Source organism: Xyrauchen texanus, chromosome 28 (genome assembly GCF_025860055.1).
Source record: "Xyrauchen texanus isolate HMW12.3.18 chromosome 28, RBS_HiC_50CHRs, whole genome shotgun sequence".
Taxonomy (NCBI): Eukaryota; Metazoa; Chordata; class Actinopteri; order Cypriniformes; family Catostomidae; genus Xyrauchen; species Xyrauchen texanus.
In genome coordinates, this window is record NC_068303.1 from 3,820,421 (window position 1) to 3,892,509 (window position 72,089).

General features: G+C 37.4%; 4 protein-coding genes across 4 annotated transcripts in view; 2 read left to right on the forward strand and 2 right to left on the reverse strand.

The window, feature by feature from the left end:
• The first annotated feature begins 6,384 nt into the window (after window positions 1-6,384).
• On the forward strand, window positions 6,385-43,939 carry xrn2 (5'-3' exoribonuclease 2). The gene is made up of 31 exons (XM_052095320.1): window positions 6,385-6,591; window positions 7,617-7,744; window positions 7,838-7,949; window positions 8,037-8,148; window positions 8,351-8,409; window positions 8,763-8,852; window positions 8,935-9,007; window positions 10,567-10,617; window positions 10,898-11,055; window positions 11,151-11,225; window positions 11,401-11,538; window positions 11,624-11,677; window positions 12,319-12,426; window positions 12,562-12,606; window positions 14,341-14,484; window positions 14,635-14,676; window positions 14,900-14,994; window positions 16,519-16,654; window positions 21,430-21,537; window positions 21,687-21,776; window positions 24,883-24,955; window positions 25,052-25,135; window positions 25,302-25,399; window positions 27,907-27,986; window positions 28,091-28,147; window positions 28,747-28,815; window positions 29,085-29,213; window positions 31,199-31,359; window positions 38,821-38,878; window positions 42,985-43,126; window positions 43,519-43,939. Exons 1-31 carry the CDS (start codon window positions 6,517-6,519, stop codon window positions 43,576-43,578), a joined length of 2,904 nt encoding a protein of 967 aa, XP_051951280.1. The 5' UTR covers window positions 6,385-6,516; the 3' UTR covers window positions 43,579-43,939.
• Window positions 43,940-44,861: 922 nt separating this feature from the next.
• On the reverse strand, window positions 44,862-46,671 carry nkx2.4b (NK2 homeobox 4b). The gene is made up of 2 exons (XM_052095323.1): window positions 46,242-46,671; window positions 44,862-45,466 (listed from the first exon to the last, which is right to left on the reverse strand). The coding sequence occupies exons 1-2, from the start codon at window positions 46,582-46,584 to the stop codon at window positions 44,883-44,885; spliced, it is 927 nt and encodes a 308-aa protein (XP_051951283.1). The 5' UTR covers window positions 46,585-46,671; the 3' UTR covers window positions 44,862-44,882.
• A 12,682-nt stretch (window positions 46,672-59,353) lies between these two features.
• On the reverse strand, window positions 59,354-60,526 carry LOC127621644 (homeobox protein Nkx-2.2a-like). Its single transcript, XM_052095324.1, has 2 exons — window positions 60,322-60,526; window positions 59,354-59,835 (listed from the first exon to the last, which is right to left on the reverse strand). The coding sequence occupies exons 1-2, from the start codon at window positions 60,524-60,526 to the stop codon at window positions 59,354-59,356; spliced, it is 687 nt and encodes a 228-aa protein (XP_051951284.1).
• A 7,950-nt stretch (window positions 60,527-68,476) lies between these two features.
• Window positions 68,477-72,089, forward strand: part of pax1b (paired box 1b) — a 3,824-nt gene continuing 211 nt past the window's right edge. Inside the window, exons 1-5 of the mRNA XM_052096329.1 lie at window positions 68,477-68,697; window positions 69,056-69,661; window positions 70,742-70,875; window positions 71,239-71,440; window positions 71,717-72,089. The exon at window positions 71,717-72,089 is cut by the window's right edge and continues 211 nt beyond it. Of these exons, the coding sequence (XP_051952289.1) occupies window positions 68,688-68,697; window positions 69,056-69,661; window positions 70,742-70,875; window positions 71,239-71,440; window positions 71,717-71,805 (1,041 nt within the window). The 5' untranslated portion in view covers window positions 68,477-68,687 and the 3' untranslated portion in view covers window positions 71,806-72,089. The remainder of the gene's footprint in view (window positions 68,698-69,055; window positions 69,662-70,741; window positions 70,876-71,238; window positions 71,441-71,716) is intronic.

Here is a 72,089-nt window from a genome sequence, read left to right on the forward strand (position 1 = left end):
AATTTTATACTATTAAAATTTATTTTTTGTGAACTATCTGATTACAAGTACATATGCCATCTCTATTGCTCGCTGGTAATAACTTACAGTGTAACGTATAATCACTGTCTGACTGGCTTTTTTGCTCTATAAGAAAGGATGTAGGGTTTAATGCCTGAAAGATGTGGTTAGAGAGACTATAATCATCGTAAAACATGTTTTGACTTATATCATCTGGGCACTTGATCGTAACAAATCTGTTTTAAAAGATTGCACGTTGCAGCATTTCAATTTTGTGTTCATCTGTCTCAGTGTATGTGATTTCACAGACAATTGCATACATGTTTGTTCATTGTGTGTATCCGTGTTTGTGTGACAAGAGCCTCGATTAATGAAAGAGCCACTGGGTTCATGGACGTAACGTGAAGACACACATGACTCAAGAGGACATCAGAATAAGAATGAGCTTTATTGCCAAGTGTTCTCACGTACACAAGGATTATTTAATTTTTTTGGTGATAGGAGAAACAATCAAGTGCACACAGAACATTACAGTGAGACACAGAATATAAAACAAGGTAAGAGTATAAATAGACTTACAAATAATAGGTGTAACCCTTAGCACAATTTGCTGCAGACACAATAAGGTCCGAGTATGAATCAGCTCTATCAGAAGATCAGATCAGCCTACGGAGAATAAGGAGCTCACAACAATAATGACTCACTCAGATTCAGGTTCAACTGAATATATTATCTTGTTAGAACCTGATATTATAACACATTAACTGGAATGCATAACATGATAAAAAAAACTAAAGTTTGTATAAGAAAGGAAATAGGAAGAATCTCTCAATACCAATTGTATTACTCTGATATTCGTAACTCTTTTTCTCCCTTTCCCATATAGAGTTGAAGACAAATTTATTACCCCCCTATGAAATATTTAGTTATTTTTCATATAATTCCCAAGTGCTGTTTAATGGAGCAAATATATTTTTCAACATAGCATTTCTAAACATAATAGTTTATTTATGCAACTTAGAGTGTTTATAATACAGCAGGGTTTCCCGCAGCACTTTGAAACTAAGGTGGCCGCCTAAGCAACACATGCCTGCCACCTTAACTACGTCGTCAAAAAAATATATATGAGCGATATTCGCCGTGTTACTCTGTCCTGTTTTCTCCCTTTCCATCTTTAAATATGCGATAAGCCTTCGTGTTCGCTTCAGTCTTGTTATCAGCGCATTCTTCCGCAGCGGCGCCGAGCGTGTGTGTGTGTGTGTGTGTGTGTGTGTGTGTGTGTGTTCATCTGAGCCTCATTGGTCTGTCACTGCTTGTCAATGTCAGAATATCTGAGATGACCAATCAAATCAAAGTAGGCGGGCTTTATGTTCACAGCGCAAATTTTAGCAGAGCGATTCGACGCGCTTCAGTTTACGGTCGGTCAATGCTAGATAAGATGTAAGTTGCTAAACTAAACATTTGCTATTTGACTGTTTTTTAGGTCATAAATGTTATTTATGAAAATATACATAAATGGTCCACTCGTAAAAGAGTGCAATTACCGAAGGGCCCTTGAAATGTTTTTTTTCTAAACCAAGGAGGATAGCCTGTAGCGATGCTAGGTGTCAGCTCTGCCATAAGCAGTGATTGTAATAAGCTTTGCACATTTTGACGGACTATTAGATGTAATGTTATTACCTTGACAAACTAATACATCATTAAAAAGATATGACTCAAGTTTCAGTATTTGTCTTAATTTGTGTCAGGAGTTATGCAATCCCACCCCACCACCACCTTAACTAACAAATTTTCTGCGGGAAACCCTGAACAAATAGAAACAAAATTATAACAAAGAATAAAAAAAATCTTCAGGTCAAAATGATTAGCCCTCTGAGGTTAATCGTCAATAGTGTATCCCTTTTAAGCCTTTAGTCGTTTGTTGTAGTTCTCAACAAGTTTTAGGCATTTCTCCTGAGTCGCCGCAGCCCGTTCCTCCTTAGCAAATCTCTCAACCTGCTCCAGATTTGTTGGTCTCCTGGCATGGACTCTAGACTTCAGTGTGGCCCACCGATTTTTCCATGGGATTCAAGTCTGGGCTTTGTGCAGGCCAGTCAAGGTCATTCACTTTGCTCGTTTGGAGGCTCGTTTCTTCACCAGAAGTGAGGTATGCTTTGGGTCATTATCATGCTGGAAGACGAAATGACGACCCAAACCAAGTTTTGTTGCAGATTGCCTGAGCTTGTCTTTCAATATCTTCTCGTAGTCTTCCTTTTTCATGATTCCTTCTACCCTGATGAGATTCCCAGTTCCAGACGCACTGAAACATCCCCACAGCAATATACTCCCACCGCCATGTTTCACTGTGTTCTTTGGGTTGAGTGCCTCTCCCTTCTTTCTCCAAACATAGGCAACATCTCTATGGCCAAAGAGTTCTAGTTTTGTCTGATATAACCAAAGGACACGTTTCCAGTATGCAACATTTTTCTCTAGGATGTCCTTGGCAAACTTCAGTCTAGCTTGGAGGTGTCGCTTCTTCATAAGTGGAGTTTTTCTTGGTCTGCAACCTCGCAGTCCATTCCTGTGCAGGGCCCTAGTGACTGTCTTCGTTGAGACATCAATCCCAGACTTGGCTAAATCATTCACTAGTGTCTTGGCAGTTGTTCTTAGGTCTTTAGAAACCTCTCTCACCAGTTGTCTTTCCAAGGATTTTGAAATCTTTTGCTTCTTGCCTCTGTCAGTCAAGTTCTCTACTGTGTGGGTCTCTTCAAACTTCTTGATAATACTTCTCACGGCAGTTCTTGACACCTGAAAACGCTTTGATAAACGTGTATATCCCTCTCCTGCTTTGTGAGCATTAACAATTATTTTTCTCAAGTCTAAACAAATTTCTTGTGTCTTTGCCATGATGACAGTTTTATATTACTTCACTAGTTGTTTTGCAAGATACTAATCCTCAGTTTGAAGTGCAACTTAAAGGCTTGGGGGATTAATTAGGTTAATTAGGCAAGTCATTACAGTGGTTGGTTCCGTAGCCAATCAAACAGATCATTTCTTAAGGGGCCTAATAATATTGACCTTTTAAAAAAAAATAAAAAAAAAATATTATTTTATTCCAGGCAAATTGAAATAAATAAGGCTTTCTCCAGAGGAAAAATATAATAAGAAATGTGGTGTTAAAATCCCCTTGCTCTGTTAAACATCACTTGGGAAATATTTGAAAAAGATTTGAAATTTCATAGGGGTGCTAGTAATTTTGTCTTCAACTGTACATTGCAAGGACTTCAGATGACCTCAGGAGGACTCAAATGGTAAGTATAATCACCTTTTCTTGAAAAATGTTTACAAACATTGGGGTATTAACCTTTGATTCTTCCCTTCTAGGTATTATTCTCTTATTTCCTTCAGTTAACTATGTAGATATAAAGGTGAACCAACACCAGTCATACTCAGAGTACAACTTTTGAGTAATAAATTCACTCTAGAAATAATTTTAGAAAGTGAATTCACTTATTTGGTACTTCTTGAAATTCATGCAATACATTTCCCTTCCTGTTTCAATTTGTAAAAAATAAATTTAAAAAAGACACTCGATCAAACAATGCAAATAAAAACACAAATTAAATCAAAATAATTACACATATGATTTCCTTTACATACATTTAAATCTCAGTTTTCAAAATGAGTTGTGTGAATGAGTCTTAAGTTTTATTCACAATTTTGTGAATATGGCTGAATCCTTCGAACAACAACTGTATTGTTTTTCCTCTTTGATTTAGTTCCTCCAAAAGAACCAGAGAAATACAAGTGTATGTGCTGTTGGTTCAATTTCCTACCTTCCAACTCGGCAACGACAATGTCACTCAATCACAACTCAATGTTAGCTCGTTGTGGCTCGCCAGTCCCAACTCCCTCCACGAACGTGAGAATTTGAACGAATTCTAGAAGTCCAAGATCTCGGCTCATCAGCACACAGCATTCACCAGGCAGGAAGATGATGAAACCAATTCCAAACAAATAATAAACACGGGGAAATAACTCTTTAAAAAAACTCTTATTTCTTCATAAAACAACTTTTAATGCGTTAATAACGCGCTATGCGTTAACGAGGCTTCTCAGCACCAGTGTCAAACTCAGAAAGTAAATAAAGTATTTTTTCCACACTAAATCTTACATTTTCACATGTTAAATCGTGCCTAAATAAATCTCACTTCAATATTAACCAAATATTGCTATTTGACTAATCAAATTCTCACATTTATTCAGAGTGAAATGAAACACGTCTGCTCTCTTCTGTTCTGCCGAGTGCAGCGGGAAGAAAAAAACGGAAAATTGAAAAACCGGAAATGCTCTCTTCTGTTCTGCCGAGTGCAGCGGGAAGAAAAAAACGGAAAATTGAAAAACCGGAAATGCTCTCTTCTGTTCTGCCGAGTGGAGCGGGAAGAAAAAAACGGAAAATTGAAAAACCGGAAATGAAAATGCGCCAAACAACATTCTCAATTATCATTGGTCAGTTGCCCAAGTACACCATATTTTCATTGGCTGTTTTACTGCTCATGAACATAATTACATTCTGCTCATTTACATTATCCAGTCACATCTTAGTACTGTTTGTAACCGGGGTTACATAGGAAATAACAGAATAGCGTATACACATGTGCAAGTGTAGGGGTATGTACAGTTATTTAATTAAATATGAGTGAGTTTCTATATGTACATGAGATTTGTATTTACATTATTGCACTATGGGAGTCCTGAAGACAGTTTAATTGTTCATGAGGAAATTGACCTGAGGGTAAAAACTGTTCTTGTGCCTGGGTGTCCTGGTGCTGAGTGCTCTGTAGTGCCGGCCAGAGGGCAACAGTTTAAAGAGGGAGCGGGCAGGGTGTGTGGGGTCCAGAGTGATTCTACCTGCACGTTTCCTCACTCTGGAGACAGGCAGGTCTTGTAGGGTGGGCAGGGGGGCACCAATAATCCTCTTAGCAGTCCTGACTGTCCATTGTAGTTTCCTTCTGTCTGATTTGGTGGCTGAACCAAACCAGACAGTTATAGATGTACAAAGGACAGAATCAATGATGGCTGAGTAGAACTGTGTCAGCAGCTCAAGTGGCAGGTTGAACTTCCTCAGCTGGTGAAGGAAGAACAACCTCTGCTGAGCCTTCTTCACAATGGAGACCATGTGGGTTTCCCACTTCAGGTCCTGAGAGATGGTAGTGCCCAGGAACCTGAATGACTCCACTGCTGTCACAGTGCTGTTCAGGATGGTGAGGTGGGGGAGTGTGGGGGGATTTCTCCTGAAGTCCACTATCATCTCCACTGTTTTGAGACATATTCAGCTCAAGGTTATTGTGACTGCACCAGACAGTCAGCTGATCAACCTCCCATCTGTATGCAGACTCGTCACTGTTGTGGATGAGGCCGATGAGCGTGGTGTCGTCTACAAACTTCAGCTTGACAGTGGGGTATTTTGCATTGCAGTCATTTGTGTACATGAAGATAACGACAAACTATTGGCTTTGCATCACCAAAGATCAAACAGCCGTTCACAGACATCAGCTGAATGATTCAAGGCTCCATATATTGGCATATATGCCACTAATTTTCAAAGGCAACGAGATCTGCCACTGTGTATAGAGATATAAATACAATACACTATTAATACAAAATATACCCTTCATTATGCAGTCATCCCAAATCATTCTATCATTATGTAACAGATTCAATTCTGAATTGAAGTTAAGGCAAGAGAGGGACGGGCATGTGCATGCACATGAGGTTACGGTTGGTCCCTGTAGGACATGTGGTGGAGAGGTGGAAAAATTAAAAGTGTGCATCTTTCATGTAACTTCTGGGTCTCGTTTTCATTATTTTATTAACCAAAACTGTTTAGGCGAACCCAATTACAAAGAAGAATTACATTTTGAAATGCAAACACTATATTACACATTACATTAATGAATGTGTTAAAAGACAAAAAATACTAGTAAAGTATGATGCGCTTTTTCTTTTTTTTTTCTTTTCTTTTTATCTTTTGCACATTACAATATAAACCATAAGTGATCAAGGAAAGCTGCTTTTACTGTTATGTTCCAAAAATTTCTGGAATCTTTTACCAATACAATTTTTGACATGCTTCAGACAAACATCTATCATACAGTGTGATCCAAATGTCTGAGATCACAAGCTCAGAAATGACCAAAAAAGCGCCATAAAATGACTTTATTTCAAGTCATGTGAAATTCTATAGGGAAATTCTATCATTACTTCAACTGACACTATTAAGTGTCATAAAATTCGATTATTTCCCTCATGTGTAAATAAACGTTTTGATTTCGGTGGTGCAGTTCGCTTATCAGTCGGTATGGGGCGCTCTCTGCAGCACTTCCGGATGACTCGGAAATGACGCAGTGCATGCGCATGTAATTTAGCGTGTACGTGCTGTGTGTTTGGTTTGAGTATTCAACATCTTGTGTGTTTCACAGTTTTAACCGTTTTTAAAGTCATTTTTCAGTGTAAAGACGCTGTATTTTACGGGAGATGGGAGTCCCCGCTTTTTTCCGGTGGTTGAGTCGGAAATATCCGTCAATAATAGTTCACTGTTTGGAGGAGAAGGTGAGATCGTCACACAGTAACGATGCTTTAATTATTTATATAATGAAAGAAGCTTTGCTGCCCTCAAATGTGTTTGTGTTTTTTTCTGAAATGATTTCGCTTGTTGTGTTTGATTTCAGGTGGATTTAAATGTTTTGACTATTTTGGTTATGTAGAGTAGGCTGTAACTCAAACATCTAGCGAGTTGACTACCTAGTCAGCATATTTGGCCAACGTAGTGCGCGTGTGGCCGCTCAATCGAGCAACCAATCACAGATCTATATACAAATATTCAGCCAATTGTGACGAAGACTGTGGTTCACGTTATCAATCAGCAGAAGTTTGATTAGTAACAAGCATATGATGATGATGATGATGCTGCGTGTATGAAATCTGCTTAGGTAGGCTACATATTAGGGTTTTGCTATTCGGGGTTTTCAAACTGGGGTCCAGGGACCCCTAGGGGGCCGCAGGAAGAAGAAAAAAAGACCCAATTTGACTTATTCTTTCATTCTGCTTTTTAAAGTGTATAACTATTTCAATTAATTGTTTTTCTGTAGGTTTGTGCATCTGATATTACTCTAACAGTGGGTATAAGATAAGATGTGCTCAACTTGATACAAAGTAATATATTCTCTCTTAATTTTAATTTCATTTTCTTAATTTCCCTCATTACAAAATAACAGCCAGTTATTTCATTTTGCAAACCACACATTGTCTTTTATACACATTGTTTTTTCTCACACAGAATAAAAGGGAAATTGTATCTAAAATATAAAGCTGCCTATATTTATTTTTTGAAAAGGGTCCCTCGCAAGGGAGCTGTCTAGTAGGTAGTCAGCTCAGTAGGTTTTATATGGTTGCTCAAACTTTGTGTCTATCTAGGTTTTGAAACGGATGCCCAAAAACTTTGTCTACATGGGCAGCTCACTATGGTTTAGACTATGATGCCCAAACTTGCTGGCTAGGTGGTGTATGTCAAATTTTTGTTGCAGTCGGAACAGTTTCTCTCATTTAGGTTAACGCGTAATGCTTATCATTTTCAGGCTAAGGAGTACAATGGTGTTAAAATCCCTGTTGATACCAGCAAACCCAACCCAAATGAAGTGGAGTTTGACAACCTGTATCTAGACATGAATGGAATTATCCATCCTTGCACACATCCAGAAGACAAGTGAGTCTTATCCATAATTTATTTAATTAACATTGATTAACAGGCCATATCTGAAAGACATCTATTGAAATATTAATTGTTTTCTATTTGCAGGCCAGCACCTAAAAATGAAGATGAAATGATGGTTGCCATTTTTGAATACATTGACCGGCTATTTAACATAGTGCGACCAAGACGAGTTCTGTACATGGCGATTGATGGTGTGGTATGTGACATTTATTAATAACCCAATATTGTGTAAATATCAGGATGCATACTGCAGTCACCATTTTGGTGAACATTTGTTTTCCAGGCTCCTCGTGCCAAAATGAACCAGCAGCGTTCGAGACGGTTCCGAGCATCTAAAGAAGGAGTCGAGCTCACAGAAGAAAAACAGAAAATCAGAGAAGAAGTTATTCAGAGAGGTGAAAAGCATATTATATGTGACCCCTATTGAACTGCACACAATTATTCACTAAATTAAACCTGGTCTAAATTGCATGCATGCTTTGCTCTTATATCGGCTCTGTTTTTATGTCTTTAGAAATATTGAATTATGTAACTTTGATTTATTGGCAACATCAAAATGGTTTATCTGCTTAATTCGTTTCTTTTCCTCTTTTTTAGGAGGTTACCTGCCACCTGATGAAATAAAAGAACGTTTTGACAGTAACTGCATTACTCCAGTAAGTGTCTCACAACTTTTGCTGAATGGTTGAAAGGCAACTTGCCCTTTAATAATTGCATATAGAGTCTTTACTTGCAGGCCAAAACACAATGCATGTATCGCTCTGCTTGTGATTATCTGTTGAGTACTGTGATTGTACTTTTTGTTATAACCTGTTGTGGCAGGGCGGAGGGTGGGGCTTGATTAGCCTGATAATGGGCCGGGTGTGTAGCATCACGAACCGGCCCTGCCACACCTGTATTAATGGGGATGTGTTTTTCTTTATATAAATTCCCAATTTCTTTTTGTGTACACGGAAATCAGTATGCCTCATAACTTGGGTAATGGTTTCTTTTTTGTTTTTGTGTTTAGGGCACGGAGTTCATGGATAATTTGGCCAAGTGTTTGCGATATTATGTTGCAGACAGACTGACCAATGACCCTGGATGGCAAAATGTCACCGTAGGTCTTCTCTTTTTAAACGTGCTTTAAACATTTTATGGTTGGACCTTTTAGAATAAATTATTTCTGATGTGTCCTATAGGTGTTTCTATCTGATGCTAGTGTACCTGGTGAAGGAGAACATAAGATTATGGATTTCATCAGGAGACAAAGAGGTACGTATTAAGGTCTTGTTGTAATATGTGCAGGTCTTGGGGTGTGAATCTTTGGGTTGAAGGCGATTCGATTTGTGATTTTAATAGGTTTTTGATTCGATTCAAAGGTAATTTTTGCTGATTTTAGAATTGCATACTACAGTACTAATCTTACTATTTCTGCCATAGTCAGTAGGCAGAAGTAGTATGGGTAGTATGCAATTACAAACTCTGCAAAAATCACATTTGGAAAAAGTTACTTTAGGCACAATAAACAATTAAGTAGTTTCGTTTCTTGCTAGAGATACATTAGGGCACATATTAAAAAAAAAATACTATAAATGCATTGAAAAAAACCAACAACTCTGAACTGAATATTCCTGAATTCGCGAAAAAATTTGCGAAAATCGAATTAATCACGGTTTAGCAAAATAAGTTCACAATTTGAGCGGTCACAATTGCTTGGAAATGTTGTCAGATGATGTTATTTTAATGTTGTAATATTCAAATTAGTTTCTTGCTAAAGATACATTAGGGCACATATTTAATTAAATACTATAAATGCATTGAAAAAACTAACAACTCTGAACTGAATATTCCTGAATTCGCAAAAAACAAAACATTAATCGTGTATCGAATCGTTCTGAATAAAAATAAATCTGTTTTGAATCTAATAAAAAAAACTTTTTTTTTGTGCGAATTTAGAACGATTCTTTTCATAGTTTTTTTTTATTAAATTCAAAACTGATTTAATTCATTTTTTTCCAGAACGATTTGATTCGACACACTTTTAATGTTTTTGATTCCATTCAAATGTTTTGTTTTTTGCGAATTCAGGAATATTCAGTTCAGTGTTGTTGTATTTTTTCAATGCGTTTATAGTATTTAATAAAAAATGTGCCCTAATTTACCTTTAGCAAGAAACAAAACAACTTAAAATTGTTTATTGTGCCAAAAGTAACTTGAAATACACATTAAATACTTCTACATTCAGGCTACTAGGAATACAACAAATGGTGTAATGTACCAATAAAATATTTTAGAGCCAAGCATAACTAGAAAAGTATTCCATATATCACTACAAAAAGACTGATTTTAAGATGTTATTAATTTGCATGACTTTTTGAGGCCTGGAAACCTTTGGGGACCTTGAATCGGTGAACTAATCTGAATATTACAACATTAAAGTAACATCATCTGACAACATTTCCAAGCAATTGTGACCACTCTTATTGTGAACTATTTTGCTAAATCGTGATTTATTAGATTTTTAGCTGTTTAAATGATTATTGACCAACACTAATGATCCTCAATTCAAAAATCTATGCATATGAATGGCTAGGATTAGTAATCGAATCATTGAGCAAACAAGTGAAGCGTTACATTCCTAGCAGATCTTTTTAAATATTTGTGTGATTTGGTTTTGAATTGTCTGTTTAAATTGTTTGTTAGTTGAGGCTCTTTTTCTCTGGTGCTCTGTTTTTACCCTACAGATTCTTTAGGATAATATTAATAATGTCCAAGTATCTGCAAGCTAAGTACTTCAGGTCTAATGTGTCATTTGGGTTTTTCTTTGTCAGCTCAACCAAACCACGACCCAAACACGCATCACTGTCTCTGTGGAGCTGATGGTAATTAATTTTTTTTCTTTCTTCAAACTTGTAAATTTGAAAATGCATAACTCAAATAAAATATTTAAATACGTCTTTAAGAGAAACCAGGTGCTTCAGAATACTGATCTGACTGAGAGCTGTCTTCTAATGCACATTTATGTAATTTCCTTAATACAAAATTCACCTTCATCTGAAACTATTCTTATCAAAATGAATCATGAACCACCCGTGATAAAGCATCATTTTACAAAACTGTGATTCAAATATATATATATATATTTTTTTCCTCTCTCTCCAGCTGATCTGATCATGTTGGGTTTGGCAACGCATGAGGCCAATTTCACCATTATAAGAGAAGAATTTAAACCCAACAAACCCAGACCCTGTGCCCTGTGTAACCAGATGGGCCATGAGATCAAAGACTGTCAGGGAGTCGCCCGAGAAAAACAGGGCGAGGTAACAAACTCACCCTCTCCACCTCGCTCCTCCATCCACGCAGAGCTTCACCTTTGCTAACGGTCTGACCTTCTGTTCTATGTTTTCCATCACAGCATGATGAATTTGCAGACTCTATTCCAGTATCAGAACAGGAGTTCATCTTCATCCGACTGGCTGTGTTACGAGAGGTATGTTCCATTTTTGGCCAATAAGGCCCTAAAATTCCATATAATTTCAGCCAATCGAGAATATAGGCTGGACTAGTGTTGTTGGTTTTTGCCAGAGTGTCACTGATTCAGGCATTTATTTTAAAGAGGATCTTTTTTGTATTTGTCCGTTGTAAACTCGGTTGTTGTTCTGCAGTATTTGGAGAGAGAGTTAACGATGGCCAGCCTGCCGTTCCCTTTCGACTTCGAGCGGAGCGTCGATGACTGGGTGTTCATGTGCTTCTTTGTGGGAAATGACTTCCTGCCCCACTTACCATCTCTTGAGATCAGGCATGTTTGCACAAAACACTCCTTCACAGTCATTCCAATGTCCTCTGCAGTAAGTTCTGACTGTCATCTGTCTGTCTCCCCACAGAGAGGGCGCAATCGATCGCTTGGTTGGCATCTACAAAGACGTTGTGCACAAAACTGGGGTGATTACTGCTTGGCCTTTTCTCCCCCCCCACCCCTTTTTACACAAAAGGAGATTATTAGACTGTTCGCAGCTCTTTTCCAGATACGTGCACTACATACAATGTCTTCTAAAGTTAAACGATAGCTTTGTGTGAGAAATAGCACAAGCATTTGTTTTTATTCTCTGAAAATCTTCGCCTCCACTGTAGCTCTTGTACATTACAGTATGTTTGTTTGTGTTGAGATGCTTCACCCCAGGTTTGACCTCCGTTACACCAAACATCATTGGTTGTCACAGGTCTCAAAATATCTTGCGTGATGCATCTTGATATATGCAAATGAGATTTGAGAGCTACAGCAGAGGGGAAGATGAGTGACTTATTTTGTCTATTTCTCACACAAAGAAACAGCTAATGGCCTCAGAAGTATAGCGATTATGTTGTATGAACTACTGTTAGGTAATTTCAATGTCATTGTTAGAGCTTAATGGCCGTCTCAATTCACATTCATTGTATGAAAAAGAGCATCATGAACATTCTGTCAAACTTCTCCTTTTGTCTAAAAAATCATAACTGTCTGATATAAATCCCACCATCTTTTAAAGGGAAGTATTTAATCAAAAGCTTCTTTAAAAAAAGACATTCACACATTGTTTTTATAGGGCTACTTAACAGAAAATGGCTTTGTTAACCTCGAGCGGGTCGAGCTTATTATGCAAGCTGTGGGCGTGGCCGAGGACAACATCTTCAGAAAGCGCAAAGAAGATGATGTGAGACTGCACATGAAATGCACTGAAGGGGTCATGACCTCTGACCCCTTTTACACTGATGATTACAATCCAATAGAAATGTACAGTTCTTGTGTCATTCTTTGGATGTTGATGTTAAACTTTGTTTTCCTTCAGGAAAGTTTTAAACGGAGAATGAAAGACAAGAAAAAGCGGATGAAAGTAAGTGAAAATGTCCTCTTTCTAAACGCACCATTGAATTTATTGGTCATAAACAACGTTGAGAGGCTTCTGAGTAATTCATTTTTAAATGGCAACACGTGCACACAGTTCCTTTGAGAGCCAGTGAGTTTAATTCATTCACAAGGTCGTTTAATTCAGTTATGGTAGTTGAATAGCTGAATAGCTTGTATCTTGACCCTGCAGATACATCTATTTCATAATGAATGCAACGCGTGCATTTAACTGTGACCTGAACTAGATAATTAGTAGGGCTGAGGATTATGGCTTAAAAGTATTTTAGCCAAGTAGATGAAAAATGTTTATTGCAAGATGTAAAACACACAAAATTTAGTCATGGCGTGTTTTTCAATATACACTTAAGTTGATGTCTGACATTAATATACTTAGTAATGGCAGCAATATTTACCTACATTTTTGTAGAAAATATGTATTAATTAAATTGTTTAATCAAGTGTTTTGAATCGGTTCATTAAAGTGTACAGTTTGAACTTGCCAACACTTGCTACTGAAGTTTAAATCAGAGATGCTCATACAAGACAAGGGATCGGAAAATTTGGTAATTAAACACTCTTTGGGTAAATGTAATGGCCAAATAAAAATACTGACTTGCATAAAGGAGTGGTGGCTCTAAAACACAGAACTGGTAAGCAGAAGGTTGCTGGTTCGATCCCCACAGCCACCACCGTTGTGTCCTTGAGCAAGGCACTTAACTCCAGGTTGCTCTGGGGGGATTGTCCTTGTAATAAGGGTATTGTAAGTCGCTTTGGATAAAGGCGTCTGCAAAATGCATAAATGTAAATGTACATTCACATTGATTTTATTTTTTAAAAGGAATAATTCACAAAAAAATGAGAAATCCTCCATTTATTGACCCTCATGCCATCTCAGATATGTATGACTTCTACTAAACACAACGAAGATTTTTAGAAGAATATTTCAGCTCTGTAGATCCATACAATGCATGTAAAAGGTGCCCAGAGCTTTGAAGGTCAAAAAGCATATGAAGGCAGCATAAAAGTAATCCATACGACCCCAGTGGTTAAATCGATGTCTTCAGAAGTGATATGATAGGTGTGGATGAGAAACCGATCAATATTTAAGTAATTGTGTCTACAATAAATCTCCATTTTCACATTCTTGTTGTTTTTGGCAATTCACATTCTTCATATAGCCACCTACTGGGCAGGGAGGAGAATTTATGGCAAAAAAATACTTAAATATTGGTCTGTTTTTCACCCACACCAGTCATATCACTTCAGAAGACATGGATTTAACTACTTGAGTCATATGGATTAATTTTATGCTGCCTTAATGTGCTTTTTAGACTTTCAATGTTTGGGCCACCCTTCAGTTGCATTGTATGGACCTACAGAGCTGATATTCCTCTAAAAATCTTCATTTCTGTTCAGCAGAAGTATGTCCAACACATCTCAGATGGCATGAGGGTGAATAAATGATGAAAGAACTTTTAATTTTTTTGGTGGAACTATCCCTTTAATTTTATACTAACAACTTAAAAAATCTGATATCTTCAATATTTTTTTTGATACATCACCCAGCCTTTATGATTTGTAAGAACTCTTCAACTGTTTTTATACTGGAAAGTCTATGCAGACATGTCTAAACCATGCGGTTCAGGCTCAACAGTGTCTGTACTGTGATATCAGTTTGGTTGTGTATCAGGTGTGAAATTCTTTTGTATTTTCTTCCCAGGCAGAACAGCGTCCATCGTTTGTCCCCCATGGGCAGTTTGCCCCTCAGGCTCTGGGTGGCAGAGACGGACCCATGCCAGTGCAGAATGCCAGACAAACGGCATATGAAATGAGGATGCAGGGGAACCGAGACCAGCGCAATTTGGTATGCCTTCATACTGTCCTCCCTGTGATTTTCACAAACACCACACTAACTTAACATGAACATTAATTCTTCAGTTCTTTATTGTCATATTGTCGTCATTTTAAGAGTTTATTTTGCCTGCTTTGTTGAACTGCTAGTTTTGCTTTTTAGGATGCAGCTCAGTCCATGAGAGCCATGATGAAAAATGGGAAGGCATGTATTCTCTCTCTCTCTCCCTTTTGGTTTGTCAAACATTTTAGGGCTGTTTTCAGTCAGCATGCCACTTGCATAAGATTTTTCAGTTTCCCAGAGTGAAGAAATGACTTGATTTGATTTTGAAGATGCAGTATAATTTTAATTTAGATTCATAAATGAACATGTGACCGTCCATCCTGATTTGGGTTGCTTTAGTTTATAACAGTCTCTCTGTACACAGACTCCTGCTGGACCCAGTGATGAAATGGATAGCCGTGGTGTGAAACGGAAAGCTGAAGACAGTGACAGTGAACCAGAACCTGAAGATAACGTCAGGTATCCAGAACACAAAACCCTGAACCTTTATGACAGAGAAAGGAGTGTCTCATTATGCTTCTCCCTACTGCCAGTTATTAAAGGGATAATTTACCCAAAAATGAAAATTCTGTAATTTATTCAACCTCAAGTAATTCTAAACCTGAATGACTTTCATTTATGAAAGCAGGAGAAATGTTGAAGAACTACGACCACGGTTGTCCAGCTCCAAAAAGGACAACAACAAAAACACGCACAAGTAGTCCATGTGATTTGTGCGCTGCATTCCATGTCTTTAAAAGTCATGCAATGGCTATGTGTGAGGAGCAGACCGAAATTTAAGTGATTCATTAATCAAATATGATGGCATTGACATCAACGACTTGGGTCAGGAGACACACAAGCACCAATAATATTTGGCATCAATGCAGTCAAATGACATTTATTTTTGTAGTCCATTTCAGAGATTTCACAGAGGGGAAGATTATAAGTGAATAATGACTTAAATTTCAGTCCGTTTCTCACACAAAGCTATCGTATGGCTTCAGAAGACTTTTGTGTCATTTTGGAGCTTGACAGTCTTTGTAATCTGTTCAGTTTAAATGTATGGAAAAGAACAGGATATACTTACAGGTTTGGTGAGACATGAGGTTAAGCAAATGATGACAATTTTCATATTTGGGTGAACTATCCCTTTAGAATGGCAAATGTTTCAGTGATCAGCTTTCCAACGCTATCTAAATCAAATGGGTTCAATTGGTATTCATGGAGGTTTTCCGTGTGCCCGTTGGGACGCTGTTGAGGTTACACCAGACAGATGCAGCTCATCCTTGATTATGTGAGCTGAATTTCTCGAGCATGTCAAAATATCCCGACCAGCGCCGAGGTGGAAAGAGACTTTCCCTTTGCCTCTTAACGGAGTCTGTCACAGTGGGCAATTCTCACAGGCGTGCATATGCATAGAAGTGAACTCTCTCGGTTTGACACACGAGAGACCAGTTCCTCTTTGAATGAATAGTTCAACCAACAACGAAAATTCTGTTGTCATTTACTGACACAGGTTGTTCCAAACCCATAGATGGATTAAAACAGATTTAAACATTTTCCTATTTGTTATGTGAAGTTCACATTAAAACTAGTCTTGCATAGCCCGACTTTTGACTAAAACCACAAAGGTCTGGACCGTATAGCAGAATAAATTGTCCAAGAACAGCCCAATTTGGCATGTCGATAACATGTAACGTGATCAGTCACAGATGTTTTTGTCATTACATGCAATTTAGGGGCGGTTTATCAGAGATGTATCATACCATTATAAAAGCCCAACATATAATTAATATAATGCTGCGACACACTACTTGGATGAGTGTACAGAACGTGAATGGTGACTGAGGCTGTCATTATGACCAGTTCATTTTTTGTTCCATTGATGAAAGTGTTAAAACATTTATATTTTGGGTGAACTATCCCTTTAAGGAATTCAATTGTTTCTTGTCCACCTGTCAAAATGTCTTCTCTAAACTCTGAAGAATGTGTGGTTTGCAGGCTATGGGAGGAGGGATGGAAACAGCGTTACTACAAGACCAAATTTGACGTTGACGCGACAGACGATGAGTTTCGTAAGAAAGTGGTGAAGTCCTACGTTGAGGGACTGTGCTGGGTGCTCAGATACTACTATCAGGTAGGTAACAGGTACACACCCGTTCATGGGTTAATGGCTTACACAGTACTGATTGCACTTACAAATGTTACGTCTGAAGAGCTGATCCATGTCTGAAACGGACTGGCTAGTGAAACCAGTTTCCCAATTCGATTTAAACTTTTACTCCCAACAAGCAGTTAAGGGAACTTTTTCGCCAATATACTTCTCAATCACTGGTGAGTAAAATCTTAGCGGTCACTAGCCATTGGCTAATCACACGTTTTTAGTTGTATAGCATTACATTTGGTCTCATACTCGAGTGATCTACTGGCATTGTAGAGTTACACACAATAAAAGATCGATCTTGAGATTTAAGAATTGATATTAAGATTAACTGATACATCGGAAAATCTAGTGGCGAGAAAATATGGGAACCCTTTGGAATTTCCTGCATTTATGTATACATTTGCTCTTCATCTAAGTTACAATAATTAACAAAAACGGTCTTAACACACATTATTGTATTTTATATTGTTATTGAACGTGTTAAATATATGGTTAGTATGTGAAACACTAGGCTACCGACCTCAACAAAATCTAATCAAGAGTTGGCATACCTGGCATCCAATTGATAAAATGAGATTGGAGGTGTGGGTTAGAGCTACTTTGACTTATAAAAAGCACTAAAATATTTTGAGTTTGCCATTCACAAGAAGCATCTGCTGACATGGACCATGCCTCGCAAAAAAGATCTCAGAAGACCTATGATCAAGAATTGTTGCTTTGCATGAAGCTGGAAAGAGTTATACATTTATCTCAAAGAGATTAGATATTAATCTGTCCATAGTTAGACAAATTGACTATAAATGGAGACGATTTAGTACTGTGGATACTCTCCCTAGAAGTGGCCGTCCAGCCATGATGACTCAAACGGCACACCGTAGAATGCTCAATGTGGTATTAAAAAACAGAGCCCTAGATTAACCGCTTAAGTCTTCAAAGACTCATTGGAACTGGTTAAAGGGGTCATGAAGTGCAATTTTTCATAATTTTATTATCTTCCCTGAGGGCCAATGATAATGTTAATTGTATCAGAATATATTAAACCATTCATCTCTAGCACAACTGTTAACACGAAGCACCATAAACTATCAAACCGTTATGACATTTGTGTTCATGAATTAAACTATTTAAGTTTTTGATAGGGTTCACGTGTTTTAACTGCCCCATCGTTCAATATCAGTTCCTTTGCAAACCTGAAATTGTATTATGTCCAGTTCACAAGCAATCCACACCACGATGAGCTTAAAAAAATGCACGCACAATCCAGAACAGTGAAACAAGATGCGTGCTCACACACACCGTAGCATCCTGCACTGGGTGCACATCGCAGAAATGCATCAAAACGGTCAAACATGTCCATCTTAGTTTGTTTACATACACAACAATAAAAATTGCGCAGATGTGCGAAAGAATGTCCATGATGTTTTTGTGCTCAAAACAATTAGAGCAGCAGCTGAATGAGAGAATTGCTTCTCCCTTTCAGAGTTGTAACTTGGCACTGTGTCTTTAAAAGCATCAAGATACATGACAGCGGTCAGAGTCAGTGGTGTTACGTTAGGACACAAGGCCTGCTCTCTTGACTTATGATGCGTAAATATAAATGAGCAATGCCTTGTGACATCACAAACAGATTTCAAAATGAGACGTTTTAGCAGGGTTACAACAATAAATGCTCTTTTTAGACTGGGGAGGTCTGTACATTGAGCAGGTCTAATCCGCAGTGAAAGGAAGCACTTGGTTGAGGTTATTGCTGCCAAAGGAGGATTCACCAGTTATTAAATCCAAGAGATTTCACTTTTTAATGGGATGTGTTCCATTAAGACATGCAAGAATATAATTGTGGTGTTTGCTTAAAGCACAATGTGTTGTATCTATACTTGTGACTGATGAAGACGAGATTACATTTAAGACCAATGAATTCAGAAAACCAGCTAATTGCTAAGGGTTCACATACTTTTTCTTGCCTCGCCATATTTTTAACGAGTCCTCCTAAAAATGCTGCTGGTTTGGTAGACATTAGACGATTTAATTCTTTTCACTAATTTTAATTTAAACTGGCTGTTTTTGCTACTGTAAGACTTTTTGTAAATGACCTCTGTTATGATTGGCTGACATCTTCGCATGTGAAATGGGTATCAAAATGACACTATGTAAAGTGGGCGTTCACATGATACGGTGCTTGTGTTTTTTGGTTTGTTTTAATAACAGTTTTTGCAGTTTAGTTTCCGTAAATCGTATCACACTTTTGTTCTCATTTGTCAGTCGCACCCATTTCCTACCATTTTATATAATCTTTACTCCTTTTGAGTTATGAAGCCGAAAATACTTTTTTTTTTTTTTTTTTTTTGCTCCCATTTTAAGATCGGATCACTTCTCGGATCAAACAGCTTTGTCCTGTTTGCTATGGTCTTTGAGCTGGTTAGTGTTATCTAGTTGAGTTTTAATGCGGAGTCTTGATCTCTAGCTTTAGATTCAGTCATTAGAGCTCCGTTGTCTCGAGTACATCTCATTCTGATTAGAGTTCTGTGTTCAGGGATTTGTCTGCAGTAATTGAAGCTCTATATAAATGCACAGCCTGTGTTCAACTGCATGTGCTCGGCTGACAAGAGCCATCTCATGAGAATTCTGAATGGATTCATTATGGAGTCATGCTGCTCTGAGAGACGTGTTTGCTTCCTACTACTGCATATTTACGGATGTATACACACACACACGGAGACCCGGCCAAATTGCATTATTGCGGAGTGAGTGGAGGAGGCAGATCACCACATGGCTTTTATTTACCTACATTAAGGTGTCTTTTTCTCCATTTTAGGAGTCACAAATCTGCTTTTTTGCCACTTGATAGTGTCTATTTAAATATGGATAACTTCTTATGGATTGCTTGTAAAAATCATTTGTTGGTGACAAACAAGGACAGGTTAATGTGGGAAATTGTGTTTTACTCCATCGTATTGTTCAAAACGTGTTTGATTTTCTCTCTTCTATTGAACAAAAATGACATATTAAGCAAAAGGTTCCTGCAGATCTTTGACATACAATTAAAGTGAATGGGTAAAGATGTCGTCGTGCTCCAAAATGAGTGTTTGACTTGTTAATTTAATTAAATACTGTGTGCTGTATTCAAAGTCTTTTAAAGCCATACTCTGCGATTATTTGAGGAAAAATTTACTGAATCTCTCCCTCCAATATAGCTATCAAATGTCATTTAACTCTTATATTCAGAAATGTTCCATGCTGACTATATTGTGACTATTGTATCATTTTTGCTGGAAATGAAGGAACATAATGAATATTGTAACTATTTTTATGCACATTTAATTTGGTTATTGCATCAAGTTTTTTAAACATGCCATCAGACTAATTTCGCAATTCCTCGATTTGTGATTTACGAATAGAAGTGTGAAGTGTTTGTTAGCATCTGATTTAAACTACGATAGCAAAAGATCAGTTAGAATTGCTTCGATTCATTAGTGTGAATTTGTTAAATCCATTTGATTCAGTGAATCCTTTCGAAACTGAATTAAAGTTTCGCTCATGTCATTATTCCAATGTTCACAGAAGTCCCTGCATGCCAAAAATATTTTGGTCTGAAATATTTGAATAATTCTTACTGGTTATTACTACTGTATGTAGTGCTAAATTGGTGCAGATAAATGGAAATGAATCGTTCTTGGTCATTTAGTGCCAATTCAGAGTGTAAACATCCTTAATTATATTTTACTTCATTTACTGTAATAATTGGGCTGGACTGGTATTCTGGCATACCGGGCATTTTCCTGGTGGGCGGACGCACTTTGGGGCTGATCAGGGGTGGACTGTCCATCGGGAGATCTGATCAGGCAGTGGGTCGGCTGCGAAACGTGGTGAATGGGTCGCCGCGTTATGCAGAACGTACCACAAAACGGCGCCGCGATACGCAGAAAAGGACTGTGAACCCATATATATATTTAAAAATGTTGTGCTTTTTCTACAAATGATTAATAACTTAAATGTCAAGTGATGTAACCAAGTAAAAGGTATTCAAATCCTTACACCTCGAATAAAAAGTGTGCACCAATTTTTCAAAATTAAAACATATTTTGACATCAAGCATATGTTTCACTAATATAAAGACATTTTCTGGAACAAAATGTACTTTTTCATACCATCACGGGGATCTAAAGGGGTCCTCTGTTTTATGTCACAAGACAACACAATGATTACTGCATTTTGGTTACTCCACATAACTTTGATTTGGTAGACAAAAGTTTTTCAGATATTAAAATTAAGAGTTTTTGAAGAATTTCAGCTTTTAATAAGACTTATTTTTACTGTCTCCTGATGGTTACACCACTTATCTGGGGAAAAATATCAAATTGACTTTGAACACAGAAATTGTAAACATGTTTTTCATCGTAGAGGTGTAGAAGTATTTTATCATTTTTGTGTGTGATTTGCAATTTTAAAAACGTTGTTGTAAATCGATATAGATGCATTACAGTTTGATTCTACTTTGCTATAATGGCTGTTTGTTCAAGCCATTGCAGAGCAAATGTGTAAATGGAGATCTATATGGAAGATCATCAAAGCTGAAAAATAGCAGATGTAGGGATATCAAATTAATGTGATGTTTATTTGAGAGCTTGAAATAGTTAGCAAGGATGCCTATTTATCTAAACGGTAACAGATTTTTTCAATTGATAAAATAATTGTACCAACTCCCCACCTATTTTTAACAATTACACAAATGTCTATTTAATTTCTCACAGGGCTGCGCATCCTGGAAGTGGTATTTCCCCTTTCATTACGCGCCGTTTGCCTCCGACTTCAAAGACCTCAAGGGCATGTTCAGTGATTTCGAGAAAGAGACCAAACCGGTAACTTGAAATACATTGACTGCATTGACCCTCTGTTAATTGTTTTGCCTCAATGCTAAAATAATAACGTTCCTGTTGTTTTGTACTTTGCTGAATCTATGTAGCTATTTTGCAGTGATGCCATGATTGCCATAATTCTTTCTCCATAGTTCAAACCGCTGGAGCAGCTGATGAGTGTATTTCCTGCTGCCAGTGGAAACTTCCTGCCAACAACATGGAGAGCCCTAATGAGTGACACAGTGAGTGACAGTAAATTAAACTCTTGAAGACGTCATAAACCAGCATTTGCAATGCATTTACTTAATGTGACACATTTGAGCAACAAAGTTCATTAATGTTTTCATTTATACTAATAAATTGTATTACAATTATTGTTACATGTAAGCAATTTCACAAAAACAAGTGTACTGTATATCAGTATACTGTATATAACTATATATAAATTTGAAATTTTTTGCTCTATTTTTTATATGTTTGTTTTAAAGTTTTATATTTTATTACATGGAACAAAAAATGCAGAATTTGCAACTGCAAGAGTTTGTCGTTTTTTTTAATCCCCTTTAGCCACAATTTTGGAATGCCCAATTCCCACTACTTACTAGTTCCTTGTGGTGACACTGTTACTCACCTTAATCCGGGTGGTGGAGGACATGTCTCAGTTGCCTCTACTTCTGAGATCGTCAATCCGCACATCTTAGCACGTGTCTTGTTGTGCATGACACCGCGGAGACTCGCAGCATGTGGAGGCTCATGCTACACTCCGTGATCCACACACAACTTGCCACACGCCCCATTGAGAGCGAGAACCACTAATCGCGACCACGAGGAGGTTACCCCATGTGACACGATCCTCCCTAGCAACCGGGCCAATTTGGTATTGGTATCAATTTAGTATTGGTACCAGGGCTGGTGTCCTACCAAAGCTAAAATGTTGGTATCAGAGCATACAATGCATTCAGAAAGTATTCAGACGTTTTGTATGATGTGACAAGCTTTGCACACCTGGATTTGGGGACTTTCTGCAGATCTTTTCAAGCTCTGTCAGGTTGGATGAGGACCGTCGTGGACTACCATTTTCAGGTCTCTCCAGAGATTTATGATTGGGTTCAAGTCCGGGCTCTGGCCTGGCCACTCCAGGACATTCACAGAGTTGTCCCTAAGTCACTCTTGTGTTGTCTTAACTGTGTGCCTGGGGTCATTGTCCTGTTGGAAGGTAAATTATTACATAAGTATTCAGACCCTTTGCTAGAATGCATGAAATTTAGCTCAGGTGTATATTTTTTCCTCTCGATCATCTTTGAGATGTTTGTACACTTTGATTGGATTCCACCTGTGGCAACTTCAATTGATTGGACATGATTTGGAAAGGCACACACCTGTCTATAAAAGGTCTCACAACTGAAAATCCATATCAGAGCAAAAACCAAGCCATGAGGTCAAAGGAAAGGCCTGCAGTGCCTAGAAACAGGATTGGGATGAAGGCTACAAAAAAATGTGGCTGCATTGAAGGTTCCCAAGAGCACAGAGGCCTCCATAATTCTTAAATGGAAGAAGTTTGGAACAACCAGGACTCTTTCTAGAGATGTCCGCCTGGCCAAACTGAGCAATCATGGGGAGAAGGGCCTTGGTAAGAGAGGTGACCAAGAGCCTGATGTTCACTCTGGTTGAGCTCCAGAGATCATGTGTGGAGATGGGAGAAACTTGCAGAAGGACAACCATCACTGCAACACTCCACCGATCTGGGCTTTATGGCAGAGTGGCCAGACAAGAGCCTCTCCTCAGTGCAAGACGCATAAAAAAGTGCCTAAAGGACTCACAGACTGTGAGAAACAAGATTCTCTGGTCTGATGAAACTAAGATTGAACTGTTTGGCCTCAATTCCAAGCGTCATGTCTGAAGGAATCCAGGCACCACTCATCACCTGTGCAATACCATCCCAACGGTGAAGCATGGTGGTGGGAGCATCTTGCTGTGGGGGGTTCAGCGGCAGGGACTGGGGTACTGCTGGTTTGCAGCAAAATACAGAAATATTCTTAAAGAGAACCTGGTTTAGAGCATTCAGGACCTCAGACTGGGCTGAAGGGTCATTGTCCTGTTAGAAAGTGAACCCAAGTACACAGCCAAGACAACACAAGGGTGGCTTAGGGACAGCTCTGTTAATGTCCTTGAGTGGCCCAGCCAGAGCCTGGAATTATATTTTTATATCCCCTTTTCCAGTTTGGAATGCCCAGTTCCCACTACTTGGTAGGTCCTCATGGTGGCGCGGTTACGCTCCTCAATCCGTGTGGTGGAGGGCAAGTCTCGGTTGTCTCCGGTTCTAAGACAGTCAATCCCATTTTATCATGTGGCTCATTGTCCGTGACACCTCGGAGACTCTCATCGTGTGTAGGCTCCTGCTACTCTCCTCGATCCCCACACAACTTGCCACGCACCCCATTGAGAGCTAGAACCACTAATCGTGACCACAAGGAGGTTACCCCATGTGACTCTACCCTCTCTAGCTACAAGGCCAATTTGGTTGCTAGGAGACCTGGCTGGAGTCATTCATCATGCCCTGGAATCGAACTCGCGACTCAGTGGCGGTAGTCGGCGTCAATACTTCCTGAGCTACCCAGGCCCCTATAGCCCTGACTTTAACCCAATCTAACATCTCTGGAGAGACCTGAAAATGGCTGTCCACCGACGGTTCCCATCCAACCCGACAGCGCTTGAGAGGATCTGCAGACAATCCCCAAATCCAGGTGTGCAAAGCTTGTCGCACCATACCCAAAAAGACTTGAGGCTGTAATTGCCAAAGGTGCTTCAACTAAGTATTGAGTTAAGGGTCTAAATACTTATGTCAGTGTGATATTTAATTTGCTAAATTATCAAAAATAAGTTTTGTCATTATGAGGTAAGAAAGAAAAATCATTTAAAGCATTTTAGCATAAGGCTGCAACATAAGAAGGGTTCTGAATCATTTCTGTGTATGTATGTGTGTGTATATATATATATATATATTAGGGCTGTCGATGTAACATGTTAATTCAGTTAGATTAATTTTATAAAACAATTAACGCAATTAATCGAGTGCCCCATTATTCCTAAGAAATGCAAACTTGTAGTACCACCTGTTTACTCCAGAGGGCAGTAAGTGAAACTTCAGCTGTATGAAAAAATACAATACATGTCAAATAAGCAAAACAAATGCTTGTTAAATTTTTTTAATAACTCCTGAACTTTTACAATTGTGAATCATAAGACATGTTTTATGAAAGTAAATTTGAGTCCATTTTCATTTCGCGTCTTCAAATTAACTGTAGACATCTGTATGTTGTTTGATCTCTAACGTTTCGTCTTTAACAGGAATCGTCTATCATTGATTTCTACCCTGATGACTTTGCCATTGATTTGAATGGAAAGAAATACGCCTGGCAGGGTAACCAATTATCTTTGGATCTTCACAGTCTAAACCGCAACACTAAGTGATGGGTTACATTTGAATCTTTGCGATTGACCCGTCTTGTCTTCATAGGTGTTGCTTTGTTACCGTTTGTTGACGAGCGGAGGTTACGAGCGGCATTGGCTGATGTCTACCCTGATTTAACCCCAGAGGAAGGTGAGAGAGAGCAAATACTTTTATTTCCAATATGATTAAATTATTAAAATAGTCAGAATTAGTGACTGTTTATATTGTTCTGCCCTTAAAAATAGTTTTACTTCATGTATAATGTGATTATCAGTTTTGTTGTGATCTGACAGTGCTATCTGTTGGTTGTTTTCAGTGAGACGGAACAGTTTGGGAAGTGATGTCTTGTTTGTGGGGAGGTCCCACCCACTGTGTGACTTCATTCAGGAACTCTACCGTGCAGAATCTGATGAGGTATGAATCCATTTAATTTATTTTTCTCTGTTTCATAAGATGCTTTCATTTGCCCATGTCATAAGTCTTTATGCAACACATATTTCTCACATGGTGCTTCTGACCTATGTCATTTAGCTTAGTCTAAGCCCTGAATTTTATAGGAAGTTTGCAAACTTGATTTGAGCGTTTGGTATGTTTGCATCATCATCAACTACCATCATAAGTACTAGCATCAGCTGTTTATAACTGTAGCAAAGTAACGACTCAGGAGGACAAGGTTTGTTTTTTGTCCTTGAGTGTTTTAAAGTTTGGTAATGAGACCAAAAACTTAAAGGAACAGTTCACTCAAATTAATTTTGTCATCTACTCACCTTCACATTTCTGCCTTTTAAACCCTCCAAAAATTGGCCTCATTCACTTCCATTGTAAGTGTCTCACGGTAACCTTTTTGATTTTTGCTTCTTTAAAAGAAAAGGAGGGACTAGTCGAAATTTAGTATTAATCAACATTATGCCGCAAATGCTGTTGATTGTGCTTCACATTTAAATCTATTTATTACATGATCTAATTTTATTAAGGCATGTTTTTCACTAAATTAACAAGGAAAAACCAGATTAATCATTTATTGATATGCACTCATATTTTATATAATAAAATGCATTAATTTTATTTTTACTAGATTTTTTGTGTGTGTGTGAATAAACAAGATGTGCAAAACTACTGCAATATTCGACTGTGTTCCAAAATAAAAGTATAGTACTAGTTAATTTAAAATAATTTCTGTACGGTACCCAGTTTATTATTGTAATATAATACTGAATTACATTTTTATTTTGAGCATTAGATTTGTTTTATATAAAAGTAATACATTTCTGTCCTATTTACTTCACGATTGTTGCGGTGTTATTTTTCGTTAACTGAATTAGAAATACAAACTGAATTGATTGGGGGGGAACTAAAATAAAAATGTAAACATTTAATTATTTGAAGTAGGGCTAATTTGGGCAAAGTGGGACACTTCTGGAAATAAACATTTTCTTGGCACTTTTTTTAAATAGGATCCAAATACCACATAACCTGACCTTATACTTTATAGAAAGCTTGGGATGCCTCCCTAATTTAGTCAAAAGCAAAAATGAAGAAATGCTAAATACTGGGAAGAATCTTTGAAAGACACTCTTTTGACCAAATCCTAGATTTGTTTTCATCTGTCCCACTTCAGCAATACTCCTGAAAAGTTATTCTATAGAAAACATCTACTTGTTATTTAGAATTCATTTTTATGTTCTCTTCTAGGCATTCACGTCATAAATCATATGTAATATTTACAAACATTAAGTCAACTTTTACTTTTATCACCCTTTTGACTCAAATTTCTGTCATTTTCTTTAGCATTGCTTTGGTCGTAAAATGTGCTTTGACATTTTAAATTTCTGATATTATATCGGGATGTGTGGCAAAGTTAATTGTTTACTTCCCAAAGATTAGTTTAATAATGAATTTTAACCATTTAAAGAAATGCATATAGATAAAATGGGGATGAAGCTTAGCTGTCCCACTTTACCCATCTTCACCCTATGTTATAAAATGTGAAACTTTTACAATCTACCTTAATTAAACATAAAAATGCCTCAAGACTGCTCTGAGAAGCTTAATGACATTTGAAATTTTAAAATGCTTTAGCAGCCATAAACTAACATACTAAAGCCAAAATAAAACTAAAATGGTGTGATGGTGGTGTAGTGGTCTAAGCACATAACTGGTAATCTGGTAATCAGAAGGATGCTGGTTTGATCCCCACAGCCACCACCATTGTGTCATTGAGCAAGGCACTTAACTCCAGGTTGCTCCGGGGGGATTGTCCCTGTAATAAGTGCACTGTAAGTCACTTTGGATAAAAGCGTCTGCCAAATGCATAAATGTAACTGTAACACCTTGAAAACTAATGAACCTAAACTGAAAATGAAATGACAAATTGAATATAAAATCGAAATGTCTTAAAAATCCAAAACTATAATAAACCCTGGTTTGTAGTTTACAATGTTCTGCATCTGGTGAAATGCTGTAATCTCCTTATGTTATACCGTGCTGTCTTTGTAGATTTGTATAATAACTTGTAGCTGTTCATAATGTTTGGAATTGGAATAATAGGCACATTTCTGAAAAGCACTACATTAGTTAGTTTTATATTGTCCACAAACTTTCCGCAATTATATTGTGAATATTCAATATACCGCACAGCGTCCATGAAACCTGTGCATCATATTTAAAGTTTTCTGAAGGCATAATTTGTACGTTGTTTGAACAGAATTCTTATGCATTCAAATCATATTCCTGTAAAGAGAGCACAATTGAAATATGGTGAGACGTCTGTAACATCAAACCTCAATGGTTTTTGTGCATCTCGTGAGCAAACAATGACACGAACCAATGAGGGTTGACGTTATTGTGGGTCACCATATTTGATTTATGCTCTGGTTTGGCATGGACTGACCCATTATTTCTAACTATCCAATCTTTTCTAGGGCACTGAGATCCCTGCAGAATTTTGCCATGGAATCCAAGGTATATTAAATCTAGACGATGACCCTATTCTACCAGATAAGTAAGGACACAACATTTATCTCTTTTGTTACTCAATGTTTTTGTCTTTGATTTGTCTGAAGAGACTAAAGCTTTGTATTGTGTATGACATTCGTTTTACCTTAGATCAGTCGAGTCTCCCATCCCAACGCTCCGAGACATCGCCAGCAGTGCCGCCATTGGGTACGAGTTAACATTTACACATTTGTTTTTGCCTTGAAATAGCCTTTTGATATTGCAATAAACTCAAAAACAATCAACCAGTAATGTGTCATGTTTTATCGACATTTAACAAAATCATCCCAGGCTGTTTTTAGAATGAGGTTTTTAAATGTCCATCACTTAAACATGTGACATGTTTTTCATTAGTTTGTTTGTGTATCCGTCTTCTATTTTAATTAAGCATGAATAGCTGCTCAAGGACTCCCATTTGTGTCCTCAAGGCAAAGTCTTGTTACAGAGACATACTAGACCACTTTAAAAAAGCATGAATGTACATTTTGTGTCAGTCCTTGAAACATTGGCCTTTTTCCTGCTTATATTGACTGGTTCTTCTAGAGGTCGTGCACATCATGAAACCCTGAGACGTTCAACAAAAACTTTGGATAAAGCTGCTCTAAACTCTGGACTGATGCAATTAATTTGAATAGCTCTGCCATGAAAGATCCTGTTTTGAGCAAACAGCCATTACTCGTGCAATAAATAGTCAGACGTCACTTTATACATTTTTGTACTAATCTCTGGAGTTCAGACTTTTAATATTGATGGTTTGTGGTTGGCAGGATCAAATTCAAGGATCCGCAGTATGAAGACGATCATGTGTTCAAGGCTGTTGTCCTACCGGGGGCAAAGTAAGATCTTGTACCTTATATCACAGACATGATGCTTCACCTCATTGTGAAAGAGAATGAAATACTGGGGATTTATAATGGGGCAACTGATGTTATATTCCACAGGCATAAGGTCCATTTAATAATGACATGTAATATGCCGTAGATGAGACATGATTTTGTCTAATTGGGATGAATTAATTACCCAAATCTTATTACAATGACTTTGAATGCCCATTGTTCATTTAAACTGATAAAATCACTTAAACATTTAAAATTCCACTTTCCAGGATCCCTAACAAGGTTCTAAAGCCGGGAGACTGGGAACGGAGTAACCGCGGCAACTGGAAACCTCAGCTGGGGTTCAACCCAAATCGCCGACAAGCCCATCTGGACCAATCAGGTTTCAGAACGCTCAAGTAAGTGTAGAAATAACTAAGATCTGCTGAAATCCCACAAATGGGCTATTTTGTTGAATGGTTTTTTTTTTTGAAATTTATTTTTTTTTTTAAAGAGCTATTGTCTAAAATGACGAAATTGTCTTTTACCAAATTGTAAAATTTCTTTGCAATAGTTCTTATAAAACCAGCTAATTAAACATTTCCCACTTGATGATTTCAGCCCACGATTAAAGATGAATTATGTATGGTGTATAGGGGAGCTGTATGCAGATTAACACTGTGTCCTAACTACACGCGACGCGATAAAATTCCAGCGACAGCAAGCGTGTCTTTCCACACTAGACGCGACGCGACTGAGACGCCACACGTCAATCAAAAATCACAGCCATTCAGAACAGCGTGTGGGCGGAGTCTCTCTGTGAAAGCACACTGCTGGCCCGCACTCGCATTGGAAATGGTGTGCACAGCTCGGACTACTGTCATTGTGACTCCCCACCCTGCCTGTATTTCAGTAGATTGTCTGGAATGACACCCCTGGATACAGGGACACAAATCGTCATGCCTATTCACTCTACTTTACATTGAAAATAAAGCGGAATTTGTTTTACACAGGTTGATGCGTCATTAGTAGCCTACTATAGCTAAATGCTACATTAATTAATTCATTCGCTGTAGATGAAAGTCTAAACTTAACTTACCATGTGTATTCAATGCTTCAGCTATACTTCTCCAGACGGAATCCTTTTTCCTGATGTCTTTGTGGGATTTATCGTAGAGAATTGAATGCCTTTGAACTTCGACAATCAGTTCCTTGTCGTCCATGTTTGATGATTAAATATTCGTGACACGCAGAACTTCCATTCAATGAGATCTCTGTGTGGGCGGATCTGTCAGCCGCGACGTCGCAGAAATAGGAACCGTTTCTAAATTAGAAACTTCGCGTCGCTGTCGCGTCTGGTTAGGACAAAAACGCTGATTAACATGGAAAAGATACCTTTTATCGCGTGTCGCGGCGTCGCGTCGCGTGTAGTTAGGACACGGTGTAATGCCCAGCAAAGACTTAATTTCTTAATGAAAGCTGTTATTGCGTTTGACTGGAAGCAGACAGGTGTTGTTGGACTTAAAATAGCCAGCGGTTGCTTTTTGATAAATCTGATTACACTTGCGTTGTGGTCTGAGAATCAAACATTTGTCCTTTTTTATAATTTCAATAATTGTTTATTTTGCAAAACTCTCAAACTGATATTTAACCCTTAAACGCATACCTCATGTCTATAGTGACCCCGGGACCCCCTGTGACTACTCCATTTTTTTACAGTTATCCCCACACCTCTTTAGTATTCCTCAACCTATCTTTTATAAATGGTGTAACTCGCAAGCAAAAAATTTGCAATAGTACCAAAAGTGTTAAGGTCATTCGAGACCTTATGTATGGAATATTGGAATATTGTTTTTGTTTTTTTTATGATTATTTCATTATGACATAACATGCATGTACACGTTATTTCTTACTCGCTCAAGGTGGCGCTGATGTGTCAGTGATTCGATTTGATTTACATTTGACATTGCTAATTTGGAGAAGAAACAACATGAAAGTAAACTATAGCAAGTGTAACACATGAACACTTATCACTACTGTCATTTGTGTTTACTACTGAAATTTACTACATACTACTGAATAGTGTTTACTACTATTTAGACTCAAAGTGTCTGAGAAAATACATATGTGCATCTTATGTGTCAATCAATATGCCCAATATATGTTTTTGACAGCTAGTTTCATCTCATGAAATTTCGGTATGAAAGTAATTAATCCTGATCTATTTTAGTCCTGATTTGTTGCATTTTCTCTTTAAATATATGAAAAATATAACATCAAAATATCCATTTGTTATGGATATGTGTCGGGTCTCTAAAGACCCAAATATGTAAGAGTATGTATGAGTGTTTGGTGAAATTCTCATGCATTTAAGGGTTAAATGTGTTTCACACTCTCTTTTCAGTCACCATGCAGGCAGAAATCAAGGGGTGGGTCTGTATGGCTCTGGACCGCCTGGCGAGAGTCAGCAATGGGGTGGCCAGTACAGCAATGCCCCGCCCCCTAGAAACTACAACCAAGGAAACTACCGCCCACCTCAAAGAGGCGGTTACTCTTCATACCAGAGTGAGTTTTGCACTGTCAGATCACATCCTGTTTTAAAGAGGTAATGAGTGGATTCATTCAATTCTAATGTAGGGAAAAAATGAATTCAAGTGAGATTGGGCAACGAATCACAAAGTTCATTCTTTGCACTAGGGGTGGACCGTTAGGGGTTTGTCAATATCTAGAGGACGGTGTGGCCCACACAGAATCAGTGTCTGGAAGTTTCTGCAGAATCACTTTAGTTCTACATGATCTCTTCCCCTTGCATGTTCACTTATTCAATATTTTGGCACTTTGATTATGACTCTCAGCTCTGTTTAACACGGTTTACCATGTTTAAATCATTATGGAGATTTTCCTTCAAAATCAGTGCAACATTTTTAAAACTATTGGATATGTAAATTGTAGGAAGCAGTTCAGCCGATTGCATTTGCATTATAACAGTTTACATAAACAATGACATTATAAAAATGTACTTAACGTACATATAAACGTTTAAGAAATTAGCTTTTTTGCCCATTTACTCATCGGCTTGCTGGTCTAATAATCGGCCTATTAATCTAATGATTAATCGGCCTGACAGCTCTAAAGAGCCCAACAGTGCCGACCTACTCTTTCAGCTGTCTTGGTTCCTGAAGTATTTTCCCCATTCATTTTTCCATTGGGATATAATAAAGTCCTTAATAAACAAATTCTAATCCTTGAACCAAACCAACCAGCTCTGAAGTGAATCACAACATTACAAACTTTGATTTGAAGCAAAAAAGTATTTGAAAATCTTGGACCGTGTTATTGTCTTTAATGAGGGAATGAACTATAATCACTCGGCGCATTGTAAATGATGTAATCGAATTAAAAACTATGGAAAAATATAAAACTATTGATGTTAAGTGCAAGGAATATTCTTGGTTCAATACACGTTAAGCTCGATGGACAGCATTTGTGGCATGATATTGATTACCTCAAATTAATTTGTACTCGTCCCTCCTTTTTCTTTTAAATAAGGAAAAATCTTTATTACAGTGAAGCACTTACAATGGAAGTCAATGGGGCCATCCGTATGTTAAAATACTCACTATTTCAAAATTATAGCCACAAGACATTAATAATATGCATGTTAACATGATTTTAGTGTGATAAAATCACTTTCTAACCTTTTTCTGTGTAAAGTTATATAACATTTTACAACTTTGTTGCCATGACGATGTAATGTCAACAAACCCTAATGGGAGTGAGCAGTCGCTGAAAAGCTGTTTTGGCGCACTTTGTTTGCCGTGATTCTCTGATTGGTGGATTTTCTCCCTCAGGATCATGGGTAGTATAGTTATTCACTAATTCTACTATTAAACTATTTGTTTAAAAATTGAAGGAAATGTGTGGACTAGTGGCCTCTGCTGAGATTTATACCATCCATTAATAACCTTTGAGTGCACGGTAGGACTGTCTTAAAAGGTTTATAATTCATCCTTAAAATATTTTTCCCTATGTAGAAAATAAATGAGATTTTATTTTAATTTCCTGAACCAGACTGTTGCCCTCTTGGTCCATTACTATTATTCACATTCATTTTCGTGTTGAACGTTCAACCAAAAAGACTGAACATAATATATGAACCATTATCTTGTTTTACCTCATGATTTGGTGACAAAGAGGCTGACATAGAATGACAGCGTGTACAGTGACCATCTGTACACAGACCATGTTCCCCTCTGAACAGCTCCGGTCTCCCCATGCTGCTACTCTCACTTTGATGTGCCAATTTGCACTGGCGGCTTCCATTCGCCCACAGATTAGATTATTCATCATCTCATCTGTGGGCGAATTGAAGCCGCCCTGCTGCCACTTGATGCAAATGGAGGTTTGGGGGTTCTTGCTGATCACTGTAGCTCTTCACTCTGCGCTTCGCTGTAATACGAAACTCTGCAATTAAATGTACCCACGTAACCCACTAACTGTCCCGTATGTCAGTTATGTTTCCTTGAATAACGCAATCAAAGAAAATATGCAACAATTGAGACGGCAATTCACCATCTTTGATAACTCGTTCAAGAGTTTTGTATTTGTTTTTTTTACCTCCAGGTCTAAAATTATAATGTAGTTTAATATTGCAGGTATTTGTAATCAATAGGTTGTGAACCAGGTTTCTCTTTTTTTTAGAGTTTCTTTTCCGTATCAATTTGTTTAAAGAGTTAGTACAACCACAAATTATTTATTCAAATAGGGTTACCCTTTTTTTTGAACACAAAAGAAGATTTCCACCTTTCCAAAGGATGACTGAATCGGGACAGATGCTGTCAACCTCCAAAAATGACTAAAAGGACCATAAAAGACCGTCCTTATGACTTGTGTGCTGTATTCAAAGTAGTCTTCACCTAAAGTTTTGTTAATCACTGAAAATTCCCCCTTACCTCTGCAGCTCTAAAAGATCATTCACTGTTTCATATATTAAATATGGTGCCAGATGTTGTGACCGATTAAGAAATGTGAATAGATGTCTTTCGGTCTGTTCCTTTTAAAGCTATCGTGTGAAATCTGGAATTTAGTGATTGCAATTCCTCTTAAAGGTTCTTGGTCCAATTAGTGAGTCTTTTAATATTTTGAGGAAGAAATATTGTGTTGTAGGGGCCTGGGTTGCTCAGCGAGTCTCGAGTTCGAATCCAGGGTGTGCTGAGTGTCTCCAGCCAGGTCTCCTAAGCAATCAAATTGGCCCGGTTGCTAGGGAGGGTAGAGTCACATGGGGTAACCTCCTCGTGGTCATGATTAGTGGTTATCACTCTCAATGGGGCGTGTGGTAAATTGTGCGTGGATCGCGGAGTGTAGCATGAGCATAAGGAACATTGTGCACAATGAGCCACGTGATAAGATGCAGGGACTGATTGTCTCTGAAGCGGAGGCCACTGAGATTTGTCCTCCGCCACCCGGATTGAGGTGAGTAACCGCGCCACCACGAGGACCTACCGAGTAGTGGGAATTGGGAGTTTCAAATTGGGAGAAAAGGGGATAAAAATAAATAGTGCTGTGAGACATTTTGGTATTTATTTACATTTGTTTTCTTTTTTTAAATAGAGCCAGTTCTGAAAAACCAATTCTCGGTTCCAAACCTTATTTACAAAAGCAGTTTGATTTTATGGTGCCAAATATTTGTTCATTTTCGAGCCCCATTCACCTTTACTGTATGGAAGAAATGCAGTGTAAAAATTCTTTAAACCACCTAATTTTGTTTCACAGAAGTGGTCATATGGGTTTAGCGCAACACGAGGACTACTGAATCAAAACTGTTCAAGAAATTATCCAAAAATGACAGCTTAGTTCTAAGTCTAGAACTTCATATTAAACAAACCTGCATCGAAAAGATCATAACGTTACTCCCAGAAGCATCTTCCAGGGCTACCACAGGATTCTCTGTTGCTGTTTTGCTCTTAAAGCATGTCTGTGTGCGGTAAATCCTCATTAACTTTCTCCAGCTCACTGTCTCACTCTCTCTCCCTCCTGCGGTGTCGGCTCAATGCACAGTTCCCGAGACACGCTGAAGGCTTTTGTTAAACCTAATCAAAACAGCTGGTGTTAAAGGACCAACTAGTGTATTACAGTCCTGCCGTCCTGCGCTCCATGGATATTAATAAGCTGAATTGAGAGGTTCATTACGGGCTCATTAGAGATCAGGGTGTACGTCTGTGCACTAGGACAAATGTAATCCCTCTGTAAAGTTGACAACGCTATTTACTGTTGTGTTTTTAAATGCATAATCCTATTTGAGCTTTGTGTCAACTGGCTTTAACGTCACAACATTCAGTTTGTGGACTGTGCTCAGTGTTTATTGAGAGGAGGATGAATTGGCTGTAATTTCACCTTTTTCGTTTGGCTGGTTGTGAGATGAGCTAGGATGAATTAGATGATGATAATGGAGGTGTAAGTGGGTGGTCCGATCGGTCTTTCTGGTCATTAGATTGCAAACTGGATTTCAAAGGTGTTTATTGGGTGTAGAATTAAAGAGTCTGGGATATCTAACAGCATTTGTGGCATAATGACATTACCACAGAAAAGTTTCAACTCTATTAATGCTCTTGCACAAGGGAAGTCAATGGGGCAAGGCATTGCACCAGAGTTTTTTTTAAATGCACTAAATATAGATTCAATATATCCACAAGTCTATGGCTGGGAATTGATACAGGTTTTTCAATTAGATTCCGATTCATAAGCTTTAGATTTTGATTCAATATATGGGTAAGTTTTATTTATAATTACCCTTTTGCTTGTATATTAAATTGTCTCCCAGCTAATGCTGTTAATTATACAGGAGACCTAACTAGGTACAATATGAAAATATTAATTTACTAATTAATTATTATTAGATTTATCATTTTGGTGAGGTCACATTTTAGCTTTTTCAAATTGAACAAATCAATGCATTTAATCAATAGATATGGTATTGTATTGCATATTTTCGTTACATGTTTATAGTTTAATTGCGTAATTTGTACTAGTGTTGTCAAAAATACTGGTACCCCGGTACCAAGTCGGTACTCAAACAAAAAATTATTTACGATACCAGAATTTCTGAAGTTACCGGGGTACAGAGTACCGGGTCTACCTGGTACCCATGCAGAGGCGGGACCTTTTGAATGCTCGCAACAAGTAAAAGATTGCGGCAAGCAAAGCAGCTGCTGCTGCTGCTGAGTATCAACTGAATCATGTCGAAATGAAAAGTGGAAAAAGCCAGGTTTGGAAATTATTTGCATTTGAGGCTGATGAAAAGGGAAACATTTCACTAGTGAAAATACAATTACAGATATCAAGAATGAGCATTTTAACTAGTAAAAATGTAATTGTTGATATCAAGAATTGGCATTGTTACTAGTAGATATCGAATTCCTGACATCAATAACTATCATTTTAACTAGTGATGGAATTGTTGATATCAAGGGTTCATATCCTGGAAATGAATAAAAGTTAAAACGGCTTGCCATAGCTGAGAGAGACTCTGCCTCGGGGAACTCCTCCCTCGCGCGCGCTAAATGCAGCAAAATTAGAACGCGATTGCTCGCGACTTATTTAATCATAATATATGTCACTGTGTATTTCTTATCATGAAGAAAATTGGCAATATGCTGCTTTATTAATAAGAGAGCACTTTGCACATTAGTTTGGAAATTGTTTTTTATTAATTCTATTGTATGCTTGTTTATTTTGGCCTTTTTTTAGTACTTGGTTAAAAACTTAAATTAAAAGTTGCAAAAGTTGAAGCAAATCTTATATACGTGTTCAAAAATACTTTAAGCATTGTTCAGTTTTGTTATAATTAAAATATAATATATTTAAATTAAAGTGTTGCTCAATGGCATATTTTTGTTCTAAGTTCTGCTGCTAATATTTTGTAGACTTTGTTAATAAAAGTATTGTTTAGTAACCCGTTTTTGCTTTGGTACTGAAAATGGTATCGAGTACCGTGAAATTTCACTGGTATTGGTACCGACTACTGAAATTTTGGTACCGTGACAACACTAATTTGTACTGATTTACAGGTATTCATATGGATTTGTTGAACACATACTAAAAACCGGTACTGTCTCTTTAAGGAAACACGGCAGTTCTGTAAAAGTGTCTTTAAATTAGCGCATGTTAACGAGATACTCCCAATTACTTTATTTCATCTGTTCTAGGCCTTATTGTTATTAAATGATTGATTATAGGGTATTTTTTTAATCAACAACTGACTGTAACAAACAGAAAGGATATTAAGAGACATTCAATGACAAATTGGTCACGTGGATCTCATCTTTAGACACACAAAACAACTTTTACTCTCAAAATGCAGTGCGAAGTATCTCGCTGCTGACAGCTCCACCTCTATGCTTTACAAATTATTCATTGCTGAGTGAAATCTAAACATTTGCCAGCCAGTTGCCAGATATATAAAAAAAAATTGGCGCGTTGCATGAAATTTGGTTGCAAATGCGAGTGATTTCCTCATTGTACTGGAGGGTTGCACATAGAGTAAAAGATCGATCTTGGTGTTAAGAATTAATATCGAGATTGTTCAAATGATGATCTCGACGCATCAGGAAATCAATATTTTTACCCACCCCTACACAAGACTTATTAGCACATTAAATATTAATTTCAAAACATTAAACATGAGACAAATATGAAAAAAAATCTGCCTAGAAAAATAGTCCCACCTTTAACCATTTAGACAACTTGGCTTAAAATATACCTAAAAGTCTTATTAAACTTTACATAGATAAGGGTACATTTTATCACGTGTTGAGTTGGATGCAAGCTTTCAACTCATGCCATGACCATGTAAAGCCGATAAACCTGCATAGCTCGAGGTTTATGCACCTAGAAAAAGTTCCACCGCTGCACAACCATTTATGCAACTTTACGGTTTTCCTTATGAAACTATCAATCCTGTTGGCTTCTAAATGTCTAATTTTTATTTCTTTCCATCTTTACTCCTCCAAGCCCACATTTGTAAATGACAGCTTTTTCTTTGGCTGAAGTTCTTGTCTTTGTCACTGTCTCTCTCACACACATACACACACACTCGTCTCCGCTCCTGCCCCTATAAAACAAACAGCTCGAACCCTTGCAGCTGGTGATCACCTTGGCAACGGCGGATTGGAAAGAAGCCGCTTGCTACTTTTTTTTACACAAGTCCGTCTTTGTGAAGGACCTGCAGCTCTGGAACTAGAGCACTTGAGCTCGACACAGCGGCAGCTGATGAATGCTTATTTCATTGAGCACGGGAAGAAATGCAAATGTGGCACTTCTGATACTCCCCGTAAATCCTGTTCATATTACCAAACGGATTTCATCTATGCAACTGTTTCCCCTGAAATGAGAAGCCGACACATGGGGTTAATGAAGTCTTTTTTATGTATTTATTTTGGAGACCTTTGACCCATTCTGTTTTCCCAGTTTTTAAAATAAGAAATTGGTCTCCGTTAATGGACATGTTCATGGGAAGATGGATGGATGGACTCTGTTAAGAAACATCAGTCAAGCGTGGTCTGTATAGCATTTGAAATATCTTGTTTATCCAGCCACTTCAGAAAGTTATTGTAGTTTTAGTTTCAAAGTTCCCCATTGAAGCAAATTCATGTTATAATGAAACTAGATTTGGTTTTCTGAAGAAAATTAGTGGTGCGTGCCAATGCAAAACCCGCTGCCACAGTGCTAGGGTGTGTTGTGTGGTTGCCTGGATGTTGCTATATGGTTGCTAAAGGGTTGTAGGTGGTTGCATACCACCCGAAGTCTCAAAATGCAAACCACTCAACAGGGTGCACAATTTATCGTTTATGCTCGTTGCTACTTTTCAGCTCTGAATTTTAAACGTAAAAGTATGTCACGTAAATGTAAGTGTGTACTTGTATGAACATTTTATATGCAAAGCTAAATGCATTCTGCTGTGGCCTGGTGCCTACCTGACCTTTTTTATTATATATAAATAAATAATCATCCATTTTGTCGTTTTCACAGATTTCAGACAGCCTGGATTTAATCAGCCTCCCCGAGCCAATCCCCAATCAAATCCCAGGTAAGACAACTCCGTGTTTGTCCTTTACTTCCAGAAAGAATACATGAAAGGTATTGCAAGGTCTCTCATTATACACTTCTAAAAGTACATTTCTATGTTTGCACAAGATTATGCTGTGAGTGTCTCTATGTATATGTGAGCACCACAAACAAAATGCAGAATAAAGCAATAAGCCACACAAGAGCCCATGCGTTAGTGATTTTTACCACAGGTGTGTTCTTTAACCTCCTGAGACCTGAGCATGACTACTGTGTGCATTTTCCATTTACCTTTTAAAATTGTAACTAGTAGCACCTACGAAACATGCACTGAGCTACATAGAGATCTATGGGATACTCCCTTGCTCCCTATTTAGTGAACGTCTTAAACTCCAGTGTGCGTAACTCCATATGATGCTTCTGAAAGCAAAAATGTTGGGCGGCTGTGGCTCAGTTGGTAGAGCGGGTCGGCCACTAATTGCAGGGTTGGTAGTTTGAATCCCGGCCCACACGACTCCACATGCCGAAGTGTCCTTGTGCAAGACACTGAACCCCAAGTTGCTCCCAATGGCAGGCTAGCACCTTGCATAGCAGCTCTGCCGCCATTGGTGGGTGAATGCGTGAATGAGTCAGTGTAAAGCGCTTTGAATACCGTTAAGGTTAAAAAAGCGCTATATAAGTGCAGACCATTTACCATTTAAATCGATAAAAAATGGCATATCGGATGAAACTAGAGACACTAGTGTTTTGACTAAAACGGGTTTCGGTGTAAAAACGTAATGAGGTTTCTCACCAGATGTAGTTTTTTGGCGTTTCTCCCAAAGACAAACTCTGCTGTGATCAGCACCATGTTGTTTTGTCACACGACTCCATATGTGAGAAGTTTAACTTTTTAGTGACTTAAAAGAATTTAAGTTAGAATAAAAGAATTTATGCATTGCATATAGCGAAGCCAAAATGCAACATCTACGCTTGTGTACGCGGGTTCGCACAAGGTTAACGTCAACTCGAGTAACCTATTTTGTTGCTCGTGTTTTATAAAAACAATATGATGAAGACCACAATGTTTGAATAATTCCTAGTAATATAATTGATTATCTAAAGTGTAGGCTGTTTGAATGTCGCCAAGCAAATGCAGCTTGGTGCATAAATGGATGCTAACTCGACTTTGGGCAGTTTTAGCACGTAGGACATCTAGACAAAGTCTCGTTCTTGATTAAAAAAACAAATTCAAACTATGGCTTTTTTTTCTTTATTAGGGGCAAAATTGTTTGGTGTGTTTGAAATGATGCGACAACTGTGGGACAGTCGTGTTTTTGTTTTTAATTAAAACCACTTGCAAATCATTTTACAACAGATTTGAATGCAGCTCATCCGATCTGAAGCCAGTGTCGGAACTATACATTTAGTAAATAGAAAGAAACGAGTCACCTTGTTCCTCTCTGCTTTAGTTATCTTACAAGTTATTGAAGTTCTCCATGGGGGGGCTGGACTGGAATTAGTTTTTGTGCACGCTAAACAAATTTTCTCCTAAAGAGGTTTGCTGGGCTTAATGAGGCAGGACTAATGCTGTTGCAGTTCAGTGTCTCTTGTGTGCAGGGGCTACCATTGATTCTGGCTCCAGACCACTTCAGGGACTAATCAGCTTCTTTTAGTTCAACTTTTTAGGCCTGGCAGCCCATTGTAGCCCTGTGTCACCTTAGGTCAGTAGTTATTAGAGAGAAGTTTCTTGAACTGTTCAGGACCGAGCCGAATGAACCTGGAGAAGGGATTATGGATTCCTCAGGAAGATTGACCCGTTTCAGTAATGAGGGATGCTGTTCTGTCCAGCTTCCTCCTATAAACTGATAGAAGTTTGGAAGGTGTTTGAAGGTGACCTGGTTTGTGGCCAAGCACAGGTTGATGGTGTTATTCATAGCATTCATTAAGCGGATGTCTGAATAGTTTGTCGGTGGATGAATGAAGTGGATCTCAAACTCAGCTGGTCTTTGCATTCCAAAATGCTACTTTTGCTCGTTCAACAGAAATGTCATTATTTGTCTTCTGGATTTGTTTTCTTTGCTTCATATGAGCAGAATAATCGGGGTTCCCATAGCCATGGAAATGTCAGGCAACTGAAAATTGTGTTCATTTCAAGGCTTGGAAATTAATTTTTTTACGTGGAAATTTTAATCCAAAAATAAATAAATTCCCTTATGCTCTCTAAAATATTACAAAGACTGTATAAATTGCTATTTGTTAGTGCAATGTCTATTTTTTATATATCTCTCTCTCCTTGTCCAGGAATGACAAATTACTTTTGAATTTGAACTTTTTGCCTTATCTTTTACAAATGTATTTATGTAATTTTATTACAATTCTTCATTTTAACCTAAAACCTTGATGTTGAATTTAAAAAGTCCTTGGACAGTTTGTCAATAACCCATTTTGAGTCTGGTGATCTAAACTTGGAAAATGTAAGTTTTCTATTTTTTTTCTTATGCTGTCATCTGAAATATTTAATACATTTCTGTTTGCGAGTGCATAGAAATGTCTATAAAATTATTGTTTCTCCCAATTTGGAATGCCCAATTCCTAATGCGCTCTTAAGTCCTCATGGTGGTGTAGTGACTCGCCTCAATCCGGGTGGCGGAGGACGAATCTCAGGTGCCTCTGCGTCTGATACCATCAACATGCACATTTTATCATGTGGCTTGTTTGCACGTTACCGCGGAGAGCTAGTGCGTGAGGAGGCTTCACGTTATTCTCTGTGGCATCCATGCACAACTCGCCACGCTCCCCACCGAGACCAAGAACCACATTATAGCGACCATGAGGAGGTTACCCCATGTGACTCTACCCTCCCTAGCAACCGGGGCAGTTTGGTTGCTGGCTGGAGTCACTCAGCACACCCTGGATTCAAACTTGCAGCTCCAGGGGTGGTAGTCGGCATCAATACTCTTTGAGCTACCCAGACCCCCCTATAAAATTATTTTCTAATCCTAATCCAGTAATCACAATTGCCTGGAGAATTCAGTGTAAAAAAACTTTTTAGTAATGATTTATAGTGTGGGAAAGTAAAGACTTCAAACGTATTTCTCTGAAGATATGAGAGCCCTCACTGGAAAAATCCAAGGTCAATTTATTAGATTTTAAAGATAATCGGGCTGCATGCTTTTTCTAAGTAAACGTACTTGTCTGGCTCAAGTAAACTCAACTTAATTTAAGTAGTGTTGACTAGTTACAAGTAAACTTAACTCATCTGTGATTTAAATTATCATTGTTTGGATTTCATCATTTAAATTTGGTTATAACATGTCTTATACATTGTAAAGGAAATTTGTAAGTTAACCATAGGGCACACTGGACTTTACTCAGTACTTGGTGCGCATAAATCTGCACTTTTGTAAAGTTCAGTTGAGTGAAGAAGAATGGCTTGAACTTAACGGTCTCAAAGTTCACCAGAGGTAACCATAATCACCCTTGTGGTGACTTCACAACTATCAACCAGCTACAACAAAACAACAACAATAGTGATAAGAAATATATATAACTGCATTTTAAAATAAAACTCCTTATTTTACTACACAAGTTCCCTTGTTTGACCAAATATACATAAATTATTCAGGCTTATGGGTATTCCACACAGCTACAATTTTGTACATGATAATTTTGAGTTGGTAATACTCAAATCCAAATTTTAAAGGAAGTAAATATTTGAGTTATGATTCCAAAAGGTGACATTTCAAGTATTGTTTATAGGACCACTTAAATGTTTTTATTAATGACAACTTTAGGGTTTAGAGTAACGGTAACTTGATTAAAACTAGTAAGAAGTGTAAAAACTTGAGTTTAAGTTGAGTAAACAATTTTATTTTACAATTTGAGATTAATATTTCTATTTACAGTTGAGGGTCGATGGTAATGGTCAAGTTTATATGTATATAAGTGAGTGTTTTTGACCAAATATGTTTTCAATCTTCATAACCATCCTGTTATTTGTGGGGAGGTTTTCATTAAGTTGTCTCTCTATAAGTGAATGAGATTGATTGTGGACTTCATGAAACTCTTGAAGGCAGACATGTCAACTCTATTTGAGAGATGTTTTGTATTGTTTCTTTGTTTAATAGTTTGGTCTGATTTCCACAGGTTCCAGCAGGGAGGTCATGGTTGGGGTCGGTCCATGCAGTCTCAGGGCACTGCGTACCAGCAGAACCAGCAGAGGGGACAAGGAGGCTGGAGACCCCCTCACAATCAGCATGACAACCGCAGAGGTGGACCGCAACAGCAGGTCTGAGCACCTTGTAACAAATACATTTTTTTTTTTTTTTTATTCAGGGCTCAAGGCTAAACATAAATTGTCCTTGTAATTGGGTTTTTGACCTGAAATACTTTTGGAAAGTTTACATTTCCTGTGGTACGGCATGCTCCATCTCCATCTTAAACTACTTTAAACAGCATTTTGATCATTATTATTCCATGCACCTTTATGCACTCAAATTATTTAAGGCCACACGGGGCATATTTGTACTTTTAACTTTTGATTTGTCACCACAGAATCATTTAAAATAAAATTATGGAAGTCAAAGAAATGGTGAAAAGTTATACACTTTAACAACTCTTGATTAATATGCATCAACTGCTTTTTGACCTCTGATCATCTAACCTCTTTTTGACTTTTAGGGGTCTAATTCTGGACAGGGTTATCCCATGCCTCCAAAACAATACAGATGGACAGATTAAACTCTCAGCCTAAAAACGGCTTCTTTTTTTATTCAATGCAACATTGTCTCTTTTTGCGCTGTTGATTTGTAACTGTTTTTTTCTTGTTTTACTGACTAAATGTTCTTATGTATTGATTTTTAAGAATATGCCTGTAAAACTAAATACACGAGACGAGACCACTGAGTTTGATGTATTTCTTGACTAGGATGGTGTGTTATATGTGTTGATTAATTCTCCGTTTTATAATTGTTTTACTCTCATAGCGGAATCAGTGTTTTGTAGCGTTTTTGTAATCTTTAACTGTATATTCATATCTTATTGTCAATTATAGATGCAGATCAACATTTTGAGAGACCATTAAAAATTAGATCAAACAGTGGAGTTGACTGGAATGTATGAATATGAGTAACTAGTAAATCGGGACAATTGTGGTGCATTTTCTATTTTTGGCATATAGAAAAAAAGATATTTTGTTTAAATCAATTAAGGTATAATTGAGCAGCTAACAAATAAAGGACTCTTTTCAGCTACTTAAATTCATTCTAAATGCATTTAAATAATTCAAGAAATCTTGCAAGTGTCCTCAAATGTGTTTAATAAAATCTTAAATTAAATTATTCTGGTTGTAATGGGGAATTTCATAATCGGTACAATTGTCGCGGTAATATCGAACGATATTCCGTTAAAATTGTTATTTTATTAAAACAGATTTTTTTATATTTTGTCAATTTTCTGAACTCTTATTTCGGATCGGAATTGGCCTCAGTTACGCTATTTGGCACGCGTTTTTATTATTATAATTATTATTCATATTTTGTATAAGCTTCGCAATTTACTATTCCACCTTTTTGATTTGTTTTATTGGATACTGTTTTTTATGCTAATAATTAAGAGAAAAAAACATTATTGATAATTTAGTACTTTACTAACTTTTTGGAAACAACAACAAAAAAAAAAATTCAAGTGGTTTATTGTAAAATTCCAGTTGGGTCTCATATGTGCAGAAATTTTTTTTTTTTTTTGCTTACAAAAGACTTGAAACACTTCTTTGTCCAGTGTTGGATATTTTAACAACATTTAATCTACAGATTGATTTTTACAAAAGCAACAAAATCGATGTGGGATTAATCGCATCACACTAGTCTAGTCTTCATTACAGAGTCCACATCCGTCCTCAAAATGTCATTCAATAATGATTAATGTCAGTCCATAAAATTCACATGGGCTCAACACATTGCACCAGACGAGTGCTGTTTAAAATTATTTTTTTTAAAGTCTTGGAAAAGTCAAATATTGTTCCGTTTCAACGGATTTGTGAAACATCACCATGTTCTGCCGTACAGCAGGTTTGAGTTCACCATACTGCTGGTGTATTCAATGAGCGCTGCGTCAGTTTGAGACAGGCTGTTCATGAGAGGTGGACTGGGTGACATCTCCAAATCTTCAGCTGAAACCAAAGTCTCACTGCTCATCACATTCTGCACCTGCTGATGGACAGGTGTCTCTGTGTTGGAGCCGTTCTGACACGGTTTACCGTCCTTAACGAGCACAGGCACGGCGACGCGCCTCGGCGACTGTTGCGCGCACATGTTTCCAGTGTCCCCTTGCTGCTGTGGGGACGCTTTATCCTTCGCTTGGCGTTTCATTTTATACCTGTGGTTTTGGAACCAGATCTTCACCTGGGTCGGCGTCAGGTGAATCATGCTGGCCAAATGTTCTCTCTCTGGTGCCGACAGATATTTCTGCTGTTTAAATCGTCGCTCCAGCTCGTAGACCTGCGCTTGAGAGAAGAGGACGCGCCGTTTTCTCCGTGGCGCAGCGTGTAAATTCACCAGAGATTTAGATTCATCCATTCCTGTTAGTGTTCCCATGTTCATGGCCGTCGATGGACCCATAAACCTGGAAACTTGAGAGAACAAGAAAATTGTTAATATTATTATATTAATTGATTTTTGTAATTTAATGTTCCTTTTAATTGTGGATATGTCAAAATAGATTGTCATGGAATGACTATATAAATATAAATATATATATAATTTTATTTTTTCTCTACAAAAAAAACTATTATTTTTCTTTAGCCAAGACTTTAAGAAATGTGTCTATAAAGACTTTCTGAAATAAATTGCGACAGTCAGCCATGGTCGCCCCTAAATGTACATAATTACATATAGGAGATAAAACAAGCCAAAAGAAATCGACAGGGTAAGAAAGGAAATTAGAGAAGAAATAAAAAGAAAATGCAATGTCATATCTAATTTTTTTTATTTACGCATGTAAATTTCATAAATTCCTATCCAATTTAATGGAGTCATCTTTTACAAATAATAATAATAAAAACTTAAATATGTTCACTTTTAATAATAAAATTTTCTTTAAATTTACACTATTTAATTTGATGGAAATTTGTTATGAAATTGAAATGCAGAAATCATTAAAATAGGCTTAAATATCTAATTTAGTGTACAGAATACTGGTGTGTACAGGCAGGAGATATATTTAATCCAAACTTGCTATTATTATTATATATATATATATAATCCGACAATTTATTTTTATAAATAATTATTTGTGATATCCTAAACTATCGTGTAGGAAATTTAGAATAAGACATAAATATATTCAAAATTTCAAAAAGCATCAATAAAATGAAAATGTACATGTAAAACACGGGTTGAACTTACTTGTTGGATATCTCGGCTCTTGGGTCGAGCCGTACCAGGTCGTCGCCGTTGCGCTGTTCCGCATGCTCTCCTGGTACGACGGCAGGTCTCCCATGGTGCCAATAGTCCCGTTGCAGTATCCTCCCATGGCGGTGTGTGAGAACTGGGAGTGGGGCATGTGGTAGGTGTTATGGCTCATGCTGTGCTGTTGCAGGTTTGCCTGAGACATCTGAGTCTGTCTGTAGAGAGGAGACGCCAGGCTCGCTGTGCACTCCATGGCTGCAAACTTCTTGAAGGTCTCCTCAATCGGGCTCAATATATCGCTCACTGAGAAAGGTGTTGAATGTTTGGGGCTCAAGGACATGGTTCAGCCCGCAACTGAGTTTGCCGAAGCTGCCACAAGCCCGTGGATGTGCACGCAACCACCAGATGCCAAATGTCCACCGTGCGTAATCGGGTCCAAATGCTTGCCCTTGAGAAAGAGGCGAGTCCTGGACGCCTATTTCTGTCTTATTCTTGTCTGACTGCAGGTTAACGACAAACATGAGGGGCGGAGCAATGCGGCAAACGAGCCACTGACATCCTAGCAGAGTAATTGTAGAAAATATACCCATGAAACAAAAGATAAGCAAAGAATGCCATCGGAACGCTTGCATTTGCAAATGTGTATCATTTTGAGCTTTAAAGTGGCATCAGGGTTTTTTTGTGTTTTTTTTTTTTGGTTTGTTGTTTTTTTACATTAATCTAAGCTTTCACATTATGATAAGTGCGGAATTTCCTGCATGCTCCTCCAAACATCTGACATTTCTCTTTATGCACACTTGAGTGCACAGTTTAAGATTTAATGCGCCAGAATCGGATATTGAATATACACTGGAATGGCTTAACAATTAGGATGCTACTCGTAATGGTAGTTTATGCTAAAATCAGAGGAATGCATGCATTTGGTTGGAAATTACCACACTAAACAATGCATATATTAACTATCATTTACTGTGCTCGATATTGAAACCGTGAACACTGAATTAACTCATTTTTACCTGAAATATAAATCCTAGATCATTGATTTGTGCAATAATTTGTATGAAACTAACATGAACATAGGGACTATCTTTTTCACAGTTATGCGTTAATTGAACTTTGTGGATTTTGGTGATAATTTATAATAATTTAATTAGCAGTTGAGCTTACAAAGTTCACAAACTCTTCCTAAATGTGTTCTGTGTTACTACATTTTTATTTGCGCGTATTTGATTAAATTTGCAAGATGTAATAATATCTGAAGTCCGACTCACGTGGCTGGAAATATCGAATATTTCACTATGCAATCGAGGAACCCTTAGCCAAAGAATATAAAGTCATGGGGCATCTCCAAAACCCAGTGGTGTGTTTATGATTTAAAAAGGCGCATATTTATATTATTAGCCTTGAAGATCGGAGACAAATGCACAGGTTTCAAATAAAAACCAAAGTATATCCGATCATCTCTAAGGGTCTCTTAGTTTATAGATGTAGATATTAAGAAAAATTTCGGATTACTCTTCTGTTAAAAATGTAATAATAATAATAATAATAATATGAAAATGCATTAATTGTTACAATCGAATAATAATATTGGAATGCAATAATTATGTTACAGCAGCCCACCGAACACGCTTGATTAGATTACACCTTCCCGCAGGTCAAAGTCTGTTTATTCCTATTTATTCAATCGTTTAATATTCGTCGCTTTTTGTTTTAGCTCGTTAAGAAGCTGGGCAGCTCTTAACAATTACACAGACGTTTTTGTTATTCAAATGAGTCACTATGGAATAAGATTGAGCATTAACAAAAACTAAACCTAAAATAAATAACTGTTCCCGGTGTGGCGTCAACACGATCACAAAAGACTTCAAATGTGTATTGTGTTTATTAGTTTTACCACAGAGGTAAAAAAGAACCTGCTACAAAACTGTCACCACTACTGAACTAAAAGGCATTATTTCCGAAATACTGACAAAATTCGTTTTGAAAGTCTAGAGGCGCGTGATGTGGATAAATCAAAACATTTTAGATCACGCGCAAAAAATAAAAAAATTATATTTTCATTTTTTTTTTAAATTTGTTTCCAAAACATTTAAATAGAAATACGGCGGAAACAAACAAGCCAACGCCTATTTATTAGCAGTTTTATTCATTATTTTTGAATAAAATTAATGAATTTTATTTTTAGTTTTATCAATTCATATTATTAATTGTATACCTAGACGCACACACACACACACAATATTGTTTTTAATGTTGTTAGCATAAGTTATATAATAGTTATAATATTTTTAAGATTTACTCATTATAATTTAATAACAAAATTCCATCAAACTTTATAATATAATATTTCTTCAATTAATTACATTTTAGTTAAATATTGCTCAATTTAATGTTATAGAAATAAAATGCGTTCATTTTAAAATAATTATTTTAATTAAAATAAATCATATTTAATACTATTAAATATTTTTGGAGTGTTGATTTATTCTCACTGTTTTATTAAAAATGAAATCATTAGTTTTTGTTGTACACCAAACAAGTTTGCTCCATAAAGGCGCGAACGTTTGCTTCATTAAATCATAGAGCTGCTGTTTGATATTCGGTGCTTCGAGGTCCGAACCAGAAACGAGAAAACAAAGAGAATGTCTTTGTTTTATGTTTCTCTAAAGGTTCTGGATGAATCTCCAGGTGTACATGTGGCACTGTGGCGCACTCGAGTACACATTCCAGCCTGTGATGAGGTGAAAGGTCCAACGCAAGTGACAGAGCACTTAAACAGCCTTTCTTCTGCTGTCTCCCGCAATTAATGTTATTGAAGGACTGAAATGATGCTAATAGTTTTGCAGAACACATTTGGCAGTGTGGAAAGAGTATACCAGTTTTTAGTTTTGCCATTGCATAGCGGATAATGGAATAGCGTTTATGAAATGGTTAAAAAGATAATTTGGAGAATTCCCTGCAGAGATTTCAAACGAGGTAAGGTCTGAATGATTGATCATAAAACCATTAGCCTTTATAACAGTTTAAATGCCTCTTCTGTATTTCCATATGAGCTCCGTGAACAGATCCCTCCAAAAAGACTTGAGCTGTTACTCTAATAAAACTAACTCTGGAGCTTTGACCCTATATTTGGGTCAAATATGTTTAATGGAAGTTAAGAAAGAAAAAAGCTCCATTACAATCTATGTTAGGCCAACGTCCAACACAGTCTTATGAATATTTTATGAGTTGGCTATTTCGTATGATTTTGTACGATTTCATCATGTGCCAATGCCCGGATGTGTAATGTGGATGTAAGCCCGAGGTTCGCGCACAAAGAGTTAAGGACATGCTTATTAATATTATGCACTTACCCAAAACCCTTATCTGAACCTAACTGATCAGCAGAGTGTGCAAACATGACAGGAAGCTGTTGTGTGTGACAGAAGGAAGTAATTGTCCGGTATTAGATGGGAAAATGTCCAGCGACGTCATTGGCTGCAGTAAAAGCCCTACAAATTCATAGGCGTGCAGTCATTTGATATAGTATGAATTCTTACGATTTCGCCTCTTATGAATTAGTACGATTTAGCCATGACGGTGTGTAGCAAAATCACTCCATTTCATTTTCTAAACGTAGTAGGCCTTTTATCAAATATAACTAAATATGTGACATAACATTCTCATCATTTAGTTAAAGATGAAGGCAACAGGCAGAAACGCTTTCTAAACAAAGCTCAATACATGGATGTTGGAAACCATTCATTTCTAACAATTTTTCTAGACTCATATTTACTTTTATTTACCAAACATGATGGGGGAACAACACTTACCTATACATCTATTTAATCATTTAATCGTTAAGAGGTCTTCATTTTAGTGGGGTTTCATTTTATTGTAGGCTACCTCCGACAAAACCTAGACACAGAGATGGAAGTAAATGGTGATAAATTCCCTACATTTAATAGGGAATTTAGGTTATAATTTACAAGCGTACATGTGTTGTCATTTTAGATATACAGTTAGCAGGATAATCTATGCTGGATTAGCAAACATTGGTGTCAACAGCAACATAAAAAAAGCACAAATCAAATTGGCGACAAAGTTACAACCAGCAGTGATGACTTCATTGCATTGTTCCACTTTATCATTATACTCAATTTTACGAATTTAGAATTTTCAAAGTTAAATGGAACGTGTTGTTGCAACATTTTACAGGGAGTGTCAACCGCCAATTGAAACTGAAGGTAATGTGCAAAGCTTAAAGGCTTTATAAAGTATACAAACATGCCAGTTAATGAGTTTTAACATTTGCTACCAAAACAACATCATCACATCATCTGATAAGATTATTTTCAATGCAAATGCACTCCATAGACACTCTCTTTGTGAATAAAATACTACAGAAAACACATGGATGATAAAGTATATTCTGGAAGAATATACAAGATGCAGAGAACAAAAAACTGAAAACCTTCTCACAGATCCGGATCACGTCGAACTAATAAAACCCCACCAGAACCTAGAAACAGAGCAAGCCAAATGTTTTGAATCAACAAATAGAAATATAATATTTTCCCTTATAAAAATCGTTATTTTGTAAATAAAATACTAATTATGCAGAGAACATATTCATGTCTAAATCCAATAATATCCTATACAATAACATGAATCTTCATTTATCATAGAAAATGATTCTATTAGAAATTAAAAGTAAAATACTGAAATAAAACATTGACTGAATTCTTCCTGTACATTCAGACTGAAAGATTACTGCCCTAACAGTATATACAAATACATTTTTCTGAATTATACTTTTAAAATATGTATTTTATTTATATATTTTTTTATTCATATTTATACGTATTGTTGCATGGATTCACACCATCTGAAGTCACAGCACGGGCTTTTAATTCAGTTGTATTTCATTTTGGATATTTATGTGACTGATTTAGTATTTCTGTCACGTCGTTTGCTGTAACACACGAGTGATCAATAATAATCATTTGCATTCGTTAAAGGTAAACTGAGTCTGTTTGTTGCTCGATTCCTAAATTCACAGGGGATGAAAACGCACGTGAAATATAGAAATGATTTACAACAGGACACAAATTTGATGAAATATTGAAACGCATAACAGGAGAAAACATTCTAGTCATATTTCTTTGAACACAATAATAACAGCATGAATTAGAAATGACTTTAACTCTAAAATGCTAATTACATTATTTTACCCCCATCACGACTTGGATCTTAAAGTAATCTTGACATTTTGCAAACTAGTGTCTGTAAATTTACTTAGTCTGCCGGTGGATTGCAGTCCTCCACAAATAACAGCCACATCTTTATGTTTTCATCAATCTTTTCACATTTAAAACCCTTGAATTAACCTTTTTTTCGTTGACTTGAGTCCAAATATGTCCCCTACAAAACGAAGAGATTTTAGGCCATGTTCTCTGTGCTGAATTCACATCTGACCTCTAATCTCCTCCCCTCCTCCAACTCTTCAGATGAGCTCTCCGTCGGTCCTTTCTCACATACCTAACCACCTTCTCTCCCTCTTTGTCTTTCCTCTTCCCCCTTTACCTACACTCTCTCTCCCTCTCCGGTTTAAATGAGAAGAGCAGTAGGCCTAGGCCAGGCAGCTGAGCTCCTCCAGCATTTGAAGAGGCGAGACCCACTCGGCCTACATTAAAGGCACAGTTCAGATCACCTGGCAACCCCAAAACTAACCTATTTAAACCAGTCCACTAGATGACTAGACAGACAGACAGACAGACAGATGGAGATAGATAGATAGATAGATAGATAGATAGATAGATAGATAGATAGATAGATAGATAGACAGACAGACAGACAGATAATAGATAGGCAGGCAGGCAGACAGACAGATAGATAGATAGATAGACACACAGACAGACAGACAAACAGACAGACAATCAGACAGACATACAGACATATAGATAGATAGACAGACAGACAGACAGACAGATAATAGATAGGCAGACAGACAGACAGATAGATAGATAGACACACAGACAGACAGACATACAGACAGACAGATAGACAGACACGCAGATAGATAGATAGATAGATAGACAGACAAACAGACAGACAGACAATCAGACAGACATACAGACATATAGATAGATAGACAGACAGACAGACAGACAGATAATAGATAGGCAGACAGACAGATAGATAGATAGACACACAGACAGACAGACATACAGACACGCAGATAGATAGATAGACAGACAGACAGACAGACAGATAATAGATAGGCAGGCAGACAGACAGATAGATAGATAGATAGATAGATGGACAGAGATAGATAGATAGACACACAGACAGACAGACAGACAGATAGACAGACAATCAGACAGACAGACAGACAGACAGATAGACAGACAATCAGACAGACATACAGACAGACAGATAGACAGACACGCAGACAGAAGGACAGACAGATAAATAGATAGACAGACTATTTTCATTTTGGGTAATGTATTATAGGTAACATTTGTTTTTGTTTTTTAAATAAATATAAAGTTTACACATAAACATTCAACACATCATAATATAAAATAAGGTGTATTACTTTCCACATCATGTCAGTATATATTGAGATTTAACTCTAAATATGATCATATCTGAAGTTTCGGCCAATCACTGTGATAACCTGCTATTGTTACCTCGAGGACCTGATCTAACCTTTAACAAATGGTTTTGTTGGTAACCATATATTTTCAAGTTTCATATGTTTTTAGTGATGTTAAATCGTATATTTGATATGAATAAAGCCAGTTAATTTAAATGTTACCACATAAAGCACTTTTTTTTCAATACACATGCATCTTTGTCAACGATTGATTGGACAAAGTGACGTCTGTTCCTTCCCTAACATTTGCTGAAGTAAGCAGATGTTTTGTGTAGATGTTTGTCCATAGAAGAGTCCTTGAGAAAGCTTAGTGCATTCAGGTACGTCCACACACAACTAAATTACAAGGTTTTTTTGAAGGAGGCGTTCAAGGTCAGCAAACACAATCATATTGCTTGGAAAAGGAAAGTTCTGGATCAGCAAAATTACAACATCTCACCCACCATTACTTCAAAACATATGACTCAGAAAACCAGCCAAAAACCTCTCATGAGAGATGAGGAGAGTAATGCAATGCAAATCCAGTCTCAAAGCAAAAAAAATCACGTAGGCCTACTATAGATATAGCAGAAAATATATAGATTCATATTATAGGTTATGATTAAATAGCAACTATTAGGACTAGTTTGGTTCTCGTAGGTGTGGAAACACCTGCATAGATTTCTTCACGTGGGAAAAATGAAAGTAATTCCAGTGATGCAAATCTCATATGTGTGCATTTGTTCAGTTGTCTTCAGTGTGCAGTTTGGATTGATGGTTTACTATTTATGTTTTGCTCTGTCGCCACCTGCAGGCTAAATAACGGTACATGTTAATATTCAACACCATTTTACAATCAAAACAGCTTTATAAGTTTGATAAATTGTTAGCCTATGTCTATATATATATATATATATATATATATATATATATATATATATATATATATATATATATATATATATATAGACAAATCCATCCACCTCTCCATCACGTGACCTCATATTTATAACCATTGATTGCAATTATCTACTGACAAATGCATCTGAAAAATAGCCTTAATTGCTTTAACGCTATCAACTCACTAGCCCAGTATTTTCCGATATTTTCTGATGTTTTATTATCAGAACTATCGATTACCGCTGCGTGAACGAATCACTTATTAGCCATATAGGTTAGCTTGTAACAGAGCGCTGGGTGGAGCATTGACCCATAATCCATTGAAACAAATGCAGCAAATTCATCCATCTTATCGTCTTTAACCCTGTGGATCAATTAAAAAAATTGCCAGTATATAATTTATTAATATTATTTTACTCTTTCAATTAGTTAATTTTTTCAACCAACATCAGTCTTGATCATAACTACCAAATATTAAGTATTGTCAGGATTTTAACCCTTTAAATGCCAGTTTGTTTACATAATGCCACTGTTGTTTTTTATGAATAAAGCACAAAAAATGAATTTTCATGTACTAAATGCAAAGGGGATTTTTGTGATTATCACTGTCTGGGATATGTCAATGATTAGCAACAACATTTATTTTGATGCATTTAAATTTTTTGTGCAGTGTCAGATTAAAAACAACAACAACAACAAAAAACACTCAGGACCTTGTGTCAAAAAACTGCCATAAAAATATTCGATATTAATATATTTTTCCACTTTCTCTGAATTTTTTTTACCAACATCAGTCCTGATCACAACTACCAAATATTCATTCATTTTCAGGATTTTAACCCTTTAAATGTTGGTTTGTTTACATTATTTTATTTTATTTTTACACACACACACACACACACACACACACACACACACACACACACACAGATAACAGACACTCTGACACCCATACCAACACACCCACACAATTTTAGCTACATCATTTATTCAATTGGCTGCGGATGACAGAAAATAGGGGAAAAGCATGTATTTGCTCCATAGGCTAAATATGAGAGAAATGGCGGCATCTGGTGGAATATATATAAAATGTTAAGCCGGGGCTCCGGAATGAAAGCATAATATCGTAGAATTCATTGGCACCAAATCAATTTTTAATGGGTTTCAATGGGGACATTTTTCTCCTTAAGGTACTGAGTATAACTATTTTGTGTACACAGTGTGTTATAGATGAATTATAAAAACTGAGGTTGAAATATAAAAATTCCCCCCAAAATACACAGCTTTGAAATGTATGCCGTTGGCATTAACACAGCCAAAATGATAGAAAAAAACTAAAATGACAAAAGACAAAAATGTCCCGAAGATCAGACAAGGGTTAACAAGTTCAACACATGCATGTGCAGTATTTGAATGACTAAAGGTAAAGACAGCTTCTGACCAAAAGGGTATCAAAACACAAACAGTACACAAACATAGGACCTTATTCTCAGTAGCGCCATCTTTCATTTTTGACGGGAATGACAACGATCCTGTGGATGGATATCCTATATATGGACTTAGGCTACAGGCTTTTCAATTGTTGTTTAAAGTGTTTTATATTGTTCCACTGCTGAAACATTGAACAACATACTTCTAAGACATTTCAGTTGACAAAAAACATGTGAAAATATTGAGTAAAATTAGATGTGTGCCTTTAAAGAAACTGTTCCCTTGATCCCTCACAGCCTCGTTTTCATTAAGGTGAAATAATCATTCTATAATAATATAATTTGATTCTGTATTTTCTGTCAGGTTTATTTAATCTGTCACTGGAATCAATACAAAATTGTTAATAACAAAAAAAAAAAAGAACCCGGAATCATCAAATTCCTTTTTATTCCTATCCACATGTCACAGTGAATTTAGTCAAGTTGTGCATTTGTTTAATGTCCGCACAAGTTCATGTGAGAACTGACGGTTTTGGTGCTAAAAAATGCAAGCCACTCTGAACGAGCTTCTCTCATAGCACTCATGAAAGCGCAACATTAGGATTTTCAATGAAAAATTGCTAAAATTACAGGTTGTTTTTCATCAAAACCTATCGTAGATCTTCAGACTTTAAGACTTGAAATATAACTCAAGTCACATGGACTACTTTTATGATACGTTTAGGTCCTTTTTTAAGCTTTAGAATAAGGCATTTTCCACTGCCATTGTATTGATAATATCTAATTTTTTGTTCTGCATTAGAAAGAAAGTCATACAGGTTTGAAACGACATGAGGGTGAGTATTTGATGACAGAATAAACATTTTTGGATGACCTATCACTTTAACAACCACATATGGCACATTATGACATTGATATTGGCAATAGAGAACACATCTTCAGTGGTGAACTGAATCCTAGAGTGATCATATGCATTTCTTGGCATCTTACAGGAAGTTGCGATACAAACCTACTCCAGATGAACCTCCTGAAATGTTTCGAGTGGTGGAGTTACCTCAGAAGCCCCACTTATGTAAAGTCCAGTCCCTCAATAAAGAGGACGCTAACTCAGAGGTCACTGTATACTATGTGTGAGAACACACACTTATGGAGCTGCTTGTGATGCATATGGAAGAGCCCTGCTTTGATTTCCTGAGAACAAAGGAAATTCTTGGGTATCAGGTGTACCCTACCTGCCAAAACTCCTCCGGTGTCCTTGGCTTCTCCGTTGCTGTTGAGACTCAGGCAACCAGGATCAGGTCTGACTTTGTAGAAGGTAAAATCGAACAATTTCTGATAAGCTTTGGGGAAATGTTGACCAACCTATCAGACAAGGCTTTTCAAACTCTAGTGACTGCTCTGATCAAGCAAAAAGAATGCGAGGACACTCAAATTAGGGATGAAATGGACAGGAACTGCATTGAAGTCGTCACTCGGGAATATGTGAGAGACTCTATAAAGAAATTGAGGTACTGAAAACTTTTACCAAAGACATTTACATTTATGCATTTGGCAGATGCTTTTATCAAAAGCGACTTACAGTGCACTTATTACAGGGACAATCCCCCCGGAGCAACCTGGAGTTAAGTGCCTTGCTCAAGGGCCCAACAGTGGCATCTTGGTGGTGCTGGGGCTTGAACCCCCAACCTTCTGGACAGTAACCCTGAGCCTAAACCACTGAGCCACCACTGCCCCAAAGACAAACTGGTATCTTTTTTAATGGACCACAGCAATGCAAGCAGTAGGAAACTAAGTATACATGTGGTCAGATTTGGAGTGGAGAAGAAAGAAACTCATGGAGATGATCAGACTTCAAGTTCCTCGTCAGCCACAGAGACTCAGGATGGAGGAATGAAGAATTCTTCATATGGGAACGTGTCCGTGGTGACCTTTCTCCCTGCCTCACTCATCCTCGCCAAAGCCACCATGATAACAGACATCCAGGCATTCATGTCTTCCCTACACCCCTACCACAAAATCCTCCAATAAGACCCAAGAGCCGTGGCTACCTCAGTCCAACAATATTGGGAAAACTGTTTTGGGTGGTTATTTGTCTCAGTCATAAATGACAATGTTAATAAAAGACAAGTTGGTTTTACTTTTAATCTATGAACTCTGTCACTTGAGCAATATTAGACGAAACTCTATATGTATAGGATGATCATGAGGGATAAACGTGTTTAAAATAAAAGTAAATATGTAGACCGAATGTTGTAGATTTGATTGAAGATGAGGTTAGTGGCTGATAGAATTAGGGGGGAGAATTTTTTAACTTGAAATCTCTTCTCAAATGGAAATGTAGACTCAATCCTACTGAAGAAATCAGCTGGTTGGCTGGTTTGAGATGGTTGTTGGTAGACCAGTTGGTCTTCAACCCAAAATCCCTCTAAAACGAGACAATTGACCAGCCTGGGAGACTAGCCAAGACCAAACCATCTTAGGCTGGTTTTAGCTTTATTTATTTTATTCTTTTCAACAGGGAAAGTCTTGCCTCAGCTTTTGTTGATGTGGCATCTAGTATGTTTTGTTCAACTGTCTAATCATCAAATGTTAATTTTAATAAATAAAGCTATGTAATTAGACCACAAACAACAACAACAATAATAGTCTTATGTTTGAATATGCATGTCTGCATATTCACTTCAGTAAAATGTTCTAAGAACACAGCAGATCTATCTTTTTTCGTTCAGTTTGTCAACACGACACCAACATAGAGCTAAAAAACAGTAGCTGATATTAAAAATAGCTTTACATGTTTAACACAGATCTAGTAACCTGCTTAAATTGGCAAAAACAACCTCCCAAACTATTACCTCACAAACATAATGCAAAAAGCAACTTAATGAAGACTCATGCACTTACAATGTGTGCTTAAAAGAACAATTGTCCTTTGTTTTTTCTGCAGTGCATCTCACACAATGCTGCCAATCAAGAGCGATGTCAATAAATAACTCTCACTTGTGTGCTCCTCATCTATAGATTAATCATTTAGATCAACATCAATGCCAATAAAAACATGGATAAATGAGCATTGTTGAAAGCAGCTTAGAAATGAAAGTCTGACTGATGGACGATTAATTAAGGGTTGTTTCGGCTCATGAATCTCACTTGTGATTGGTTGGATTGTCGCACAATCAACCCAAAGTAACACAATGCAAAGAATACTGTATACAAATCCACCACTTGGACTCGGTATAGGTTTAGATTGGAAAAGTGCAGGGGACAAAAATCACCTTTTTTAAAGAGTGCGGTGGACGTGTCCCCCCCATCCCCCACAGCTGCTACGCCCTTGCTGCTAAATAACTAAATGTTGGCTAAATGTTGCTATTACACATCTTTTAATAACTACTTTGAGAAGAAGGTCATTCTTTTGAATGAAAAGTACACAGCCAAGCAAAGCTTTAATTTGTATTATTATTATTTGTATATATCTTGTAGCGTACAATCCACACAAAACAATCCAGTAGCCTAATTCCACAAAAATATGGATTAAATGTTAGCCAGACTAGTTTTAAATAAAAAAAACATTGAAATGCTTAGAAATATTTTTAAAATAATTTCTTAAATCTTCAGTCAATCTCTGTCTGCGTAATGTTTCAAATTTGTACATAGTTTAAAGTACTTTGACTCTTCGATATTAGAATTGTAATGGAGTGGTGGTGACGTAGTGGACTAAAGCACATAACTGGTAATCAGAAGGTCGCTGGTTCGATCCCCACAGCCACCACCATTGTGTCCTTGAGCAAGGCACTTAACTCCAGGTTGCTCCAGGAGGATTGTCCCTGTAATAAGGGCACTGTAAGTCGCTTTGGATAAAAGTGTCTGCCAAATGCATAAATGTAATGCATCAATAGATTTACAAACAGCACGTGACGGTGATGTCCCAGTGGGTATGCATTTATTTTAGAACAGACAAGATGAAAATAAAAACATTAGCACGTTAGAAAGTGATTAAAAAGAAAAACAAAATATATATCAACACTATAAATAATTATAATGAGACGTCAGGGAAAGAAAACGCATATTTTCAAAGTTCAGTTACGCAAAAGCATTCAATGGACCTTTTCACCAAGACCATGGCTGCAAGTGGGATAGATGACTGACAGCTGTCAGGGGTGTCATACTGCTGTAGCAGATGTTATGTGTTGTATTTGGGGGAATTGCTTCATGTGGACAGCAGAAAATGGTGCACCTGCTGGAAAAGTACCGGCGATGTCCTGATGATTGAATACTGGTCTGCTTTCCCACACTAGAACGGGAATAGACACACGCCTTGGACAGACCAGAAATTCCGGCTCCATTCCTTTCTCGGACCGGGCCCTTTTGACTTTATACCGATGGTTCTGGAACCATATCTTCACCTGTGTTGGGGTCAAACGTAACACCCTAGCGAGATGTTCTCTCTCGGGGGCTGATAAGTATCTTTGTTGCCTAAAGCGTCTCTCCAATTCAATCGTCTGAGCCTTTGAAAACAGGATCCTCCTTTTGCGCTTCTTCCCCGTGGCCTCAGAGTCCTCTGACCTCTGTCTGTCTCGATCTTGAGACTCATCCGTGGACAGCCCCGGTGTTAAATTGTCTGGAGATGCTGCTGCTGGTGGTGCTGAAAATAATCGAATATTATAATTGATCATAATTAATGAGATGTGAGTCAAATCAATTGCCTATAATGGTCATAAGCTACTTATTCTTAAATTCAACCTTGGAGATTTTATCTCAGCATTAGAGAAATCTGATGTGTGGCAATATATAAAACACACATTTGGGTTTCACTGATATATAAAAGTGCATAAATGCAAGCGGCCTTTTTCATATATGTAACATGTATTTTATCCACTATATAAATTATAGGAATTCTAATATGTATACATGCCCAATTATTTGAACTGTAATATGCTCATATATGGCCATATAGCAGATTTCTTTAAAAACTGTGGTCATTTCGTTTACATATTGTAACTATACCATTTAAATTTGGGAAAATTACGTTTTCATAATAACATAACAAGCATATTGCGATAGAAAAATAGCAGCATTTTTACACCCCAGGTTTTGGTTAACACGCATCAATAGAAATAGAAAAACGTACATGGATGTTGATGGTCACATGCAGATGCAGGTCCGGGCCAAAACGCATCTCTGGAGGATGCGCGCTGCTTATTTCCAGGAAGACTGTGGTTCAGTTCTTCATCCTCATCTTCAGTGTCTTCAGTCACCGATCCCTCATCATTCGTGTCCGGGAGGTCCAAAATATCACGAACAGAGAACCCCGACTTTAAAGTCTTTATAGACATTTTCTTAAACGAATATGTTGTGGGAAAATTCTTGCATCTCAACATTTCTCCAAAGTGTCCAGGTGAATAACAAAATGAAGATGTCGTGTTGGAAAGCACACACACGGATCTGATTCAGTCTCAGATCACTGATGCTCATCGGATGCAATAGTTATTGGCCAATCCAGTCCATTAGTCTGGTCCATTTAAGGTCGTTGATGAATATTTGGCACGCAGGAATATTTGCGTCCTAACGCGCAAAAACGGCCTTGACGAGAGAGGGCAGATCTCGAGTCAAGTACTTGAGCACTTTCCACGGGTTTGAAATCGCGAGTTCTGCCTATATCAATGGAGCATCAGAAATGCATGAGTGTGATGAGGTGACACGACTTTAACACGCAAAGAGGGTGAGACCACACGCCCCCACAAATTTACATATCAGAAGCGTTCGTGTCACAAATGGAAACCCTTCGTTATAATCATCATAACTTTCTACATTTTGAAATGTGATTGGTTGGAAGCATTATATCATCGTGGACGATGAACTGTCCTTATTGAAATGGGATTGATTGATTCAATAAAATGGCAAGAGGCCAAATGATGAAAACCTATTGGGTCATTATTTTGCTTGGAGCTTAAGTTAAGTACCAAATGCATCAGAACAAGAGCACAATCCTGTTACTGACCTCCTTGATGTTATATGATGTGCAGGTCATTGATACTTAGTCTGGTGCTTATAAAGCTTTTTGTTGATTGACATGCTTCACTGTAGGCCTACTGTTTAAGCATGATCATAACTTAAACATTTAAGCTATTTTTAGACCAAAACATGTTGCAATGGAATATTTATATAATAGAAAATGTTACAGGTGGACAGTAGACTTGATATTTATTGCCATAGTTGTACTGCATGTTTCTCTTGGTTGAAAGATTATTATTGTTGATTGCGAATTTGCTGAAATAGTCCATAATTTACTCTTTATTAAGTGGTTTATTTGATTTGATCTTTTCCTCCTTTAAATTTGTTAATTTTCTGTGTGTGTGTGTGTGTGTGTGTGTGTGTGTGTGTGTGTGTGTGTGTGTGTGTGTGTGTGTGTGTGTGTGTGTGTGTGAGTTCAGTTTTGCCTCAACTTATCTGAAAAGTTATAAGAATACCACACGACATCGTAATCGTTCTTAGGTCGTACGAATATGTACGAATTTTAGACTGACCAATCATATACTCGGAGATTTCCTTTGAGATTTTTCCTAATATAAACCCAAACCCTATTTAAAACTAAACTTTTAATTGGAAAATATGTTTTGTGTACCATGGAAGAAAGAAAATAACAGGGTTTAGCGGCGGGTTGGTCTAAAAGTCGTCCGTTTTTGATCCAAGTCTGAGATCCTACCATTTCGCATTCTCGTATTTGTACGAATTGTCAAAAGACAAAAACTTGTAACTCATACTTCACTATTTCCAAGTGAAATGCGTCTTAGCACATACCCAAGATTTCTATGCAAAAGAATAAAGGATGCAGTAGACAATTGTGTCAAATTCTATGTCCTAAAATCAAAACGTATTTCTGATGATCATTTTGACAAGAGAAACTGTCTTTTTGTGTATTAGGCGGCTTAAACGCCTAATTTATTTTCATTAATATCATTAGAAATGATTTGGGTGTCTCAGTATGTGATGTGAATGTTCAGTGCGTTCTGCGTGCGTCATGGGTGGTCGGGCTGAGCAAACACATCTACAAACAACAGCTAAGCTCTGGACAATGCCAGTGAAAGGCTCCCTCTGGAAGTTTTTGTCCTAGATCAGGTTTTGCATTTATTTGGGCCGTAGAAATAATGGTTGATTGACGCCCCCCACACAAGACAACCAAACTGGTAAAATAAAAGTGCGCTTGCTCTTTGTTGTCATGGCATTCAGCTGCCCTCAGTGAACGGATCCTTCATTCATGTTTTAAAGCTTTGGTTGTCCAACCAAATTAGACATTCATACCGAAATAATTTAGGGTTTAAAATATATTTCATGAATGTTTACTTTTCCATGACTAACGAGCTGGCATTTAATTGGCTGGCAAAACCTCTACAACGTAACACATGGGGGTGAGTCACGTGAGTGTTTAATGCATATGCATTGGACTCTTAATGCATGAGGTATACACACTGGCGAGCAAAAGTTTGGAATAATGTGCAGATTATTTTGCTCATATGGATAGAAACTGGCACTTTTATTCACCAAAGTGGCATTCAACTGATCACAAAGTATAGTCAGGACAGGACATTCATTATTTGGTGAATTAAAGTACCAATTTCTGTGCTAACTCAAAAGAGGAGACTAAAATGTCGCAAAAAAAGGACATTTCTCTTCTATCATGATTTATTTGCTCTATACAAGGGCTGGACTGGGAAGAGAAATCAGACAGGTATTTTACATAGCAACTGGCCCAAAAGTGATCACTGTCCTAACGCTGCGGCACATTTGAGCTTATCGCGGCACATTCGGCACGCATGCGCGGATGACCCACCGGCCCGCTCGGTTCTCCCAATGGCCAGTCCGCCCCTGATCGGCCCCAAAGTGCGTCGGCCCACCGGAAAATGCCCGGTATGCAAGATTAACAGTCCAGCTCTGCACTCATGTATTGACGGTGCAAGGGAACTATTAAATTATAAAATATTAATACATTTTACTTGATGGTTGCACCAAAATGACATTTTTCAAGTCATTAAATAATAATGAAAAAAATGTGTACAAAATGCTTTAAATGTTTTTCAAACAATTGTAAAAACTACATGAACTCAAATATTACATGCCTACAAACTTGACTCATGTGTTGTAAATTTGTATCACCTCGGACAGCCTTAATTGTCATTGACCTATTCACGGACTGAGCGTCCCCCTGCCTACCCATTACTTTTTCCTTGTCTGTGTCTCCCTCTTCTGGTGCCGTTTGGTATGCACAACCCACTGATCCAAGTAGGTATACAGGTGAAACTAGAAAAATTAGAATATCGTGCAAAAGTTCATTAATTTCAGTAATTCAACTTAAAAGGTGAAACTAATATATTATATAGACTCATTACAAGCAAAGTAAGATATTTCAAGCCTTTATTTGATATAATTTTGATGATTATGGCTTACAGCTTATGAAAACCCCAAATTCAGAATCTCAGAAAATTAGAATATTGTGAAAAGGTTCAGTATTGTAGGCTCAAAGTGTCACACTCTAATCAGCTAAACACCTGCAAAGGGTTCCTGAGCCTTTAAATGGTCTCTCAGTCTGGTTCAGTTGAATTCACAATCATGGGGAAGACTGCTGACCTGACAGTTGTGCAGAAAACCATCATTGACACCCTCCACAAGGAGGGAAAGCCTCAAAAGGTAATTGCAAAAGAAGTTGGATGTTCTCAAAGTGCTGTATCAAAGCACATTAATAGAAAGTTAAGTGGAAGGGAAAAGTGTGGAAGAAAAAGGTGCACAAGCAGCAGGGATGACCGTAGCCTGGAGAGGATTGTCAGGAAAAGGCCATTCAAATGTGTGGGGAGCTTCACAAGGAGTGGACTGAGGCTGGAGTTACTGCATCAAGAGCCACCACACACAGACGGGTCCTGGACATGGGCTTCAAATGTCAAACCTCTTACCTGGGCTAAAGAAAAAAAGAACTGGTCTGTTGCTCAGTGGTCCAAAGTCCTCTTTTCTGATGAGAGCAAATTTTGCATCTCATTTGGAAACCAAGGTCCCAGAGTCTGGAGGAAGAATGGAGAGGCACACAATCCAAGATGCTTGAAGTCCAGTGTGAAGTTTCCACAGTCTGTGTTGGTTTGGGGAGCCATGTCATCGGCTGGTGTTGGTCCACTGTGCTTTATTAAGTCCAGAGTCAACGCAGCCGTCTACCGGGACATTTTAGAGCACTTCATGCTTCCTTCAGCAGACAAGCTTTATGGAGATGCTGACTTCATTTTCCAGCAGGACTTGGCACCTGCCCACACTGCCAAAAGTATCAAAACCTGGTTCAATGACCATGGTATTACTGTGCTTGATTGGCCAGCAAACTCGCCTGACCTGAACCCCATAGAGAATCTATGGGGCATTGCCAAGAGAAAGATGAGAGACATGAGACCAAACAATGCAGAAGAGCTGAAGGCCGCTATTGAAGCATCTTGGTCTTCCATAACACCTCAGCAGTGCCACAGGCTGATAGCATCCATGCCACGCCGCATTGAGGCAGTAATTAATGCAAAAGGGGCCCAAACCAAGTACTGAGTACATATTTACATTTACATTTATGCATTTGGTCTCACAGGACCTGAAGTGGGAGATACACATCGACTCCATTGTGAAAGAGGCCCAGCAGAGGTTGTACTTCCTTCGCCAGCTGAGGAAGTTCAACCTGCCACCAGTGCTGCTGAAACAGTTCTACTCAGCAGTCATTAAGTCTGTCCTCTGCACTTCAATAACTGTCTGGTTTGGTGCAGCTATGAAATCAGACATCAGAAGACTACAAAGGACAGTTCGGTCTGCTGAGAGGATTATTGGTTGCCCCTGCCCCCCTTCAAGAACTGTACACTTCCAGAGTGAGGAAAAAGGCTGGTAAAATCACTCTGGACCCCACTCACCCTGCCCACTACCTTTTTGAACTGTTGCCTTCTGGCCGGCGCTTCAGAGCTCTGAGCACCAGAACCGTCAGACACAGGAACAGTTTTTTCCCTCAGGCCATCCATCTAATGAACAATTAAATTGCCCCATTGAGCAATAATTATGTGCAATACACAGTTTAATTTTAATTTATATTATCCAACATATCCACTTCTGCCATTACTTACATTGCTCTGTACATAATATACAGTTTTTTGTTCTTTATATAACAGATTGTATTAGATTTGCACTACATGTGTGTATGTGGGTATGTATGAAGGTGAGTGTATGTACGTATATGTATAATTATTTAATTTTGTGTTCTTTTTTGTTTTTAATTACCTATGTCTTGCTGCTGTTTTTGGTATTGTTTGTATTGTTTTAGACTGGAAGCTCCTGTCACCAAGACAAATTCCTATATATTCCTGTAAGCATACTTGGTAATAAAGCTGATTCTGATTTGGCAGACGCTTTTATCCAAAGCAACTTACAGTGCACTTATTACAGTTAAGTGCCTTACTCAAGGACACAATGGTGGCATCTTGGTGGTGCTGGGGCTTGAACCCCTGACCTTCTGGTCAGTAACCCTGAGCCTCAACCACTGAGCCACCACTGCATGATTATAGTTTTCAGAGGGCTGACATTTCTGTATTTAAAATCATTTTTTTTTATTGATTTCATGTAATATTCTAATTTTCTGAGATTCTGAATTTGGGGTTTTCATAAGCTGTAAGCCATAATCATCAAAATTATATCAAATAAAGGCTTGAAATATCTTACTTTGCTTGTAATGAGTCTATATAATATATTAGTTTCACCTTTTAAGTTGAATTACTGAAATTAATGAACTTTTGCACGATATTCTAATTTTTCGAGTTTCACCTGTATGTGCAGGCCGGAGACCCCCAAATGGGAGCGGGATCTCAGAAAGAGGGCGTGGTCACTCCAAAAAGGGGCTGGGCCAAAAGGGGGCGTCACTTCCACGCATGGTTAAGGTTAAAGAATGGGGAAGGGTAAGGCTCCCTGTATCTTTAATGCTGATTTGGCGCTCACGTCCCTTTTTGGAGCTCTGCATACTCAGCAGAAAACACTTTAAAAACGCACTGTAAATGTATTCTTCAACGTGCTATTTTGCATAGGCTGTTAAGATGAAACATAAAATAATGAAGTAAACAATTCACACAAAAAAGAGACTTCTGTTGCACTTTAATCTTGGGTTTCATTCCGGGTAAATAAATGTGCATTTGGATGTAAATTACACGCAAGTGCAAGTGTTCATGAGATACACAAAAACGTAACTCATTATTACTCTTCCTAGTGGACAAATAACGTCACTACCATTTCAAAGTCAATACAATTTCAAGGATTAATCAATAACTGCTTTGAGGTGCTGTAAGCGATTATTTTTTATGGAATGGTGCAGAAACATTCCCTGAAATATATTAATGAAATACCCTTATATTAAATAAATGGAAGTGACGCTCACATTCTGATTTGGCGCCACCCCCTGTTAGAATAACCCCGCCCGTTTTGGATTAACTCCGCCCTCTCTTGGAGACCCCGCCCTCATTTGAAGGTCTCCAACCCGAAGCTATACCTACTTGGATTATTGAGGATTAGAACGGCTAAAATAGCTTACAGCACCTTAAAACTACGGTATCAATAAGTTAAGGTTCACATTTTCATGTACAGTTTGACAGAATCCACATTGAATGATATTAGTTCAGTATGTTAGCCTAGAAGATAAACTTACAGCCGTTAAAACTATATGTATAATAGCCTGCCCTCATAAGGTTGACAGCTATCCGTAGAAATCAAATTGCCAATGAAAACGAAAAAAATCAAAAAGATAAAAATAAAATGCAACACCACTTATTAAAGAAACGCTGCCCAAAAAACCGTTCAGAGAGCTTCATGACCACTCAGCACACTAAATTATTCAAGTTAAACCATGCAGTATTCATTACTGTAATTTTTATCGTTGCACGTGATAATTAGGTCCAACTTTGTGTTGCGGCCCCTTCAGCTGAAAGCAATGCACTGTCTGTGATTTCGCCATAAGAGGGCGGCGCTGTCATGTTTTTCTTATTCGCCTGCAGTTGCTGTTGAAATAAATGTCTCTGAAAAGCCAGACCAAAAAAAAAACATTTTACAGAGAAAGTGTGCATTCGTTTTTATGTGACAGTCAGTTGCGTTTTTAATTCAGTCACATTTAATGCAAAGTCACTTCAAGTTTTAGTTTAAGTATATTTGAAATTGGAACCCAAACGAAGATTTGTTGAAGAATATTGAGCTTTGTAGGTCTATACAATGCAAGTGAATGGGATCCAAAACTTTAAAGTCCCGAAAACCACATAAAGTCAGCAAAGGTTATCCAAATGACTCCAATGGTTTAATCCATGCCTTCTGAAACGATCCAGTCAGTTTTTGAGAACAGACCAAAATATTACCCTTTTTTTTCACCATAAATCTTGACATCTACAATCTCCTTTGCGACCATGATTTTAAGCTTGATTACACTTCCTAGAGCCATTTATCGATCTTGAAATCATGCCAAGAGACTGTAGGGGCAAGATAAACAGTACAAAATGTGTTAGATTTTAGTCTGAAGTGACCCAAAGACCGATTGGATCACTGGACTCGTATATGGATTACTTTTATGCTGCCTTTATGTGCTTTTTGGAGCTTCAAAGTTTTATTCACACTTCATTTGCATTGCATGGACGTACAGAGCTGAGATTTGTGTTCAGCAGAATAAAGAAAGTCATACACATCTGAGATGGCATAAGGGTGTATAATTGATGAGAGCATTTTTATTTTTAGGTGAACTATCCCTTTAAATCTTGCTTTCACCTCATGTAGATTGTATTTACCTCATGTTGATTTATTAAAACGTCCTCACCTGCTTTGACTGTTAGTTAAGATGTGATCGATATAGAAAGAAACGACGTGGTGTAGCCTATTAGTAACATTTGTTTTGAAATGTACTGTCTGAGTTGCTCTTTTGAAAGTAGCCTAATAGTCGAGCCACAGTAGTTTTTTTATTTAAATTATTATTATTATTATTTTTTTTGCATTACGTTCAGTACGTTTTCTTGTCAAACAGGATAAACCTATTAGGCTAAATCCCCACTTTCATTTCAAATGTACTTTTTTGATTATTGCTTTCATTTTTTTCAAGATTTTGCAAAGTCATTCCCAAAAAAAGTTAAAAGCAAAAAAAAAAGAAGAAGAAGAAGAAAAAGCAGCATGTACTTAATGAGGCGCATCGTGACAATTGGGGCGGAGTCAAACGAACTGTTTAGTGAGATTGACGTCTGTGACGCGTCAATTTGAGCGCACGCTCCAGTCTGCTGGATGGACGCAGTTTCTCGAGTGGACCAAAGATTATTGTAAAACGTACCCTTTGTACAAAACTCAATTTAGCCATTAAATATACGAACAGGACAGTCCTTACCGAGAGATAGGCTATACGGGGAAACATCTCTCCAATGATGCAAAACTGCAGCAACTTTTAAAGGTTAAAGAAGAGGAACCGTTTAATAGGGAAATATAACAATGCAAATGGGTAAGTACCAACAGATCTTTTTAGAAAAAAAAAAATGCGTACATTTTATGAAAACAGTGAGAATAAGTTACAATATTGGATATAGGTCATCATATTTGAAAGAGCATTAAACAGCAATTCGATAAACAGTTCACATATACATACATAGGCCTATATCGTGTGTGTGTGTGTGTGTGTGTGTGTGTGTGTGTGTGTGTGTGTGTGTGTAGCCTATACACACATACACACATGAAAACTTTTCATATAGTTCCATGTATTTTCTTTTTCTTAAACCATCTGTTTGATTAAAGGCCTATAAACAGATGCATATGACATTGATTTGTATTATATTAGCCCATACAGTATTTCATTCTTGCAGATCAGACGTACGGTGAGGTTAACCAGCTCGGCGGAGTGTTTGTCAATGGTCGACCCCTTCCTAATGCGATTCGGATCCGGATTGTCGAACTTGCGCAGCTCGGAATCAGACCGTGTGACATCAGTCGACAGCTCCGGGTCTCTCATGGCTGTGTGAGCAAAATTCTGGCCCGATACAACGAGACCGGCTCCATTTTACCCGGTGCAATCGGCGGGAGTAAACCCCGGGTCACGACACCAAACGTGGTGAAGAGTATACGGGATTATAAACAAGGCGATCCTGGAATATTTGCTTGGGAAATACGCGACCGACTGCTGGCCGATGGAGTGTGTGACAAATACAATGTTCCGTCTGTCAGCTCCATCAGTCGCATTTTAAGAAACAAGATTGGGAACCTGTCCCAACCGAGCCAGTATGACAGCAGCAAACCCTCTCCTCCACTCTCCTACAATCATATGTATCCATATTCCTACCCGAGCGCCATGTCCCCGACCGGGTCCAAATTGGGCAGTCCCCCTGCTGTGTCTGTCAGTCTGTCCCGGGCCTGGCCGTCCGTCCACACCGTCAGCAACATATTAGGAATACGGGCTTTCATGGACCCTGCAGGTAATTAGTCTCAAACTGAAGTTTGAACAAAGTTTAGCCTCTTACATGCAGGCCTACAGTTTGGATATCTGTTTATGAGTAGGAAACGATACATTTATCAGCATATAAAATAAACGATTTTAGTTTTCATGTATTCACACACCCAAAACAATCATTTTAAGATTTTAATTAAATAACATTCTATCTAATTAAAACAAGATGACCTAAACATTTTAAATTGTATTAATTGAATTGAGCTAAAAATTACAACATTTAATTTGATGGAATTTTGTTATGAAATTGAAATGCTTAAATCTTAAAAATATTATATATATATATATATATATATATATATATATATATATATATATATATATATATATATATATATATATATATATATAATATTAATTTTTTTTTTTTTATTTTATTTTTTTTTTTTGTAGTGCATCCTGAATATATTGCTGACTTTTGTATGACAAACTGCTTTTTTGTTTCTCATTTGGAAGTCGCTTTGTGTAAAAGTGTGTGCTAAATGACTAAATGTAAATGTAAATATAAATGCAAATGCTGGACAGTTTTCCATTGACAGACAGGTCAAGAGGATATAATGGCCTGTTTCTCTATAAATAGAGAAGACAGGTGAAATGGGGTGAAATATTCGGTATGATGGCTAATCGAATATTTTCATGGATTACCTTCTTAATTTTGTCTTTCATCTGTATTGAGCGCTTCATATATGACACGTGACATGCGCAGAACACACATAGGCCTGTCAAAATTAAAGGCACTCACAATGTCGGCTTTTGGGGGTCCTATAGACAAAATTGAGCCAACGAGAGATTAAAATATTCGTTTGTGTAAAGGTAAATACGAGTGAAGAAACAATTACTATGTATTTAGGGTCAGAGCAACATATATTCTATTAGGCTACAACAAAGGCGGATCAAGACCAATTCTTTATCTTCTTAAAATTAATTATATTATCAGTTTAATTATTAATATTATAATATTAGTATTATTGTACAAATTAAACAGGCCTATATCTTAATTATGCATTAAAATGTTCAGTGAAATAATGTGGAAAAATAATGTTTACAGCCATAGCTGGAGCCGAGAGTTATCAGCCGAAAATGGAGGACTGGACGGGTGTTAACAGACCTTCATTCGCTTCTGTCCACGGAGTCAACGGGATTGATAAAGCACCCATAGAACCCGACATTAAGTACACCCAGGTAAGCTCTTAATTCATTGGTTTATAAATAAATGTTTTATTTATATTATGTAATTTTAACCTCTTAACGGATAGGATACCTATAAGGTACATGTTTATTGTGAATTTATCTCATAATATTGCTTTGAGTATTGCCTTAAATAGATTTATCTATTTCAAAATAATGTAAATATACATTATATAACTTATATATAAGTTCAGGGTTTGACATTTATCAGTGAGTTAGATATTGGCTATTGAGTTATCTCCTTTATTACAGATTTTCAACGTGTTTTAAGTACATATATGGAATATAATTTGTAATCATGCTTGGATAGAAAGATGCATTTCAAGAGACGTTATCAATTATTTCAACCGATTTCAGGCTTCTTCAAATTTATCCGGTTGTGTCCCTGCGTGTGCATACTCAGCCACTAATCAGTACGGTGTTTACGGTGGACATACCGGTAATTATGGGCATCACTGGCAGTCTCAGGGCTCGAGTCTTGCCCATCCGAATACCGGAACCATGATACAGAGCCCGAACCTTCACGGCACCATATCCTTCAAACATCAGTCCCGAGAAGGTAAGACAACTTAAAGGCAAAAGGCACGATTGAGCTGCGAAAGTTAAGAAATGGACAAAGCAAAAACAATGATAATTCAGATTAAAACGAGGTATATGCAGCGCTGTGACGTTCTACAAAAGGCCACTTTAAATTGAGCAACTATTGGCATTTTATCCAAACTGACCCTATACAGCTTGTCTGAATGCATTGTGAAGGAAGAAGCTTTTAAAATTCAGCTGAAGGACTCCATTACGGCTTATTTGCTACATAAACACTCCTCTATTTTGGTTGTAGCTGTAGACAGAAAGAGTCCTCTGAGCAAACATCAGCAAGAGGGTCTGAGTGGCGTTCATGGACTATCGCTTCCTACCTCAGAATCATAATAACACAAAGACTTCCGGAGAGAACAAAAAAAAAAAAAAGGTTTGATCTGTTCATCTTTTGCTTATGTGCAGCTTTAAGGACTCACATCAGTAAGTTATTGATAAAGCATGTACCCGAATGTTTCATACCATTATAGACATGTGGGATCTGAAGCTGTGGACATCACAGGGGGATTTGTTTTTATTATTATTATTATTATTATTATTATTTGTTTTTTTTTCTTGTTGCAATATTTGCAGTAAATTGTTCCTTGTTTTGTTTTTTTGGTGCATATGAATTTACT

Bases quoted from the DNA above. Each gene is read 5' to 3' on its own strand.
- xrn2 (XM_052095320.1), top strand. From the start codon at position 6,517: ATGGGAGTCCCCGCTTTTTTCCGGTGGTTGAGTCGGAAATATCCGTCA. The intron at 11,056-11,150 runs GTAACAAACTCA...TTTCCATCACAG, and splicing joins CCCGAGAAAAACAGGGCGAG to CATGATGAATTTGCAGACTC. The intron at 14,677-14,899 runs GCATGTATTCTC...CTCTGTACACAG, and splicing joins CCATGATGAAAAATGGGAAG to ACTCCTGCTGGACCCAGTGA.
- nkx2.4b (XM_052095323.1), bottom strand. From the start codon at position 46,584: ATGTCCTTGAGCCCCAAACATTCAACACCTTTCTCAGTGAGCGATATA. The intron at 45,467-46,241 runs GTAAGTTCAACC...TGTTCTCTCAAG, and splicing joins AGAGCCGAGATATCCAACAA to TTTCCAGGTTTATGGGTCCA.
- LOC127621644 (XM_052095324.1), bottom strand. From the start codon at position 60,526: ATGTCTATAAAGACTTTAAAGTCGGGGTTCTCTGTTCGTGATATTTTG. The intron at 59,836-60,321 runs GTACGTTTTTCT...GATTATTTTCAG, and splicing joins ATGTGACCATCAACATCCAT to CACCACCAGCAGCAGCATCT.